Source organism: Gossypium hirsutum, chromosome D05, assembly GCF_007990345.1.
Source record: "Gossypium hirsutum isolate 1008001.06 chromosome D05, Gossypium_hirsutum_v2.1, whole genome shotgun sequence".
NCBI classification, from domain to species: Eukaryota; Viridiplantae; Streptophyta; class Magnoliopsida; order Malvales; family Malvaceae; genus Gossypium; species Gossypium hirsutum.
In genome coordinates this window covers 48,430,618-48,502,706 of record NC_053441.1, presented here as the reverse complement: position 1 = coordinate 48,502,706, position 72,089 = coordinate 48,430,618, and the positions used below count along the sequence as shown (strand labels likewise).

The window sequence follows — 72,089 nt, the reverse complement described above, 5'->3', positions numbered from 1 at the left end:
TATGGACTTAGTCATTTTGTGTGTGTGTCCTTATGATATGGCTAATGAATAGCATGTAAATATTCGATAATGATTAGCTATTGAAATGGCTATTTAAGAACATGTTTTGGTGTTCTGTATGCCTAAATGATAGTTAATACAAAAAATTATAAAATAGTAAAAATTTGCAATGGAACAGCTTTTGGACAGCAACATTGATGTGATTTTGAAAAATCACCAAGGATAATAGAAATTGAATTAGAGAGTGAATGAGATATAGAATTAAATCTTATCGAGTCTACTTTCACATGAAAGAAACGGTGTAGGCAAAAGAATTTTATATTTTGTAATATTTGAATTTTAGTGAGATAGGGTCAGAATGGTTTTTGAAGTCTCCTGTTTTGAATTTAGAAAATCATTAAAACTTGTATAGAAATAATTATGAGTCATAATTTATATTTCTAGATTCCTTAGTGAGTTTATTTTCAACAGAAACAAGAGGAAGCACCATATGAAGTTCGTAAAATGAGATAATTGATTTTTAGTGAATAAAGGTCAGAACCGTCGAACAGTGAAATAGGGGAGAATTTAACGAATAAACTGTACTATTTGGCTAATTCAAAAATTCTGGAAATTTTATGATAAGAAGATATATGAGTCGAGTTTCAGGGAAAATTTACGGATCTAAATTTCAAATTTCGTAACTCGAGTTATAATTAAATTAGTGACTATTATGCAGGTGGACAATTTTATTGTGAGTAGTGAAATAAATTATTTTGATTTGTTTAAGTATTCGAAAATTTTTTAATGTTCTTGGCTTGGACCTGAACCATTTTCGTTGCATGTTTAGGGTCTCGAGGTTTTTTTTAGGGACATATTGATTGAACATGAATTAATTAATTTTAAAAGAAAATTTTTATGCTCCGAATTAGTAAGTTAAGTCAGGTAACGCCTCGTGCTCGACTCCGGCAATGGTCTCGAGTAAGGAGTGTTACATATACTTACACATTTTGTCATGAACCACATGGTAGCCTATAACAATAATGATAAAAATAGAAGATTGTGACAAGGCAGATAATGTATACATTTTCAAGTTTAGTGAATGCAATGGAGGACAAGAGCTTGCCATAAAGATGTACATACTACACTTGTGAAAGTGACGTCAAACAGGAGATCAGAGCCATGAAGTTCTAATTTATAAAATTATATGTGTTGTGTTATATTAGTAACTCACTAAGTTCATTTGAACTTAGTCTTTGCTATGATTTCCAGGTATGATGGTTTTTATAAAGAGCTGAATAGGGATCAAGCCAAAATTCGTTCATGCTTGGCAAACTTGATACGAATCCTCAGGGTCTGAATTTCTGTAATTACGTATGAACCTAGTATATTATATTTTATGATGAGTAATCGTTTAAATATAGTAAAGCCATTATTGTTAATCGCATGTTAATAACATAATCTAGGAATTTGTAACTGTAGCATTTTAATTTGGCAGATCAGCCAGTTAAACGTGATAATATTGTTGCAGATAATACTTGAATTCAGTATGATTATAAAATTATTAGTTAGTTGTTTTAGTCATGTATATATGTTGTGACATCTTGTAACTGGACGTGTCAATTGGGTTGGGTACAAGGTGTTACAGTCACTCCACCATCAGGCCTACACTCTTCAATGGGACTAACTACTCTTATTGGAGGACAAGAATAAATTTGTCCTCCAAGTAAATGACTATGAAGTGTGGAGGGTTATCACCAAAGGACCATCCATGTCCAAGAAAATAGTTGATGTTGTTATGGTCAATAAAGAGGAAGATGAAAGGGATGAGGTTGACATCAAGATGATGCAATTAAATGTCAAATTCAAGTACACATTATTTTTGATACTTAGGAAAAATGAATACCATAGAGCCTCATTCTACAAAAAAGCTACGAGATATGGGAAAAGCTTGAAGTCACACATAAAGGGACAAGTAGAGTCAAGGAGTCCAAGATTAGCCTCATCGCCTTAGATTATGAGTTATTCAAGGTCAAAATGGAAGAAAGAATCAATTATATTTTCTGTAACAGTCCAGTTTAGACCCTAGTCGGACAATGGTTTTGGGACTAAAAATTCGAGTTAGAAAAATATTTTCTTATTATTTTCCGTGCTTATAGTATGTGAATTGATATGTGTGAACTTTTCGTGATTTAATTTATCCGTTTGTGTGCTTAATTTGTGAAAAGGGCTAAATCGCATAAAAAGTAAAAGTGGCATTCTCATTGTTAATATGCTAATTTATTATGATTTAATTTATGGGGAGTCCTTAAAAGGTTATTATGCCATTATAAGTTAGTGGACATTTATGTCCATGACTCAAGTGACTTATATTATGATTTCATATAAGGTTAAAATAGTAAAAAGTAAAATAACACATAATAAAATAAAACAAAACATGAAAGTGGACATGCATGTTCATATTTTTGGCCGAATGTGGAAGAAAGAATTATTCATTGAAGCATTTTAGGTTTTGGCACATTCATAGCTCAATTAAGGTATGTTTTGAGCTCGGTTTTTGATAATTTTTACGTTTTTGAGATCATTCCTTTGTATTACTTAGCCCATGTTTTAATTTTTAGAATTGATGATGAATTTGAGAATTGTCAGTGTTGATAGCTTGAGATTTTTGTTGTTTGAATATGGAAAATAAATCTTTGATGTTTGATTATCATGTTTAATTAAGTGATTTTTGATAAAAATTCAAATTAGTGATTTATTTGTGAAATTAGAAAATTTTGAGGATTAAATGTGAAATAAATGGGCTGCTATAGACCCTAGGAAAATTCAGCTAAGGCATGGTTTTGATGAATTTTGGGTATTTTGCGATTTTGTGAAATAAGGACTAAATTGTGAAAAATGTGAATTTTAAGGGCTAAAGTGCAAATTTCCCAAATTATGTGTTTGTGGTCTAAATTGAATGAAATATGTTATTAAATAGCTAAATTTGAATTTATTTAGATCAAGAACAAAAGAAAACAGAATTAAAACGGGGAAAGTCAAAAGTGGTCGAGTAGTCGATTCCATCCGTTTGTTTCGTCCAAGGTAAGTTCATAGTAATTAATTGTTGTCAAATTCATTTAGAAATGTATTTAATTGTGCCAAATTGAATTATAGTAATTATATATGTGTATGTTGAATAATTTAAGTATGGGAGAAGTGATTATGAGCTTGAATCGATGGATTTACGATGTCTGAAAGCCCTATATGAACCATAAGAATACTGGGGATATATATATGCCATGACATAAAATTCTGATATGAGTTATCGTGTAAGACCACATCTGGGACGTTGGCATCGACTTGGAATTTACGTGTAAGACCCTGTCTGGGACAGTGGCATCGATGTTTGATTACATGTAAGACCACGTCTAGGACGTTGGCATTGTACGAGCTTTCCAAGCTATTCGAATATCCTTATTGATTCCAAATGGTTCAACAGGAAATATTGAGAAATGAATGATTATGCAATAAATGTATCCGATTCAGGTACGTTGGGTTTGTTAATATAATTCGAAAATGAAAAGTGAGTATGATTTAAATGACTATATTGATTTACATGACAATGAATGATGCCTATGTAGTAAATGAATATATATATGTTTGCAATGGTTGGTATTCGGCCTATTTGAATTTAATTGCTAACAATCTCAAAATGATTAATTTTCTATGACTTACTAATCTTTTTAAGCTTACTTTGTGTGTTCATTCGGTGTTTTATATATTTTGGAAGCTAGTTACGAGCTCGGGGATCGTCGAGGAAATCCATCACACTATCGAACACTATTTTGGTATTTTAAAAGCTTGAATTATAATCTCATGGCATGTATAAGCTAGCACTTGTTTTGGTTGTTTTGAAAGTGTATATAAATGCATAAGTCATGCGAAAATGGCTTTATCTTTGTGCTTGAGCTTGGTTATGTTTGATTATAATTTAAGCTTATTGTGGTAGTATGTTTCCTAACTTACTTGAATGATAAATTTGGTTATATGTTTTGTTTGCATTTCATAAATGCCTTGTAATAGCTCATCAAATATGCTTGTTACATGGATAGAATTGCATTTTGGGTTAGTTACAATTCAGCTAAAAATATGGTAAAATAAAGACATTATATTTGTTTGTATTGGATAATTTTGATTCGGTTTGGAAGTAAAAGAGTATGCATATATGTTATATTTGCATGGGTAAATCATTAGGTACGAATCAAATTAGAATAGTACAAAATTTTGGAGGTTAAATTCGATGATTGTAAGTAAGGTTATTTGTTTTGGTATGTACATGAAAATGATACATGATTGAGGTTAATTACAAAAATGCAAAGACTATAAAGTTTACTCAATATCTTCGGCTAATAAAATTATAAAGCATAGTAAAGAGTTATTTTTAGTATAATTGTCTGGAAATGGCTCAATTGATGTATAGTTGTTTTAGAAATAGGTATAAATTTAGTATGTAATGCACATGTAAAATCGGCTAAAGTTAGTAAATTGATTATATATATTATGCGCATATGTCTTTGTTGCTAATGTTTGATTTGATAGTTAATATTAGTTGAATGAGTTGTGTGTGAATTAAGTATAGTTTTTCCTTTTATATGGTTATTGCTAGCCGAATTTGAAGATAGAATAATTAGTAATGAGTGCATATGATCTTGTTTAAATGGTTTAATTTGATATGGTTATATGCACATAAACTTGTGACAAGAGAAGATATGTATAATTAGTTGTGAAATGAGGCTTGTCTAGGCGTGTTATATATATATTTGGATATCTAGTATGCCGTGTGATATTGATTATTAAGTTTAATATACAATTATATTGAAGTGAAATGTTGAATATCTAGTTTATGAAATGTATGTTATATAATATGCTTGAGGTATGTCGTAAAGTATAAGCTTGGAAGTAAATTTTAATATACAAACGATATGATCATAGTAGTATTAAACTTTGAAATTTTGAATAGATAACTGTATTTTTTAGAGTGATTTATGAAGTATAAAAAAATGCTTGTTTTGAGTTGTGTTCTATTCGGTAATGCCTCGTAACACTAATTCAGTGACGGATACGGGTTAGAGGTGTTACATTTCCAACTATTTCATTCACATATTAAATGGTCACAAGGTACTTGGGAAGACTTATGCCAACAAGAAGATAGCGAACAAGATGTTGAATAGCTTCCAAAATCATGGGAATTAGCTAAAGTATTGATCATAAAAGAGTCAAAGGACATGATACTAAAGTATTGATCATAAAAGATTCAAAGGACATGATACTCTTTCTCTTGATAATCTTATTGAGTCTCTATTGACATAGAAATGAAGATTAATCACAATACACAAGAAACTAAGGAAGCTCCAAAGAAAGTAAGGGTTGCTTTCAAATCTACCACTCATAAGAAGGAGGGTGACTCTAGCAATGAAGACGATGATGAGGAGATGACTATGTTTGCAACAGAATTTAAAAAATTTATGAAACTCGACAAGGCCAAAAGACCTCATAGAACAGACTTCATTAATAGGGAGCCAAGTAAGAAAGAAAATGACCCCTTTTTTTCTTTGAGTGTAATAAAATGGGTCATATCAAATTTGAGTATCCTCAATGGAAGAATAAGGGGGCATCAAACTAAAAGAAGAAACCTATAATAAAAACAAGGAGCGATAACGACTCTTTCGATAACCAGAAGGACAACAAAGCTACCAATCTATGTCCATGGCTCTTAATGAGCCAAAGGTACTCTCTAACTCTAGTGATTTCAATGAACATACATTTGAAGAGTTACAAGATGCATTTGATGAATTGGCTACGAAGTTTGAGAGCAAGTACTCCAAGTATAAGAAAATGATTTCAAAATTATAGGAGGAGAACGAATCTCTAACCATAACCAAGGAAGAAATAGAAAGAAATTGAATGTCATGAACATTTAAATTGATGATTTGAAAAAAAAAAGAACAAAAACATGCATGATTGTTTTTCTATGTTTTATTTGGGGTAACAAAAATTGAATGGCATGCTTGACCTCAAAGTGCTTTCTTTGACACGAGTGGTTTGTGTTTTATAAATTTACAAAAAGAAAAAAAATAAAAAATTTCTTTGATAAACAAAGTTTCATATATGATGCTTCTCTGTCTTGTACTCATTATCACAAGAAATGACACGATTGGCAAGTTTTTCTTTTAAGAAAATTTACCTCTAGAAATAAATTTACAAAGAGTGTGTGGATTCCAAAAGGATTAAACACTACTCAAAATGAGAATGTTTTAAAGGAATGAATTCTTAAAGGTACAAAAATTATAAAGACTAATGCTACAAGGACCCAAAAATATTTTGATACCAAAATCCAAAGTTTAACTTTGTGTTTCTAGGAGGAAGAGCATCGCTTCAAGGAAAGCAACTCAAACCAGACTTCTTGGTACCTTAATAGTTGATGCTCATGGCATATGACTGGTGAAAAAAGCCAATTCATGGAGTTGATGCAAAAAAGTGGAAAGGTTACATATGGTGACAACTCTAAAGGAATAATTGAAGGTATTGGCTCCAAAGGTATAAATTCTTCTACTATTATTGAGAACATGTTTTATGTCGATTTCTTAAGCATAACCTCTTTAGTATTGGTCAGCTTTGTGACAAAGGATTTAAACTAATATTTTAAGCCAATGGGTGCAAAGTTGTAAATGTTGTAGATAATAAGATTATTTTTGTAGTTTTCAATATAGGTGATATTTTTATGGTGTATTTGCATGACTTGAATTCCTCTAACGTTTGTTTCATGGCTAGTAATGAGAATACTTATTGGTTATGGTATTAAAGGTTAGGGCATTCTAGCATGAGTCTCATCTCTAAACTTGTTAAGAATGATCTTGTTGTTGGCTTGCCTATAATGTCTATTGGATATAATACTATTGGATTTAGTGCCCTAAGTGTAGTATTTTTGTCTAAGTACACATGCAAATTTTTGAACAGATTGGTTAATAAAATTATTCATGAATTACATTAATATTTTGTATATTGTCCTCACATGGTTTTTGCACACAAAGCAAAACGGAAGCAAATGTTGCTCACTGGTTGTCAAATGTTTAACTAATATTAATCAATATTACGTGGTCGAATCGTAAAATAAAAAGACAACTTGTATTAGTAGACGAACCTAAACATGTCTTTATTCTAATAGGAAATGAGTAAACTGATTAAAAGACTAATATGTCGTTTATCAAGTCCAATTGGGGAGATGCTTTGTCTTGGGCATTGGAACGGATGACTCCCAGAAGATAGAGACCTAAATGTGACTGACGAGAGTGACAGTACATCGGACTGGACCCAAGAAGAATAGATCCTGAATCCACTTATGGATTTATTCACTTATGCGTTCATAGTGTGGCATGCCTAAATCCTGAGTGGATGACGGGCTATGTATGTGTGACTCGTACACTTTGATGTAAGTAAAAGCCTGAGTTCGAATAGATAAAGAACTGAAAGCTGGTGTGTTGGGTGTACGACTTTTGTAGTAGGTAACGTCATTCACAATGGTGAAATTCATAGCCCAAAACATAGGTGAATGATATCCTCTCATTGGCCTTACATGGTTGATGAAAAGTAAATATGGTCACAGGTCGTCTGTCTTTGTGATAGAAAACTTGATTACTATTTGATAGTAATTGAATTTTCATGAAGGAAGATGTAATGGTTACCATGAGATAAAATAGGATCATATTGGGAGAACGGATATTATCCTAAAGAGATTAAGGATATCCTATGAGGGTAACACACTTATTACAATATCATTAGACGAGCACTAAGTAGTTGCTTTCGCAATGGCATGTCTTTAGGGAGATCTCATTCACAATACTATAGTGGAATGAATTTTGACTAAATAAGTTTATAATTAATAGGCTAAAATCTGAAACTTAATAATAAATCATTTGAGCCCTAATTACATATGCCCAATGGGTCCTTCCACTAGCTCGTTGAGACCATAAATAAATTTCATGTTAAGTCAAAATGAATAGAATGAATAGAAATTGAGAAATGGAAAACATTCAAAAATGGTTATGGTTTTCTCCAAAATAGAGAATGGAACCATTTGGAAATGAATGTGGTTTTCTCAAAATGGAAATGGAAATGGAAATGAAAATGAGAAATGATTCATTTGCAAATGAACATGGATTTCTCAAAAACGATCAAAAGAATGAATATATGATTTTGAGCTATTTTAAAGACTAAAAATGAAAATAAATCTTTCAATCATAATGAACGGGTTGAACGGTTACATATCAAATATAATTTCTCGAAATTTTATAAGGGTTAAAATCGTCAAAATTTTACCGGGGTAAAATTAGGATGAGAAAGTTATTCGATATATATTTATTAAATTTTATTTTGGGAAAAAGAAAAACAAATATTCGTTTGGATAAAATTATAAAGTATTAGATTAAAAGCCCGGGAAGTATTTGTAATTGGACCCGATATGGAAGAGGCCCAAAAGCCTTTTATGTTAATAGGGTGGACGGCTAACCCTAGTTAATATTAACTAGGTTGTGGCCACCTATACTATTAATTAGACACTGAGTTCATTTTTCTAGTTTAAATAAACTTCTATAGTTCGATAAGAGTTCTACCTTCTCTTCCTATAAACAGATGGCACTGATAGAGCTAAAAACACAACTTTAAGATATCGTTATTCTGCCCGAAAATAGAGAGACTTTTATTCTCTTAGAATTAAATATATTTTCCAGAATAACGATTCTATCGATTTTTATTTCAAAAGTGATTTTTTTTCTTTCCATAATAAAAGAGAACAATTTCTAGTTTTGTGTTTTGATTCAATTGGTTTAAGCCCATACTCGAAGCAGCTTGTGATACAAGAATAGAGAAGAGAATTGTTTGGTTGAAAGCCAAAAAAATGTCAAGGATCCACTTGTCTGAAAACATAGGTATGATTTTGGTCTAGGGTTTATTGCTATAAATATCACAAACCGAGTCGGTTTTCAAAATTTTAATTTTCTGCTATGCAAACCAGACTTTTTCCAAATAAAGTATGCGATGCATTCACAAAAGGTAAACATAAAAGAGTATCTTTTAAACCTAAGAATATATTCTCCGCTTCTAGAGTATTTCAATTAATTCACAATAATATTTTTAGACCAACTTGGACTATGAGTTTTGGTGCTAAACAATATGGATTTGTGATTGTTAATTATTACTCTAGATATACTTGGGTTCTCTTTTTAGGTTTTAAAGATGAAGCTTCAGAAAATTTTATATTTTTTGCAAAATGATTAAAAATCAAGTTGAATATTCAATTTCAAGTGTAAGAAGTGACGATGGTAAAGAATTTGAAAACATTAATTTTGATAAAATTATGAACATGGTATTAGTCACAACTTTTCGGCACCAAAAACCCCCTTAACAAAATCGAATTATTGAGAGGAAAAATAGGACTTAGAGGAAATTGCTAAAATAGTATTTCATGAAAACAATTTGCCAAGATATTTTTAGGTGAAAGCCATTAAAACTTATTGCTATATTTTTAAAACTCCCTATGAACTTTTTAAAAGAACAAAACCTAACAGTAGCTATTTTCATCTTTTTGGTTGCAAATGTTTTGTTTTGAATAATAGAAAAGATAATTTAGGAAATTTTGATGCCAAAAGTGATGAATGCATTTTATTGGACATTCAAATAATTAAAAAGCTTCTATATTTTTCAATAAGAAAACCTTAGTAGTTTAGGAGTTTATACATGCTAGGTTTTTTATGAATCTAACTCTACTTCTAGAAAGGATTCCCTTTACTCTGATGATGTAGAAATTTATCAAATGAATCCTAGTAAAGCATCAAAAGAAGAAAAAGAAAAAGATGAGACGGTTCAAGAGCCTAAGAAATATGCATTACATGAACCAACTCAAGTTGAAAAAAAAGCTAACCACGTAAGAGAGCTTTCATATGTTAAAGATGGTCACATTATTGGTGATCCATCTAAAGGGGTAATTACTAGATCTTCAATTAGAAATTATTGTAATTATTTTTATTTCATTTCTTGCATAAAACGTAAAAACATTGATGATGCCTTAATTGATGAATTTTGGATCTTAGCTATGCAAGATGAATTGAACCTGTAAAGACCCGATTTTAAGTGGTGTTGAAAAATATGATTTCAGAATCCCATTCCTGTAAATCGAGTCTGTAAGGATGAAATATAAATATTACTGAATATATCATGAAAATATGTTAAAGATCAATTAAGTAATTTAACTGAGAAAATAGTTAATTAAAGCTCAAGGACTATATTGTAAAGTCCAATCGCTATTAAGTTTTAATTTAAAAAATGCTTAAGGGCCTAGGTAGTAATTATCCAAAGGGCTTAAATGGTTATTAAACCATTTTTTCATATTGCCAGTGGGATATGATGATGATTATTATTAACCTTAATAATAATGATTAAATAGCATAAATGTTAAATTAATTAGTTTAATTAAAGTTAATTAAAGATTAAACATAGTATATATAATAACTTAGTAGGATGAAAGATGATATTTTTCATCTTCTTCCATTGTCCATAGAAGAGAAAAGAAAGAAAAAGCTTCAAACTTTCTTATACATTCAATCAACCAATTGAACAAGGTAAATAAGTTATTTTCTTGAATTTTTCTATAGATTTAAGATCATGGGAGCTTGATTTAGCTATCCAATGTATAAATATGTTAAATTATTAAGTTTTTAGCAAGTTTCCATTACAGAGAAATTGATGAATTAGGCTTGTATTTGAAGAAATTGATAGGTAATAAGCTTAGATTGTAAAAAATGACTAAATTTGAAACAAAGCTTATTAGATAACATTGACACATTAGGAACTAAATTGAATAAATTAAAAATTGTAATGAAATTATGCTATAGATAGAAAGTATAAGGTCCCTAATGAAAGAATGTGAAATCGAATTTCGATCCGATTTAGATATAAAAAAATATGAGTAACCTAAATATAAGGACTAAATTGAATAAAATGAAAAGTATTTTGGCTATGTATTCTGATGTGATTTGGATGTAATTTGATATTATTCTTATTGTTCAATTATCGAATGTAGCTAAAGACAACATCAGGTTGTCGCAAGAGAAAGGAATGAAGACAGTTTTAGACGAGCAGCACAACTTTCGGTTTGTACTTTTATGATTCAAGTTCAATACGTTAATATAGATGCATATGCATGCATATATACATGCATGTGAATGTTGCAAATCTATCTATTTAGGTAAGTGTATTACTATTGCATAATTCCATTAATACATGATAATATTGAATTTGAAAAATGGACTGAATTGAATATAGTAGAAAAGAGCGTGATATAAATTGATAAATGATATGTGATGTGAATTGATGATGAAACGGTATGAGATCATGATATGTGATTTGGTTTATAAAATATAATTGGATCGTTAGTACTTGACCTGTCGTCAAATGTAGTTGTTAATTTGAGTCAATTCTGAACTTAAGGAGTTTGTTTTCTATGCAATTTAAGATTTTATATTTCATTTTCAATAATTAGGACTTAGGATTAAATATTAGTAAATAAGTATTTTTTAACACATTTTATAAGTGTTGTGACCCAATAGGCCGACACAGACTTTAGGTAGTACTAATATGTTTAATTGAGTATGTAGGATGAAGATATAAAGGTCCAATTGATGTGGAAGGAAGGGACGAGTATTGCACAAGCTTCCCGAGCCATCAAAGCACAAAATGAACAATGAAGGTAGGATTTGCATGTCATTTCGCGCCATAGACATGTTGTGACGTGACATAGGTCGACGTGCTACACAAGAATATCGAGGAGATTTTCATACGCGTAATCAAATTTATACGAAGTCCTAGGACATTTTAAAAACCTAATTTGGGCTGCCAAAACTTCTATAAATAAGACATTAAGGTTTTGATGTAACTAAGTCATCCTATACACCTTTAAAAACTCTAGTAGTTTAGGAGTAGGAGTAGATTAATTTTCTTTTGACTTTTCAATAAATTAGTTGTTTTTCCTATTAAAATCAATTTTGATCCAAGATTTTATTTATATTATTCAAGTATTTCAAATTACTTTCTCTTTGCATTCGATTTAATTATTTACTCCAATCAATTGATTTTCTTCTTTGCTCCTCATTCGATCTCAAATCCACGATTATTCAAATCTCTTTTCTTTTCTAAACCAATTGTGTTCTTCACATGATTTGTTCAATCAAGATAGAGATTGTGAATAACATGAGTGGTTAAATCCCTTAGGGGAGATTAAGAAGTGGATGGGGCTGTGATTAATAAAGGCTTTAGGGTTTTCTCAAGAGGGTTGGTTGGTATGGATTACGTGTGCTTAAACCACTAGGATTGACAACCCTAGGAAGTTATCATAGGCTAGACGAGGTTCGAAGATAAGTCAAACTGAGTAAATCATAATTTATCTTAGTCTAGAAAGTGAGTCGGGAGATAAGCAAGCATCAACAATTCAATTAGTTAATTAGAGGTCGGGAGGTAATAATTGGTTAATTAGTAACTAATCCACCCTAAAACCCTAATATAAAGTTAGTTACACTGTAAAAACTCGGCCGGCGAAGTCTCTGTATTTGGTTACAGTTTATTGTGTTATAGTATTAAGCTTAGTTATGAGGAAAGTGTTAATTTTTTCTAAGTATAGTATTTTGTGTATGCACCAATTAGCGAATCCTGTGTTTTGGCAAATTGCGTGTTTTGCTTAGATCTGTGGGTTGGCGAATTCTTCTGTTGAGTATACGCCATCTAGGAGTTTAGGCGAATTCGTTAAATTTGTAGTTAATAGTCATGTTTATTATTTTAATAGGACAATTTAGTTATCCAAATGAGAACTGGTCAGAATGGAACTAAGATACTGTAGTTGATAAGACTTAAATGATGATAAGTGCACTTAATCACAAAAATCAAGAGTGTTAGTGGAATAATCTGATCCTTCCACTAAACCTTGTCTCTGTCCTTAGGTATATAAGGATATTGATGTCTTCACTAAAAACTTTATGTTTTCCTTGCATTCATCTTCTTCTTGACTTCCTCTGTATTCTCTAAAAAGCTTAAGTCTAAAAGCCTATCTGAAGTTGGGCCTGTTGTATTCAACCAACTCCTTCGTTTATTTTAGCTCTCTAGTAAATATTGATGAACCCTAGGTTATTTTCATAATTATTTACATATTTTTAAATCTGCATGCATAAGTATTAGATTAGTATGTAAGCAAGGAAGCTTATTGATTCTAGGTTAAATGTTAATGCTTCTTGCATGCATGTTTGGTTTTAATGGTGTAATGATCTGATAAGCTTAATTATTTATATTTTAGCTCAAGACACTATAGAAGGTCTGAGTGGTAAAAGAAATGGTCCTGCTATAGATTTTATTGTATTTCTCATGAGTTCCTTCATACTTCCATGTGTGTGGTATTCCTGTTTTGATATTTCATGTGTGTGGTCAGCATGGGACTGTAATGTTTGTGTTAAAGTGTAAGAATCATTCTTCATGCTTAAGTCACTACCTTCTGCTTCGGCCAAGAATGATATGGAATGAATCATGGAAATTATGTTAAGGAAATATACATGGCAATGCCTTCAATGGAATGTACATTAAACTGATAGATCGCGATACATGAAAATGGTTATGTAGCCCTTGGTAGGGCAAGTGTATGTTGCAATCCAAATTGGAAAATCATGGCAAATGATACAAACAAATGAACATGAATGGAATATATTATATGAATCAGACTAATAATTTGGGTTTCTGGCTGCTATGAAGAAGGTTTATCTGTATGGTCATATAGGCACAGTGTATGCACCAAAGGAATAGTAAATTGGAGAATAAACTGTTTGTGTCTGGTATTCTCCATCAAGCAAACTATGCATTTTTTCTTGACACATTCATGTGATCTACTTGAAGTATTAGTCGTTATTGATAAGACTTCTTCTGGAAATCACTAAGTTCTTTTGAACTTACCTCGCTTTCTTTTTCCTTCTCAAGCATACTATTGAAGGAAAATATTTTGTTAGACTACGCTAGAGGACATCTGCTACTATGAGACTTCTATTATTTTGTACTATGCATGACATGTGGGGGTTGATGTTTGATTGTAATTTGAGAAGAATTTTTATTCGAACCCTATGTCGATAAACTATATTTTAATAAATCTTCACTGAAATATGAAATGGTTTTCTAGTGTTATATTTCATACGATGAAATTATCATATTAAAGCTTATACGCCACATGGCTTACACTTTATTTTATTATTTTATTAAATGTTTAATACAAAACACCAGTTTTGTTGAGTATACACAAAAAGTAGTTTTTAAAATAGATGATTTCTTTGTAGTGACACGTCTTACTCAGATCCTCCTAAAAGGTCAAGTTTGGTGTGTTACATACAAACCCTGAAGCGAGTTAATCTTCCTAATTGGTTTATTGATTTTTATCATTTGTTTATGTTTCTTATTTATTTGTTTTTGTTATTTAATTTATCTCATTTATTTATTTTATGGTCTATCGTAATATATGAATTAATTACTAATACCTAGACTTATTATTGAAAAAAGGTTTTCATAGTTTATTCTATCCTCCCTTGGGTACGATCCTTGTAATAATTCCAAGTATTTCGTTGTACTATACTATATTATATTTTGAACCGTGCACTTCTGGACACCGTCATTCTAATCTCTTCTATTTTTTGTGTTATATTTTAGTATAAATGATAACTTGTTTATAAGCGGCAGTACCCTATTAAGTATTCGAGTAGAGTTGGATATAGTTGGCATGCCATAAGATTAGATTGTGTACGGGTTACACCTCGGTTATATGTGGATAAGCACTGGGCGCATATTACTTTGGACGTTTTGATGAATGTTGGGCACACATTTTACTTCGGTTATACTGATGAGCATTGGGCGCAAGTTATACTTCAAACGTTCTAATGAGATATGATTCATGTATTCGTACTAAGTCTGAGCCCAGTTAATAGGGATTATTAAATGTGAACTTGAAAATGATATTTGAATTGAAAAGATGATATGAATTGGTTTAACATGAGCACATATGTGAAATATAACAACTGACAACATGTGAAATATCATCTGAACTAGTTAAAAACGATCCTTAGGGCTAACTTGATTATGAATGAGTCAATAGACTCGAGAGAGTATGAGATAATAAAATGAATACTGTAATTTGATATTACTTGAAAGTGAATTAGACTTTAATAATTGAAATTATTATGTTAATGGCTCATATGAATTACCAAATGGTATTGAACATCAATTGGTATATATATTTGTGTGGATAGTGAAAATAAATTGGAAATTGAATGTGATATGTGGTCATAAAGCATGGCATTATATGTTGATATGAACTTGGTAAATTGGATTAATGTATATACTTGATACATGAGACATGAATGGTTAAGGTTAGGCCATACAGTGTTTGTTTCTTAACATGTTAATGCTTATGTTATATTGTCTTGAATCATGGAAGTACCACTGAGCTGTATCGCTCAATGTATGATTTGTTTATTTCCATGCGCAAGTATAGGTAGATCTTGAAGTCCTGAAAAGTGATTCAGCATCCAATCCGCAACCATCGACTCAGTAATGTTTGTATAGTTTTCGTATATTTTCGATAAATGGCATGTACCTAAGTTTTAAGTTAGTTTTGTATTGTAAATGGTCATTTTGGAAATTGGTTAGTTAATGTCAAATTGAATTAAACATATAACTTGTTAAGTATATATGTGAATCGTATATTAGATGGTTTAGTTGAAATATAGCATTTGAACATTTGGTTTTAGGTGTTGTGAATTGGTACATGTGGACCTTATGAAAACAACAAGTCATGTCGCAATGTCGGACCCTTAATGTCCCAACGAGGAATGGACAATGAGTGGCATCGCTACCTAGAACCTTGATGTCGCGACATCAACCCGATAGTTTTGAAATTTTACAAGTTAGTTTAAAATCAACTTCGAGTTATGAAAAGAGCTTTCGTAAGCTCATTTTAACCCTCGGATGTGATTATATAACATGTGTTAATGATGTTTTCAACTTAATAGTATGTATAAATTGTTAAATTGAATTGTAATTGATTGTAGTTGCTCCGACAATGAAAGTGGCATCTCGTGGCTTGGACTCGATGTTCGGGTCAGGTATAAGGCATTACATTTAGTGGTATCAAAGTTATAGGTTTAATCAATTCTCAGACTAAATTGAGGTTGAAATTGAGTCTAGAGGTATATTCCAAGGTTGAGTCAAGTCTGAGTTGAGATTTGGATGTTGATTATAATTTCTTTTTAAGTATTATAGCTAAAAATGTCTGAGAAATCGAGAAATGTTGTTGAAGAAGAAATCAGTAGTAGTGGTCACTCCGTTGAGGGTAAGAATCAGGAAAAGGTCAAGGCACACAGTGTTGATAAAGTCAATGCTCAATGAAATTGAGCTGATAGACCTCTCCATGAGGGTTGAGGTGATGAAGATTTATTCTGCACAATAGCGAAAATACTTCAATGAGTAATGTGAGTTTCTCTACAAGTTGTGCTAGTAGATTTAATTAGACCAGCCTCGATAAAGGATTTGCGGAAGTATGGGGTAACTAAATTTAAAGGACTGATAGGTGACAGTCATTCCTCAACTGAAATTTTGTTGGAGTCAACTAATCTGCCATAAATTGATGTGTCAAATTGGGCCCTGTTTTTCACTTAATAAGCTTGTTTCTAGGTGTTTTTAGTGTCTTTTTACTAGTTTTACATAATTTTTATTTTTACAAGTAGAATTATGAAATCGCCTTGTTTTCCTCATTTTTCACTCCAAAATGGCCAATTGTGCCATTAGGGACCCTAATGTGTATTAGAGTGTTGTAGAGACATGTAGGCAGCCCAAATGGAGTGGAATTCAAGCCACAAGAAGTGGTATCGTGATATCAAATTTAAGATATCATAATACCATCGATAGACTCAAAATGGAGAAGATATGAGACCAAACTACAGGGGTATCACGATATCCCCTTAGGGTATTCCAATACCTACCTCATGACAACTCCCCTTGTGTATTCTGACTAGGGTATCACAATATCCCTATCGTGTGGGGAAAAAATAACATCAAGGGCAGCATTTTTCCACTTGAAGCACTAATTAAAAGCCAACGCTCAAGGGCACTTTGAGGCAACATTTTTTGGTCAGAAATCAACTATTAAAAGCCACTATTGGCTAAGAAAAAGAATAGGCTATATTTTTAGGTTAGAAAGCTCTTTAGTTTAGGGTTTCTTTCATCTTTTAGCTTAGGAATAGGGTAGTTTTTTCTCTATAATTTTAAGGTTTTAGTTTATGTTTCTTTCTGGTTTTACTTAGTTTCATAATTATCAATTAAGTTAGTTATTGTTGTAGCTTAGTTTTATTTACATGTTAAAGACTTTAAACTTATTTGTAATCACTCTTTAATCTTTAAGTTGATGTTATTTGAGTTTTCTTTCTTTTCATATGTTAAAGCTCTCATATTTAGTGTTCTTGTTTCTTTATCTTTGTGTTAGTTGCTTTTTATTTAAGTTTATTAAGTTAAAAATCAAAGCTTTCATTTTTTTGTTCAAGTTTATGTTAATGGATCTCATAGTTGCTTCTTTAATTTTTGTTAGCTTTAATATAGTAATGGGTAACTAAACCCTAGGTGGTTGGTTGATGGGACTGTTGTTTGGTTAGTTTTTGAGTTTAGGAACTAAATCGCAAAATTAGGCTAAATCAAATAAACCTAAAAAGTTAGTATTGATGATCCTAAGGGAAAATTAACATAACTAAGACCAAGATGAGATCTTATTGGGCACCAATTCTTTAGTCACGGTGTAACACCCCGAACCCGAGACCGACACCGGAGTCGAACACGAGGTGTTAACAGACTTTAAACCCATTATAAAAATATTTCCCAGACACTGCCAATCTGCGTACTAGTCGCTTTAAAAATCATATCTTGAGTTTCACAACTTGAAAATCAGTTTCGTGATTTTTCCCTGAAACTAGACTCATATGCCCATCTACATATTTTTTTCTAGAATTTTTGGTCGGGCCAATTAGTACAGTTTATTAGTCAAAGTCTCCCATGTTACAGGGATCGACTACCCTGACCTTTACGCATTACGACTTGGATATCTCCTTGTACAGGACTCCAATACTGATGCCGTTTGTTTCTATAGAAACTAGACTCAGAGGGGAATCTATAAATATATGGTATGACTCCTAATTATCTCTGGTTAATTTATAATGAATTTCCAAAGTCGGAACAGGAAATCCAGAAACCGTTCTGGCCCTGTCTCACGAGAACCTGAATATCTCTTAACATACTGTCCGTATGATTGTTTCGTTACTTTCCTATGAAAGTAGATTCATCAAGGTTTGTTTACATAATTTATTCACTATTTAATTCCCTTCCTACTATTTTTAGTGATTTTCCAAATCTACATCACTGCTGCTGTCAGCATCTGCCTTTAAGGTAGACTTTACCTATTTCATGGTTTCCATGATTCAACTAGCCCTTTTTGCATAAATAGCACAATTTATGGAAGTGATTAACCATCCCCATGGCCAATCCTTGTCAAGCATATCCACACCAAATGATTATAACAATATACTCAAACACATATAAGCCATTTTCGCATGGCTATCCAAAATTTATACAAGTCCAAAGGGTCCACGACCCACAACAAACGGGTAGTCCTATACATGCCATTTCGAAGTTCAACCAAAATTGTACCAAAAGGGGGCTTTGATAGTGTGGGCGACTTTGACCTCAAGATCCCGAGTCCGATAGCTGGAGAACCAAATCTATAAAACAGAGGAGCAGTGAAACGGAGTAAGCAATTTATGCTTAGTAAGTTTTGAGCAAGGAATTCCAGCACAACAAAAGTATAGCATTCATATAGCTAAACGGATAATTTCATATGCACAAATTTACGATATCGTACTTGGTTCACATTATCAACCCTTATGTACATACACAAAAGATCAACTCAGCCAAAGGCCGGTAGCTCGTTTATCAACTGAGCGAATACTTATTTGTAAGGGCTCAACTAAATTCAAGCACATACGAAACATACCACAATGTTGGGATGTTTCGAGAGTATTAACTGGAATTTTACAGCAAGTTCATTCATTCCCAAATCACGTACCTTCGGAATTTAACCAGATATAGCTCCTCGTTCAAATGCCTTCGGGACATAGCCCGGTTATAGTAATTCGCACAAATGCCTTCGGGACTTAACCCGGATTTAGTAACTCGCACAAATTCCTTCGGGCTTAGCCCGGAATTAGTATCTCGCACAAATGCCTTCGGGCTTAGCCCGGAATTAGTATCTCGCACAAATGCCTTCGGGCTTAGCCCGGAATTAGTATCTCGCACAAATGCCTTCGGATCTTAGTCCGGATATTGTCACTTAGCACAAGCCTTCGGGACTTAGCCCGGACATCATTCAAATAACCATGCACATTTAACAATAAATCATGGCCCATTCGTATTTCATTTTCGTTAGCAAAACTCAAACACAAGACATTTATCATTCTTGCAAAATCGGCTCAATAGCCACACAAAGAGCATGATTTTAATTTGCTTAAAACATGATCTAATCACATCATAATTTAAGCTCTCTTACTCAAGAACTTACCTCGGGTGTTGTCGAACGATTCCGATAGCTATTCGACCACTTTTTCCTTCCCTTTATCGGATTTAGTTCCCCTTTACTCTTGAGCTTAATTAAACAAATAAATTGATTTAATCATTTGAGCATCGAAAAGAGGAACACAAGGCACTTAGCCCATATTTATACATTAGACATTAAAGTCACATATGTACGGAATCATGAATCAAACTCAACATTTTAGCTAATTTTTCCCCCTTGGCCGAATATGCATGTCTATTTTGGGGCCGATTTCAACACTTAATATATTCTACAAGTATGGTCACTTGTATTGACTAAACACCCTTTTGTTTCAAGTTCAAAACTTGGCTAATACACACATATACACACTAGTAAAGCATCCTCTCCCTTTCCATCAATTTAACACATGCATTGCTCATTAACATGCAAAAGTTATATTCGGCCTTAGCACACAACTTGCTAGCCGATTCTTCTCCATTTAGCAACCAATGCACATATGTGCTCACTCAAAAATGCTAAAAAGGAGGTTCAAGAATCATCAAGCCACCATCACATGCATCATTAACAAGCTTCATATTTAGCATGCAATGGCATTAACACAAACTCCACCTAGGCCGAATCTTAACTCATCCTCATGCCTCATCACCACAACATCAAACATCAACCAAGAATGATGCATCCATGGCCGAGTGTCATTTCCATCACATAGCAAGATTTAGACCATGGGCTAGGTAGAACTCAAGCTAACAACTAAAACATGCATGCATCTCATGGAACATCATCAAACATACCTTAGCCTAGCTACATGCATGGCCGAACCTCTTCAACCTTTCTTCTTCCTTCCTCCTTAAAATTTTTGGCCAAGGATGAACCAAAGGATGAGCATTTTTTTTCTTTGTTTTTTTCTTTCTAGTTTCGGCTAAATGAAGATGAGAAAGGATGAACAAAAATTTTCTCCTTTCTTTTCTTTAGCTCACGGCAATGGGGGGGAAAACAACTACACACATTTTTTTTTGTATTCATCATACTCCTTTTCATTATTTTATGCCCATGCCCCTTATTTTATTTTTTTCCTACATACCTCACTAGGCCAACATGTTCCCAACATGTTTCCACCCATAGCATGGCCAACCACTAGCTCAAATTTTGGGTAATTTGACATGCAAACCCATCATTTTCACAACATGCATTAATAGACCATTTTAAATTAGCCTATCATATTTTCACCATGTCTCATATCAATCCCTATTTAATAATTTCTCATGCAATTGGCAAAATTGGAGAATGAAACTTCCACATACTCATGTACACACATAATAAGCATAGAATATGGAAATCAATTATTTTTATGACTCGGTTTTGTGGTCCCGAAACCACTTCCCGACTAGGGTCAATTTTGGGCTGTCACAACTCTCCCCCACTTAAGAAATTTTCGTCCCCGAAAATCTTACCGGTAAATAGGTTTGCGTATCGTTCTTTCATCGAGCTCTCGGTTTCCCAAGTAGGTTCTTCGATCCCGTGTTTGAGCCATAACACCTTAACTAACGGAACCCTTTTGTTTCGCAACTCTTTCACTTCACGAGCTAGGACACGCATCGGTTCTTTTTCATAACTCATATCGGCTTGAATTTCAACCTCTGATGGGCTAATTATATGCGATAGATCAGATCGATAGCGTCGAAGCATCGAAACATGAAAGACGTCGTGAATCTTTTCAAGATCAGGGGGCAAAATCAATCTATACGCAACCGGACCAACTCGTTCGGAGATTTCGCACGGCCCAATGAATCTCAGGCTCAACTTGCCCTTACGGCCAAACCTGAGTACCTTTTTCCAAGGCGAAACTTTAAGGAACACTTTATCTCCCACCTGATATTCAATGTCCTTTCGTTTCAAATCCGCATACGATTTTTGACGATCTGTGGCTGCTTTCAGACTTTCACGGATTACCTTTACTTTCTGTTCGGCATCCTTAATCAAATCAACTCCGAAAATTTTACTTTCACCGAGCTCGGTCCAAAACAATGGTGTACGGCATTTACGAACGTACAAAGCCTCGTAAGGTGCCATCTTAATACTTGATTGAAAACTATTATTGTAAGCGAATTCAATCAAAGGTAAATACCGTTCCCATGAACCACTGAACTCGAGGATGCAACATCTCAACATATCCTCAAGTATCTGAATTATCCGCTCAGATTGACCATCGGTTTGGGGATGAAAAGCAGTGTTAAAATGCAGCTTGGTACCCAAAGCTTCTTGCAATTTCCTCCAAAATCGCGAGGTGAATCTCGGATCTCTATCCGACACGATAGAAATAGGTACCCTGTGTAATCTCACAATCTGAGAAACGTACAATTCAACTAGTCTATCCAATGAAAAATCCATACACACGGGGATAAAGTGAGCCGACTTAGTCAGTCTATCGACAACAACCCAAATCGCATCCTTCTTACTTGTTGACAATGGCAGTCCGGACACAAAGTCCATTGTGACTCGATCCCATTTCCACTCGGGTATCATGATCGGCTGAAGTAATCCTGAAGGCACTTAATGTTCCGCTTTCACTTGTTGACATATTAAACATCTCGAAACAAGGTCGGAGATGTCTCGTTTCATACCATGCCACCAAAACCAACGTTTCAAATCGTTGTACATTTTCGTACTCCCCGGGTGACTTGACATTCGGCTACAATGGGCTTCGTTCAGAATCATCGAAATGAGTTCCGAACTCCTTGGAACACACAAACGACTTCTGAACCTCAAACAATCATCATCATCAATTTGAAACTCCGATTCCTTGTTCGGAGCACACTCAGCCTGTTTTGCAACCAATTCATCATCAACTTTCTGGGATTCACGAATTTGATGAATCAATAATGGTTTGGCTTTTAATTCAGCAACTAACACATTGTCAGGTAGAACAGACAAATGCACATTCATTGCTCGTAAAGCAACCAATGACTTCCGGCTTAAGGCGTCCGCAACCACATTAGCCTTTCCCGGGTGGTAATCAATGACAAGCTCGTAATCTTTCAACAACTCAAGCCAACGTCTTTGTCGCAGATTTAAGTCTCTTTGAGTCATCAAATATTTGAGACTTTTGTGATCCGAAAATACATGGCACTTTTCACCAAATAAGTAATGTCGCCATATTTTTAAAGCAAATACGATGGCAGCTAGTTCAAGATCATGGGTCGGATAATTTTTCTCATGTGGCTTTAATTGTCTCGACGCATAGGCCACAACTCGACCTTCTTGCATCAATACGCAACCCAACCCAAGTAGGGATGCGTCACTATAAATGACAAACTCTTTGCCTGATTCGGGTTGCACTAAAATTGGAGCTTCAGTCAAATGAGTTTTCAGTTGATCGAAACTTTTCTGATATTTCTCCGTCCATTCGAACTTAACATCCTTTTGAAGTAGCTTCGTCATTGGTGAGGCTATCATCGAGAAACCTTTGACAAATTGTCGGTAATAACCGGCGAGCCTCAAAAAGCTCCGAACTTCGGTAATATTTCTTAGAGGCTTCCAGTTAAGTATGGCTGAAATTTTGCTCGGGTCAACTTGAATACCCGATGCGGATACCACATGACCCAAGAAGCTAACCTCTCTTAACCAGAACTCACACATACTGAACTTAGCATATAACTGCTTATCCCGCAAAATTTGCAACACCAGTCTCAGGTGCTCAGCATGTTCGGTCTCATCTTTTGAATAGACCAAGATGTCATCAATGAACACAACTATGAACCGATCCAAATATGGTCTGAAGATCCGATTCATCAAATCCATAAATACCGCAGGGGCATTAGTGAGCCCAAACGGCATCACTAAGAACTCGTAGTGACCATATCTCGTTCTGAAGGCAGTTTTGGGTATGTCCGAATCTCGAATTCGCAACTGATAATAGCCCGATCTCAAATCTATTTTTGAGAACATTGAGGCTCCCTTCAGTTGGTCGAACAAATCATCGATACGCGGTAACGGATATTTGTTCTTTATCGTCACTTTATTCAGTTGACGATAGTCAATGCACAACCTCATGGTTCCTCCTTCTTTTTCACCAAAAATACTGGTGCACCCCAAGGTGAGAAACGTGGTCGAGCAAAACCTCTATCCGTCAATTCTTGCAACTGAGCTTTCAACTCTTTTAACTCGGTTGGTGCCATATGATACGGAGCTATCGAAATCGGCGTAGTCCCAGGTACAAGCTCAATACCAAACTCTACCTCCTGAACAGGTGGTAAACCCGGTAATTCTTCAGGAAAAACATCCGGGTACTCACAAACCACCGGCACAGATTCGGGTTTCTTTTCTAATTCTTTGTCATCAAGTACATACGCAAGGTATGCTTCGCACCCTTTTCTTACATATTTCTGGGCCAACATTGCTGATATTACAGCTGGCATCCCCTCCAAGTCCGTAGACTCAACTCGGATTACTTCGTTATTTGCGCACCTCAAATCAATAGTCTTGCTTTTGCAATTCACAACTGCATCATGCGCGGTCAACCAATCCAAACCAAGAATAACATCAAATTCATCAAACGGCAAAAGCATCAAGTCCGCCGGAAAACAGGAACCTCGAATTTCTAGGGGACATTTCTTACACACTTTGTCGACAAGCACGTAACGACCCAAGGGATTTGACACCCGAATTACGAACTCAGTAGACTCAATAGGTAAAGTCTTACTGGATGCTAAGGTTTCACATATGTAAGAATGAGTAGAACCGGGGTCAATCAAAGCAATTACATTAGTATGCAAGAGAGTAAAAGTACCGGTAATAACATCAGGCGAAGAAGCATCCTCGCGGGCACGTATAGCATAAGCTCTAGCAGGCGCACGAGCCTCGGATCTGGTCGTAGCATCTCTAGATCCTCTCTGACCACCACCAGCATTGCCCGCATTTTCAGATGGTCTACCTCGAGCAATGGTAGCACCCGGTTTCCCACTCTGATTTACATTCTGTCCAGACAACCTCGGGCAATCTTTAATGAAGTGGTCAACTGATCCGCACTTGTAACAGGAGCGGTCAGGGAATCTACAACTCCCCGAATGCCATTTACCGCAATATCAACATTTCGTTCTGTCTCGACGTTCATCCCCAACACTGGCGACCGAAGTGCCTCGTGTACCCACAGGGGGTCGATCACGATCTCGTCTAAAAAGGCCCGAAGTGCCTCTAAACTGGCCCGCATCATCTCAAAATTTCTTCGATGCCTGTTGAAGAGACTTTCCCGAAGATCTTTTACGAAACTCTCCAGTTCCCACATCAACTTTTTGTTTTTCTTTTCTAAGCTCTTCGGCTTTACAAGCTCGCTCGACCAGTACTACGAACTCTCGTATTTCAAGAACGCCAACGAACATTTTTATATCTTCATTCAGCCCATCCTCGAAGCGTTTACACATGATAGCCTCGGACGAAACACATTCCCGAGCGTATCTACTAAGTCTAACGAATTTTCGCTCGTAATCAGTAACTGACATGGAACCTTGCTTAAGCTCAAGAAATTTCTTCCGTTTTTGATCAACAAATCTCTGACTGATATACTTTTTCCGAAACTCAGTTTGGAAAAACTCCCAAGTTACTTGCTCTCGGGGCACAACAGAAGTCAGAGTACTCCACCAATAGTAGGCAGAATCACGTAGCAAGGAGATAGTACACTTTAGGCATTCATCGGGTGTACAAGATAGCTCATCGAGTACCCGGATAGTGTTGTCCAACCAAAATTCAGCTTGCTCGGCATCGTCGCTATCCGTAGCCTTAAATTCAGTAGCCCCATGTTTTCAGATTCTGTCAACTGGGGCTTATTTGACCTTATTTGGTCAGTTACCGGAGGTATTGTAGGTGCGGGGGTGGTATTAGTCGGGAATGGAGGTTGTGGAACAGCCGTATTAGTTCGAATGTATTGGTTGAACCAATCATTCATCACGCTATAGAAAGCTTGTCTAGCTTCCACATTCGGGTTACTAGCATTAGGTTGAGAGTCCGTCGGCGCTGTCCCTTGTGCGGGAGCAGGCGCTACACTCTCAAGATCATCAGCTACCTCTCGGTCGGGATCAGGATCCATTACTATAAATAAACACATTTACAATTGTCAGAAATCACCACACTAGCAAGTAATCACATAAAATGGCATGTATAGCTAGACCCAACGCATTACGGTAGTCCTAGAATCGACTAAACCGTAGCTCTGATACCAATCAAATGTAACACCCCGAACCCGAGACCGACACCGGAGTCGAACACGAGGTGTTAACAGACTTTAAACCCCTTATAAAAAATATTTCCCAGACACTGCCAATCTGTATACTAGTCGCTTTAAAAATCATATCTTGAGTTTCACAACTCGAAAATCAGTTTCGTGATTTTTCCCTGAAACTAGACTCATATGCCCATCTACATATTTTTTTCTAGAATTTTTTGTCAGGCCAATTAGTACAGTTTATTAGTCAAAGTCTCCCATGTTACAGGGATCGACTACCATGACCTTTACGCATTACGACTTGGATATCTCCTTATACAGGGCTCCAATACTGATGCCGTTTGTTTCTATAGAAACTAGACTCAGAGAGGAATCTATACATATATGGTATGACTCCTAATTATCTCTGGTTAATTTATAATGAATTTCCAAAGTCGGAACAGGAAATCCAGAAACCGTTCTAGCCCTGTCTCACGAGAACCTGAATATCTCTTCACATACTGTCCGTATGATTGTTTCCTTACTTTCCTATGAAAGTAGATTCATCAAGGTTTGTTTACATAATTTATTCACTATTTAATTCCCTTCCTACTATTTTTAGTGATTTTCCAAATCTACATCACTGCTGCTGTCAGCATCTGCCTTTAAGGTAGACTTTACCTATTTCATGGTTTCCATGATTCAACTAGCCCTTTTTGCATAAATAGCACAATTTATGGAAGTGATTAACCATCCCCATGGCCAATCCTTGTCAAGCATATCCACAACAAATGATTATAACAATATACTCAAACACATATAAGCCATTTTCGCATGGCTATCCAAAATTTATACAAGTCCAAAGGGTCCACGACCCACAACAAACGGGTAGTCCTATACATGCCATTTCGAAGTTCAACCAAAATTGTACCAAAAGGGGGCTTTGATAGTGTGGGCGACTTTGACCTCAAGATCCCGAGTCCGATAGCTGGAGAACCAAATCTATAAAACAGAGGAGCAATGAAACGGAGTAAGCAATTTATGCTTAGTAAGTTTTGAGCAAGGAATTCCAGCACAACAAAAGTATAGCATTCATATAGCTAAACGGATAATTTCATATGCACAAATTTACGATATCGTACTTGCTTCACATTATCAACCCTTATGTACATACACAAAAGATCAACTCAGCCAAAGGCCGGTAGCTCGTTTATCAACTGAGCGAATACTTATTTGTAAGGGCTCAACTAAATTCAAGCACATACGAAACATACCTCAATGTTGGGATATTTCGAGAGTATTAACTGGAATTTTACAGCAAGTTCATTCATTCCCAAATCACGTACCTTCGGAATTTAACCGGATATAGCTCCTCGTTCAAATGCCTTCGGGACATAGCCCGGTTATAGTAATTCGCACAAATGCCTTCGGGACTTAACCCGGATTTAGTAACTCGCACAAATGCCTTCGGGCTTAGCCCGGAATTAGTATCTCGCACAAATGCCTTCGGGCTTAGCCCGGAATTAGTATCTCACACAAATGCCTTCGGATCTTAGTCCGGATATTGTCACTTAGCACAAGCCTTCGGGACTTAGCCCGGACATCATTCAAATAACCATGCACATTTAACAATAAATCATGGCCCATTCGTATTTCATTTTCGTTAGCAAAACTCAAACACAAGACATTTATCATTCTTGCAAAATCGGCTCAATAGCCACACAAAGAGCATGATTTTAATTTGCTTAAAACATGATCTAATCACATCATAATTTAAGCTCTCTTACTCAAGAACTTACCTCGGGTGTTGTCGAACGATTCCGATAGCTATTCGACCACTTTTTCCTTCCCTTTATCGGATTTAGTTCCCCTTTACTCTTGAGCTTAATTAAACAAATAAATTGATTTAATCATTTGAGCATCGAAAAGAGGAACACAAGGCACTTAGCCCATATTTATACATTAGACATTAAAGTCACATATGTACGGAATCATGAATCAAACTCAACATTTTAGCTAATTTTTCCCCCTTGGCCGAATATGCATGTCTGTTTTGGGGCCGATTTCAACACTTAATACATTCTACAAGTATGGTCACTTGTATTGACTAAACACCCTTTTGTTTCAAGTTCAAAACTTGGCTAATACACACATATACACACTAGTAAAGCATCCTCTCCCTTTCCATCAATTTAACACATGCATTGCTCATTAACATGCAAAAGTTATATTCGGCCTTAGCACACAACTTGCTAGCCGATTCTTCTCCATTTAGCAACCAATGCACATATGTGCTCACTCAAAAATGCTAAAAAGGAGGTTCAAGAATCATCAAGCCACCATCACATGCATCATTAACAAGCTTCATATTTAGCATGCAATGGCATTAACACAAACTCCACCTAGGCCGAATCTTAACTCATCCTCATGCCTCATCACCACAACATCAAACATCAACCAAGAATGATGCATCCATGGCCGAGTGTCATTTCCATCACATAGCAAGATTTAGACCATGGGCTAGGTAGAACTCAAGCTAACAACTAAAACATGCATGCATCTCATGGAACATCATCAAACATACCTTAGCCTAGCTACATGCATGGCCGAACCTCTTCAACCTTTCTTCTTCCTTCCTCCTTAAAATTTTTGGCCAAGGATGAACCAAAGGATGAGCATTTTTTTTTCTTTGTTTTTTCTTTCTAGTTTCGGCTAAATGAAGATGAGAAAGGATGAACAAAAATTTTCTCCTTTCTTTTCTTTAGCTCACGGCAATGGGGGGGAAACAACTACACACATTTTTTTTTTGTATTCATCATACTCCTTTTCATTATTTTATGCCCATGCCCCTTATTTTATTTTTTTCCTACATACCTCACTAGGCCAACATGTTCTCAACATGTTTCCACCCATAGCATGGCCAACCACTAGCTCAAATTTTGGGTAATTTGACATGCAAACCCATCATTTTCACAACATGCATTAATAGACCATTTTAAATTAGCCTATCATATTTTCACCATGTCTCATATCAATCCCTATTTAATAATTTCTCATGCAATTGGCAAAATTGGAGAATGAAACTTCCACATACTCATGTACACACATAATAAGCATAGAATATGGAAATCAATTATTTTTATGACTCGATTTTGTGGTCCCGAAACCACTTCCCGACTAGGGTCAATTTTAGGCTGTCACACACGGGTTAGCCGATAAGATCAAAAGATAAACCAGATTAATTTGTCTAAGTTGGTAAAGTTGAGATCGAGAGGTAAAATAGAGCCAATTGGGGAGTTTGAACAATTTGGATCCCTAATTCGAGGGTTAATTAACAACATGGAAATCAACCAACTGTTGTCTGTTATCTTATTTAGTAGTTTTATATTTTGCATTATTTACAATTTAGTCATTTTCTATCTTAGATAAGTAATTAGTTTTAATTAACTTTATTAATGGTTTGTCGTCATGTAGCAATTAGTGAGTAGCTAGCTAGACTCATTTCTTGCATGCACTTTTGAATAGAAATTGCTAAATTGCCAACTCCTTTCAGTTTGATCCTTGGAACACTCTAGTGTTCCATTGTAACACTATAAATATTAGAACTGACCTGCACGCTTGCAGTAAAACCGCACTTTAAATTTGCTTTATAAAATCATTTGTTTTATGCGTACGCGCGCACACGATCATCAACCAAGCAAGTTATCCAATAGTTAGAATGTTTACCGCCTGAATGTCTTACGTGCACGGATCTCTTCTTAAAGAAGAAGCATATCAATGGTGGTTAACAATCACCTGACATGTTTCAGCTGATCAGGTTACTTGGAATTTCTTCCAATCCAAGTTTCAAAAGAAATATTTTGATGAACTGTATCTAGAAGACAAAAAGAATGAATTTATGATGCTGAAATAGGGTGATATGCTGGTTTCTTATTATGAGCGAGAACTTCTGCAACTTAGCAAGTATACCCTCGAGTTAGAGTCAACCAAGGAGGAAAGTTGCAAGTGGTTCCTCTAGGGATTGAAAGATGAGCTTCTAGTTCAACTAGTCCAGCATAAGCTTAAAGAGTTCGCGGATCTATCTAAACAAGTGAAAATGGTTGAGCAGGTCATGGGCCTAGATAAAAAAGTTGAGCCTTCTCAAGCATTCGAAAAAAGAGTCGAGATCACTAATTCACAACCTTTGCCAAAGCGAGCTGGACGTCTCGAGGACCTTAGAGATCAACTCCACCAAATGTCAAGTTAAGGAAAGATCAAGTCAAGCAACCATCAGTATCAGTGTGTACTACTAGTGGTCCCACAAAAGATGTAGACATCCCGAATTGTGAGCATTGTCGGAAGAAGTGCAGAAGAGAATGTTCAAAAAAGTCGATAGCATGATTCCATTGCGGGTCCCTAGAGCATTTTGTCCGAGAGTGCTTAAAAAATGATAATGATATTCTTGATGTTACTCAGAGATTTATATGATCCGATGCCCTAAGTATAGTATTTTCGTCTAAGTATACTAGTAATTTTTCGAACAAATTGGTTAATAAAATTATTCATGAATTACATTAATACTTTGTATGTTATCCTCACATGGTTTTTGCATGCAAAGTAAAATGGAATCAAATGTTGCTCACTGGTTTTCTAATGTTTAACTAATATTAAGCGGTATTACATGGTCGGATCATAATACAAAAAGATAGCTTATATTAGTAGAATGACATAAACATGTCCTTCGTCTAATCAGAAATCAGCAAACTAGTTGAAGGACTAATATCTCGTCTATCAAGTCCAATTGGGGAAATGTTTTTTCTTGGGCATCGAAGTGAATGACTCCTAGAAGATAGAGACATATATGTGATTGATTGGACTGATAGTACATCGGACTGGACCCAAGAAGAATAGATCCTGAATCTGTTTATGGATTTATTCACTTGTGACATTCATAGTGTGGCATGCCCAAATCCTAAGTGGATGATGGCCTATGTACTCATGACTCATACACTTTGATACAAGTAAAATCCTGATTTAATAGATAAGGAATCGAAAGTTGGTTCATTGGGTGTACAACTTTTGCAGTATGTAATTTTATTCAAAGTAATGGAATTCATAGCCCGAGGTATGGGTAAATGATATCCTCTCATTGGCATTACATGGTTGATGAAAAGTAAACATGGCCATGGGTCATTCATTTTTGTGATGGATGACTTGATCACTATTGGATAGTGATTGACTTTTAATGAAGAAAGATGTAATGGTTACTATTATCACATGATTACATGCAAGTGTACACAGTCGTACAAGTAATAAATAGTTAGTAAAAGAGTATCATCTCCACAAGGACTATTAAGTGAATTATTTGCAAAGTTAATTTTAATCAATTTGGTTAAACACAAAATAAAGAAAGAATTTTTGTTGATAAAAAGTCGCATTGTAAGTTATGAAAGTAATCAGAATTTAAATACCCACAAAATAAAACAAAGTGCCTTGCAGAAAATAATCACAACAGGAAATAAACACAATGCATAATATAACACAACATAAATAGAATAAAATAAAATATTCTGTTTTAACAAGAATTCATTAGTAGTCATAAAGAGAATATCTCGACATAGAAAATAATAATTTAACAGCAAAGAGAAGCGTAAGAAAGAGCAGCCAAGGGGTTATCCACGACCATTTCATAATGCGATGAGTAAGCAGCTGAATGTAGAGGGCTATCTGCGGTTGCTCTTTGTGGCTTCCCATGGTGGCCTTCCTCTTCATCTTTAAGTTAAAATCACCTAAACATATTCAAGTCAACCTCCTAGCTGCTCTCATTCCGGTAAGTGATTGCCTTATTTTGTGGAACTAAATGTTTAGCAAGCCATGAATAGGGCAAGAACACTTAGAATGGAAGATTTTGATGTTGATGTTGATAGTGTAAAAGATGATATGTTGTGGGATGCTTTTGAATGATGGATGAAGGCCTCCTTTTATATCCATTTGAACCCATGCCAAAAATAGCAAGTAAATCTCCCCTTCATGCCCATGCTTTTACCGTCCCTTGTATGATGGAAAAGTGAGTTTTCCTTGCTAAATTTAGCAAGGAAGTTACCACGATTCCCTCCTTGTGTGGTTTTCATCCCTTGGTGTAAGGAAGAATGAGTCTTCCTTGCTATTTTTTGGAGGAAGCTAGCTCTGTTCTCTCCATGTGTGGCCGACCAATATGTAGTCCAAATGTGGTGATTTTTTAACTGCAACTTTTAGCAGTATATGGACTGTTGAAAGCCTTTTCTAAGGAAGTTTTCATGTTGATTTTTTTGGTGCAATATTAGGCCAAATCTGCTATATTTGGGAGTCTGAAAGTTTGGTTAGCAACTGCTAATTTTAGCAGTGAATATTGCCAACTTATTTTCTGATAAAATTAGGTAAATGAAATTGGTTTTGGGCTTCTTATTTAGGCAATATTAGGCCTTTTTTTGGAATTCATTCTGTATTATCATCAATTGAAGTCCATGTGATTGCATTTATCATCCTCTCAACCTGTACCTGTCTAAAACCCAAATAACACCAAAATTCTGTCATCTTTTCCCTTAGCCCAATTAATCCAAAAAAATAACAAAATAACATGCATTTAGCATAAAATTCATAAACTTGACACATTCCTATGGAAATAACAAAATATCATGAAATTAAGTATAAAACCACATAAAGTGTTATATTTTTACTCGAAATTAGCATAATTTATAAATAAAATAGTGTTGAAATATATATATTTAGGAGTTTATAGTTACCATAATATAAAATAGGATCATATTAGGAGAACGGATATTATCCCAAAGAGACTAAATATATCCTATGAGGGTAACACACTTATGACAAGGTTATTGGATAAGCACTAATTGAGTTTCTTTCATAATGGTATGTCTTTGGGGAGTGCTCAATCATAATACTATAGTGGAATGACTTCATAACTAAATGAGTTTATAATTAATAGGTGAAAATATGGAACTTAATTATAAATCATTTAAGCTTCGATTGTAGATGTTCAGTCAGTCCCTCCACTAGCTCATTGAAACCATAAATGAATTACATGCTGAATCAAATGAACATAAATGAATAGAAATGGAGAAATGGAGAAATGGAGAAATATGAAACATTTGGAAATGATTAAGGTTTTCTCCAAAATGAAAATGAAAATGGAGAAATGAAATCATTTGGAAATGAATGTGGTTTTGTTCAAAATGAAAATGGAAATGGAAATAATAAGAAGAAATGAATTCATTTAAAAATGAAAAAAGACTTCTAAAAAATGATTGGAAGATTGAGTTTATATTTTTGAGCTATTTTAAAGCCCGAAAATGATAATAAACCATTCGATCATAGTGAACAAGTTGAATGGTGAAATGTCAGATATATTTTCTCGAAAATCTTATTAGGGGTAAAATCGTCATAATTTTACCAAGAGTAAAATTGGGATGAGAAAATTATTTAATATAAATATTAAAGTTTATTTTTTAGAAATAGAAAAACAAATATTTGGTTGGATCAAATTATAAAGTATTGGTTTAAAAGCCACGAAATGATATGAAATATGCCCAAAAGCCCCTTATTTAACTAAGGGGGACGACACACCTTAGTACATTTAACTAGGGTTGTCGCCCCTTACATCCTAGTAGAACTAGGATTTCATTTTTCTAGTTGAAATAAACTTATCTAATTCAACAAGGGTTCTACCTTCTCTCCCTATAAATAGATGGCACCGATAGGGCTATTCACACAACTTGAAGATATCGTTATTTTGCCCGAAAATAAAGAGATTTTTATTCTCTAAGAATTAAATATATTTTTTGAAATAACAATTCTATCGGTTTCTTTTTTAGAAGAGAATTTTTGTTTTATCCCAAAAGAAAAGAAAATTATTTCTAGTTTCTATGTTTGATTCAATTTGGTCGAGCCCACACTCGAGGCAACTTGTGGTATGAGAATAGCGAAGAAGATTTTTTGGTTGAAAGCAGGGAATAACAAGGATTCGTCTATTCGAAAACATATGTATGATTTCGGTCTAGGGTTTATTGCTATAAATATCACAAACTGGGTTGGTTTTTCAATATTTTTACTTTCCGTTGTGCAAGAAAGCTATTTTCAAATGAGATTTTTTTTCCAACAATCGATATTAAAGCTACAGTTGTGTTATTTTTATAGTGTAAACCAAGATCAAAAGTCTCTCTCTTCTTCATATATGATTATATTTGATAAGATTTAGCATTCTCATAATTGTATGCATGTTTAAGGGAATGTATGTGAATGAATGTATGATATTATTATTTTATTATTATGGGTGATAAAGTAATTTTGTCAAAGTTGTGATTCCTAGAAATTTAAATGTAATTTATTATTATCTCGAGCATATATATTTTAAATCGTGCACTATCATCTCCACGCAAGGTTTTTTATTTTATTATTTATTTAGTTAAATATGAGCCTGAAACGAACATAGGAATTTTGTAACTTAATTTTTCCAAGCGAAACCTGAAAGATCAAGACGCATCCAAACTGATCGAGATGATGTAGACTCGACCTAGAAGAACCAGAAGGTGGCCGATAGTGGTTCAACATTGGAGGCCAATGGTGGTCCGTCGGCAGTGGTCCAGCAATAAAGATCCGATAGCAGCCCAACGGTTGTCGACAGCGGTGGCAATACGAAAATGGCAGGAGAAATATGGCGATAGTAGAAACGTGAATCGATACCACAATAGAAGTCTGTGGTGGCAAAATTGAAGACCCAAAGTATGCTTTGGGATGAATTATGTAATTTTGCAATTTTTTTTTCTAAGATGGAATCATGGAAACTTTGGCTAGTCAAATTCATTTAATTTATGCTTTAATTTTATAAGATAAGCATGATGATAATTATATGGCTGTGAATGTATGTTATGCATATATGAGATAAGCATGCCATATAGATTAGGGGAAAATGTCACATATACTTGTCATGCATATATTGATCATTCATGATTGAAACTGGACACTAAAAACCTTGCATGTTTTTAAAATATTGAGTGGGAGAAGGTCCTTAAACAAGACCTACGACCTCCATCAATGGTCTCTTGTGATGGCATGGCAATTTAACTACCTCACAATAGGATTTTCATGTGAATTTCACTAAGGAGGTTTCCTAAAAGTAAGTAGAATTCCCTTGTGATCCTATAATAGTTGGACCGGCTTTCGTGGTAGGTACTATCATATGATATTTCAAGAAGTTCTATCTTCAAAGAGGACAACTAGTCACAACATGTTACTCGGTGAGATTGTCCCACGATGACTCATTTGTGATGCATGATGCGATAGGTGTTGAGTAGATGGTTATACACTCAAGATCTTATAGTTAAGTAACTCTCTACGGAGCTTTACTTAAGCTAGAATGATGGTCAAATGTTACACGATTATTATTGCGTGTGAATGCCTAAGGAATTATGTTCATGTACTAATTGGATGGAAATTCATGTTCTTACTAGTTGATCATGATCACCCCACGGTGGCTTGATTCAATGGGTGTAGGAATTCTAGTTGTAACGGCTTACAAATGTTTTCAATGTTTAATGTAAGACACATGCACCATCTTAATGTATATCGTAATACTGCAAAACATTTTCAAACATTTGTTTAATACAAAAATATTAATATATGAATGTTTTAATTTCAATTTGAAAATGGCACCAACTCCCTTATTGAACATACTCACTGAAACAAACTGAATAGAAATAACTATAAGGAATGGAAAAAGAACCTGATAATTATCCTTAACTGTGAGAAACTTAAAACAATTCTTAATAATAAGTGCCCTCCGACCACTCAAGCTGAGGTTAGAAAATGCTAGGAGGAATCTAATAAGATAGCTCGTTGCTATATGATGGCAAGTGTGACCAACACCCTATATAAGCAACTAGAGAGCTGTAAGACTAGCTAAGTGATTCTAGATAAGCTAGAAGACATGTTTGGAGGCTAAGCTGTCTTGGCTCGGCAGTCTATTATAACTAGCTTGATGAATGCCCAGCAAAAGTTCTGTACTTCAATTAAAGACCATATGATAACTCTTATGGGATATATACTTTATCGAGGCCACAGACAATGAGACCAATTTGGAAATTAAATATATTTTCTCATAGATTCTTTTAAGGTAAAGTTGTCATGACTTTGAAAAAATTAGAATTGGGTTGAGAAATTTAATTAATTATAAAATTAATTAATTAAATTAAATTAATTAAAAATATTTATTTTGAGAAATAGAAAAGCATGTATTGGGTTGGATTAAATTATAAAGTATTTAGTTAAAAGTCCAAGAAACACATATAATTGGATCTAGTGCAGGAGAGACCCAAAACCCCTCATAATACATATAAGGGGCAACTTATGAGGGGCAACAACCCTTTTATATTTAACTAGCGTGTGTCGCCTTATTCTCCTAGTTAAATTAAGAGACTAGTTTTTCTATTAAATAAGTATTACTTATGTTCTACTTATTCAATCAGGATTCTTTTGTCTCTCACTATAAATAGTTGGCACTAGTAGAGCTAAAAATACACAACCTTGAGATATTGTTATTCTACCCGAAAATAGTGAAAATTTTATTTTCTAAGTATAAATTCTATTTTTTGGGAATAACAATTCTATTGATTTTTATTGAAAGAGAATTACTTTCCTACTGAAAGTAAGAAATTGTTTCTAGTTTTGTGTTTAATTTACTTTCCTACTGAAAATAAGAAATTGTTTCTAATTTTGTGTTTAATTCGTGATTGTTTGAGCCCAAATTTGAAGCTATTTGTGGTATGAGAATAATAGAGAATGTCATTCTGTTGAAATCTAAGAATGTTTAGGATCCATCCCGCACAAAGCACATGTACTTTTTGGGAAAAGTTTATTGCTATAAATATCACAAGTCGGTTCGATTTTCAAAATTTTAATTTTTTGATGTGATAAAACGTTTTTAAAACTAGATTTTTTCCAACACGTTCATACTTCAACTATCCCTTAAATATTTGATCACCCACTTGGAGTGAGACTACCTGGGGAAGAAGGCAAAAAAAATCAATATCCATGCAAAGGCGGAGAAACTACCCTAGCCAAAGGCGCACAATGTGTCATCATAGTGAAGGAAACGACCCACATAATTTCCCAAACGTTCAACCACTTTTATTGTGAAGAAACACAATGGAAGCCATAGATGCGAATCTAGAACAAGCAATGGAGAAAGACATAATTGACAGGTCGAATAATAACATTATATGGAATAAGTAATAGAAGGTGATTATCAAATGTCCATGGGGCACGGTCTAAAACCTGAACTTCATCGCGAAGAGCACTAAACTTTATCAAGATCAAATAATTGTCAAGCGGGGAGAAGCAGACAGGGGAAGACAAATTCCAAAGTTTTTTTTTAAGAACAACAATAAATCGCATTGGGGAAAAATAGTAGTTCACAAACCGTCCAGCAGGAGGTATCCCTAGCAATAGTAGAGGTAGAGTCAACTACAAGTTCTGTGGACACCAAGGCTGGAAGATGCAAAAGACAGCACTCAGCAGTCAATTCTTTTGCCATTAAAAGTGTCAGGGAGGCTAGGAAACAACACCAACAGAAGAAACAACAGAAGAAAAGCAAGTAACCAAACAACCACCAAATCTGATTGAGACAGCCTAAAAACCAACTAAAATTCACAAAAAACTGACTCAGCAAAAATGTTGATTTATCGATTTCCAATTACTCTACAAAAAATCTATTTCTTAAATAAATAAATAAAAGTATATCCAAATAAAAATTTTCTGCATTTTCCTTTTACTCTTTTTTTTTTCTTCTCTTAGCCTAAATGGCACATAGTTAATGAAATTACCACATAGGAAGGAAACACTCAACTTGGAAAGAGCATATCAACCCAATAAATAAAAATTTCTCATTATAATATCCATAAGATATAATCTACGGATTGTTTATAAAATAATAAAAAAACATCCTAATATTTAAAAGGAAATCAATTTGTGTGAGATTTATCAAATATGTGAAAAATATGTTGTATTATTATGCCATAATAATTTTTTCCCTCCAATTTAAAAAAAAATTATTTTAGCCTTCGATTTAATTTTTTGTTTTTTTAATCTTTAAATTTGTATTTATTGTAAAATCACCTAAAAATTAATGAAAAAATTAATATTTGTTAACTTTACTACCATGTAGATGACAAATCATCATTTTAATTAATTTTTTTAATATTAAAAAATATAAATATATTTTTTGTAATTTTATAATAATTTTAATGATTTTAATTTTAAAAATATTTTTTATAATTTTTTAAATTTTAAAAAATTAGTTAAATACTAATGTATCATCCACGTGTATTCAACTTCAGCAAAGTTAAAAAATGTTACTTTTTTTTATTCATTTTAGGGAAATTTAATAAAAAAATAAAAAGTTAAAAAATGAAAAATTAAATAAAAAAATTAAAATGAATGTTAAAGTAAATTATTATTAGTCAATATTAAATTATTTGAAAGGATAAGGAATTTGGTATTTTAATTGGAATTATACCCTTTCAAAATAAACCAATCACAGCACACACCCTTTATGCGTAACATTTACCTTTCAATTCACAGGTAACCGTCATTCCTACATGGCAAAAGGCATAAAGGACATTCAACGAAATTTCCATGAAACGCCGTCGTTTGCTTCAGTTCTTCTTTACAACGAACAAGTCCTTTTCTTGTTTGGCGCTTTCAACTGAATGAAGCCTGCAAACTTTTCCCTCTTCTTCCAACATCATATTTAAAAAATTATAAATAACATAAATCTTGAACTATATGTATTTCCATTTTTACGCAATAATTTAATTTATGTATTTTAAAAATTTTACACGAAATAACATGTTTGTGGCTTATAGAATTTATAAAAAAATAATATTAAATTGTTTAATACATTTAAATTTATATATACAATTAATCTGCTTTGCACGAAATATAAAACTAATATGTTTAATATAACAAAGTACAAATGATGAGTAATGACGCATTTCCCTTTTTTTCTATAATTTTTAAAATAATTTATATAATTTTTCATTATCCATTTAATTCCTATAATTTTTAATAATAATATTTATATCTTTTTATTCTTTCTCTTAATTAAAAATAATTTATTTTTTGAACAATTTAAACTTTTGTGATAAATTAACTAAATAAAAATGAATAACATTAGTATTTTAATTAAAAACATTATAAATTGTAATATTTTATTTCTTTTAAACGAAAATCTCCATGGAATTTTGTGTGTGTGTTTTTTTTATTTGAAATTCCTTGTGATGATCTAGAGTATTAAACAAAATCATTTTAATTTAAGTATAAAATTATCCCTATTCACATTTGAATATCTCAAGTGTATTTAAATTTTATTTACATGAAAATTATCCCAATAAATTTTTTTTATCAATATACTTTATTTTTTACAATTAAATTGTCCCAAACTTTTTTAACTAGACAAAATAACTAAATTTAAAATAAATTTGATAAGTTTAGAGATTTAAAATAATAATTAACAAGTTAAATATCAGTTTAAATTTTGATGTTCGAGATTTAGAGGAGCCTTCTCTATATTTGAATGGTTAAGAGTTACATGAGATGATAAGAGGTCATAGTTGAAGTTGTGCAACTATCGAACTGTCGTGGTGAAGATTCAACCAAAGAAAATTTGAAATATTGGATCACTTTATTTTGACTATTTAGAGGGTTTATTCTTGAATTCTATACTAAGAAATCAAAAGGGAAAAATGAAAATGATATTAGCGGTAGCATTCGTTGCCGGAGGTGTCAATGAGAAGAATTGTAAAGAGCTTTACTGAGAGTTTTAAGTTTTTCATTGAAAGATAAAAGAAATATTAAAAGGGGACGTTCATACCAAGAGAAAAATGAGAATGTTTCATACATTTTGACCGTTGACCCGCATGGGTCTCCAAGAGACCAGCCATACACGGTCTAGTTTAGTTAATAACAATCCGACAATAGCTAAGTCTACCTTTAACAAAGATTTGGCCCATAATTGGTGTTTCTTTTCTTCTTTACTTATTTACGAGAACTTATATATCCACTATGGTTGTCCATGGGCCGAGTCAGGCTAAGCAAAAATTTAGGTTCGTTTTATAGGTCAGGCTAAAAAAATAGGCCTAAAGTTTGTCCAAATTTAACTCAGATAAAAATGATAAAACTCAAACTTGGCCCTCTCATATTAAAATTTTTATATAAAATAAATTTTAAAAATATAATACATCAAATACACTAAAAAAATTAAAATAAATGTTTCCTTAAAAATTTTTTAAAAAATATACTTAAATAACACTAAAATAAGTGTAACTTAGCAAACAAATACCTCTAAAATAATAGTAAAATTAATAATAAAACAAGAGTTATACAATATCCAAACAATAATAACAAAATAGTAACAATATAATAGTGAAATGATAGTAAACCAATAAAAAAATAATGGCAAAACAATAACAATTTTCTTTTCTCTTTTTTTTTTGCAAATTAATAAAACGGGCCTATATTTTATTGGAAAATGGACTTTATTTTTTTTGTCGAAACTCATTTTTCGAGCCTTCAAGCCAGGTGACCCGACCCATAGACAAGTCTAATATCCGTCATGTTATATATATTTAGTATTTTTTACTATATATTTTGTTAATATCAAATAAAGATTGCGTTGATATTTAGTTTATTATTATTTAAATAAGTAGCATGGGAGGCTAAATGGGATAACATTACTATTGAAATAGATTGTGTTTTGGCTTTCAAGAGTATCCATAGAGATCACAGAGAACATTTAAATAGGGACTTGATTTTACGTATTCAAGAACTGTACAGGCGCGAGAGGAGAGTAATCTTTAGGCAGGTACATAGAGAAGTGAATTCTACTACTAATATTTTAGCTAACCCGATGAAAGATTCTCCCTTTAGCAGGAGTTTTTTTAATGTGGCTCATTCTGCAATTCATGATCAATTACATATTGATAGATATTTTCGTTTATTTAACCGGAATCTTCCTATTAGTTTGTAATTGATGCTGTTTTTTCTTGTTAAAAAAAATGATAACTAATGCAGTTACTTTGAAAAAAAAGAGAGTATTTATTACTTTCCTTTTTTTTTTTAATTGAAATCTTGATTTGAACGTTATTTTGATATCTTGAAATCTTTATGCTATTAGTCCTCTTATTTTAGAGATGCAATATAGCTGTATATTTTAATATTTTCTTCATAAAATTAAATTTAGCATAAAAAGTTATCAACATTTTGATAAAATGATTTAAAATTTACATTTTAAAATATTTATATAGAATTTTAATTAAAAATTTGAAAAAAATATAAAATAATGATAATAATATTTGTAATTGATAGCTTTATAAAAGATATTCACTTAAAAAGCTGAAAATTTGGTAAAAAAACAAAAATACCCTATTTTAATAAATACACATGAGAATAAGAAAACACAAATCAATTCGTCACACCGAGTAATAAAAAGCTGAAGCTGATGATGAAAAAAATAGAAGCTGAAGCTGTTGCGTTGATACTTTGGTAGAATAAAAATCGTTTTTGGAAATATCTTTCAAAATCCAAGACCATCCAAAATTCACTTTTGATTGGTGCCGCGGTGCATGGACAATGGAGCCACGCGGCGAAATGCTAGGCAAAATAAACGCGGTTCGATCGATCCTGCTTTAAATTTAAAACTGCCGAAGCCAAAATGGAATTTTTGTAAATAAATTTTCTTGTACCAAGAAAAACAAAACTGAAACATCATCCAAACGAAGATAAATTGAATCCAAAGAACACTGTCCCATCCGTTTCATCGTCCATGGAAACGAAACGTCCCATTTAAACCCGATTGAATGTTCATTTCTCTGAATCTGCATTTCTAGATTTTTAAATTTTTTTCCTCTTCTTGGACCGGTGAGAAGAAAAAAAAGTGAAAGAAAAGAGAAGGAAAGGAGGAAGATGAGTGGATGGGGAACGCCGAGTCGAACAGTCACACTCGGACGGGTTCAGCCACAGTCACCCGCCCTCCGCACCATCTACTGTAATCACCGCGAGGCCAATTTCGCTCATAGATACAAGGTATTTATATATTTTATATTTTAATTTCTGGTTTTGTTGGGAAAAATCCTCGTTCTTTCTTTTTTATGACGTTTTGGTTCCCTGGAAAATAGGAAATACAGTGAACTTGAGTCCATTTTTTTTTACGAAACTAATGCTACCATCTGGAGGTGCATGATTTAGGTTTCTAATTTTTTTTAAACTAATTTTCTTCACTTTTGCTGGCTTTATTGTTAATGGTGCAATCTGCACTCTAGGCGCTAGAATTCTTAATTGCCTGAGGCGTAAGATGTATAATTACGATAATAAATTCTAAAAGCGGTCCAGTTTATCCTCAAAAACATGTTTTTTTTTTTAACTTTTTTTTTGGCGGCTGGCCATTATGCATGATTTCTCAACCGAGAAGTGTTTGATGTCGTCCCCTTTTTTATTTTTCACTAGGAAAGTTTCAATTAATGCAAAGAATGAACTTTAATTAGGAAAGATTTTTTTTAGCGTTTATCACCTTACAACAATGTGCATTTAAGTGTATTAGGCGTTGGCCTGATCAATTATGCTGTGCTTAAAGGTTTTAGACGTTTTTCTTATCTAGCCTCAAGGGGAGTGCCTATTTCATGTTTTATCTTTTCTAATTTTGAGTTTTCTGCTAGGAGTCTATGAGAGTGCAAATACAGTAAGTGGGTTTGGTATCATTTACGATGCTTATGAAGATAGTATTTAAGCATTTTCTTCAGACCACTAATCATTTCTGAGGATTGTCATCTATTGAAGCTTAAGTTTTATATTGCGGTGACCTATAATTGATTCAAAAAGTTCTACCAGCCTCCACTAAACTCTTTGTTTGACGTGTGAAATGTGCCATATACACATCTTTGTCTGCAGAAATGATTCGTTTTTATATTTGCAATAGGTTTATGTCATTTGAGGTGAAATATGTTGTAATATTGTGTTTCATCTAGATAAATTCTTATTTTTCATTCATTATTTCTCTTCAGGGTTTGTCATTTTTATTTATTGATTATCCAAAAATAATTGCTACCCAGAAATAGGAATTTCACTGCAAGATTCATTTTACTGAAGTTTCAAAAAGTAGTTTTCCATAGTTATTTGATGAGATTCCAGATATTAGTGTGACCATAATCTTTTGCGATCACTCTACTACTCTACTACTAGTTTCAAGCATGTGGTCTTGTTCATGTCATGCTTATATGGAGGAAGTCTAGTTGGTTACTCATTTGGAAAGTTTGATTATGATGCATGAGTAGATATAGAGGTGTATTTCTGTCATTTCTAAAAGCAGTTGCAGATACATAAGTTCTCAATGCTTATTCCATATATTCATATATATACTGTATAAAATTGGACCATGATTAGATTTGCATTATTTTGTAAGAATGTTTTTGGGTTCTAGAAGTTTTGTTTGTATTCGTACTTTTGTTGCTTGCATTTGATTCTGCTGAGTATGATTTGGTTCTCATTAGTGTGGTTTTTATTGTTCCAGGGGAATTCAATATCGACTACCAAGTACAACGTTTTTACCTTTCTACCAAAGGGGCTATATGAACAGGTAATCTTATTGGAGTTCTACAGAACTGAAACTGGTATATGGTTGTGTGATTCTTTAGGCATTTCTTATGATAACTTTTTACTGGTATATGGTTGGGAACACAATGGAAGATATGATATTATTTCTATTCTTGACTCAATCATGGTTCTTGTGGGGAGAATTTTACTCTTTTTCTTCGAGAATAATAATAAATGAAAAGTTATTCTAGTTTTTATCTCATCTTCCTTCAAGATTCTCTTTTTTCATATTTTAAAAAGAAAATATCCTACAACCTTTCCTAGAAACACTTCAAACCTAGCAATCACATTTGTAGAGGCATGTATAATCTTTTTACTTGTCACTTCAGATGTTTTAATCTTTGGTTTATATAGCATACTGATATATTTTTTCTTTCAAGTGCTAAACAGCTTAATTTGGCTAATGCATGTTTAGTGGGCCGTACTATCTTAATGAGAAATAATACCTAGTAACAGTTAAAATGTTATCAGTTATTTTAAAAGGAAAACTTACCAAGTTTTGTTCCAATAAACTATTCCATGTTTACCATTTCTTCTTCAGGGGTTAGTTCTTCTGTTAATTCCTGTTGACAAATTTGAGGATGTTCCTACCCATCAATTATTTTTTGCATAATCATAATGAAATTGTTTCTTTTCCCATTCTGTATGCTACTTCAACTTCCATATCTCTGGCCATAATTGTCATACAGTCTGTCTCACTGTATGGACCATTATCTTTTGGGTCTGGAATGTGAGTTAGAAATCTTGCTTGATTAATGTTTTCGGCTACTTCTGATCCTAACAAAGTTCTGTTTTACTCTGACAGTTCAGACGGGTAGCTAACTTGTACTTTCTTATGGTGTCAATCCTATCAGCAACTCCGTATAGGTAACGTTTTCTACTGAATAGGTGAACTGAGTTTTGTTAGCTTTGTTAATTACAAAGAGAAGGTTTCCTGGAACAATGGTAGTAAATTTGTTCAATGTCCACGGGGTGGTGCTCACTTGATGTAGGGAATGTGGCTTGGGCACAATAAAATTTTTGCACAAACAGAATGAGAGTTATTTGTTGTCTCTGATCTAAAATTATTCCGCTTTGAGTTAAATATCACTAATATTTTATTGGTCTGATGTGCTTCATTTTATTTATTTTTTAAAATAAAAATAGATGTTGAAACTGAAAGTGTTTTCGGTGCAGAAACTGACATGACTATCTATAGTATTTTCTTTCAGTTTCCTGCTGATCTTCTGTTCCATATTGTTAAAACTCTATTCTATTATCATTTAAAGAAAAAAAAGTATTCATACAGCCGTTTTAGTAGTCATGGTGCATGTTGAAACTTGAAAGTCCACCTTTTAGGCACAATTATCATCTTCTACCTTCTTCCATGTGCTCACTGATTGCATTTACCTCATCTTCTCCTATTTTGCTGCATGTGAAACCTCTCTTCCTCCCCCCCCCCTTTCTTCTGTTGTAAATATTTTGGTGGTAATGATTTGTAATACTGAAGATTTTAACCAACTGATTCGTGTAAATGTGAACTCTTATGTAATAACAACTTTTTCTTGATGCAGTCCTGTTCATCCTATAACAAATATGGTTCCACTGAGTCTTGTGCTTTTATTTTCTCTCATTAAAGAGGCATTTGAGGACTGGGTGAGTATTACATTGCATGCTTATTGTAGCATACCTTTTCTTCCTTTGGCTTGTGCCCTTATTGACTTTCTCATCTTATCTTTATTTTTGGTTTGGGAGGTTTTTGGGCCAGGGATTAAGTTTCTGGAAGGTTTAGCTTGAGCATTGACTTTTTGTAATTTTGGGTTGAATGCTGAATTTCGTTCTTTCCCTTATATATACAACAGCAACGTTTTCAGAATGATATGACTATAAATAACAGTCTTGTCGACGTGTTGCAAGCACAAGGGTGGGAATCTCTTCAATGGAAAAAGCTGCAGGTTGGAGATATTATCAGGGTAAGCTTCTAAATTCCTGTTGTTGATTTGTTTCCTCCGCACAGTCAAATGGTTGTCTTAATTTGTTGTGCAACTTCACCCTTCTTCCCCCTCCCCTCTTCCACTATATATCTAGGAAAGATCTTCAAAAATATATTCTTTTCCCTTTGTGTGCTTCTCTCTCAGTTTTGATTGATTGGAAGTTAAGGTGACCTACTGAGAGATCCTTTCTAATTGCTAATTCGTAGACATAGATTCAGTCTTAGGGGCATATTATATGCATTTCCGGTTCAGGACTGTGTTTCCCCCACCTAAGTTCTCAAAAAGTACTGCTAATATGCCTTCATGTACAGTTGTACACTTGGTCAAGGTCAATCAATGACCTGTCATTGCCTTTTTACTTGTTTCTTATTTTTCCCTGATGATTTTTCTATCCATTTGGAGACTGAAAATATTAAGATATTTGTCGCTTGCAGAAAATTTTCTTTTCCTTTTATATATATATATTCTACAATATAATCTTATTATCATGATTAAAGCTTACTGAATTGATTTACATGGTATCACCTACTGAACAAATTTATGAAGATATTGTGAAAACTTTCCCTTTTTGCAGGTTAAGCAAGATGGGTTCTTTCCTGCCGATCTTCTTTTACTTGCTAGTACAAATGTTGATGGAATTTGCTACATTGAGGTAATTACCTTTTCTGGATCTATTTGGAGCTGTTATTTTGTACTTTTTATTCTATTTATGAAAAGCCATTGCCCTTCTAATGTTATGCCTCATTGAGTGATTTGTTCTTGAACTGAATTTTTTTAAAAAAATTTGGCCACAGACTGCAAATTTGGATGGTGAAACAAATCTGAAAATCAGAAAGGCACTTGAGAGGACTTGGGATTACGTGACTCCTGAAAAAGCATGTGAATTTAAAGGTTAAACCTTTTAGTTATGTCATATTTCCAACTTGAATGACTGATAAATCATAAATTAATTTTGTTCAAAGTTTTCCATGATTTTGTCTGTTAGTTTACAGGTCTTCAATGCTATTCTGCTGAGTGTATTAATAGCAGCACTAAGATAGTAGTCAAAGTCTGTTGGCCAAAATAAGTAGTTAAAGTCTTGTGATTATGAATTAATAAAATTAATTTCTCCTATGAGGCATAAGATTGTTGACATTGGTTATTGTTCATTTTTAAATTATCTTCTGTATTCTGCTATTATAATATGTCACTTTCCTTCATATTTCTCACTTTAGTCTTCATCTCTTCCTTATGTGTCTCTTATTTTTAAAGAGAATATTAATTTAGAACAGAAGAAAAAATGTGAAAAGAGAAAATTTCAACTTTTCAGCGGCAATGAGGATATGGTGAGGCATGGCCAACAAATTGGAGTTTAAGTTAGCGCAGGAAACCCCGTTATTTGTTCCTGCTGGGGTTTGTGGAATTTTGCTTTTGCCTCTTTGCCATGTCTAAGGCCATAGTTTTGCTAAGGCTTGATTTTATTTTATGCTTTTAATGTTCTTCATTTAGTTTTAACTTCTTCATTTTCTCCATTTTAAACACTTAAAAGTGCATACTTTTTCTATATTCCTTATTAACTTTTCATGTCTTTTTTTTGTCGTTAACCTTGCTGCAATAAAAACCATTAGACAGTTTTATTATTAAAAAATTTAAAAGTTCTAATATAAAAAGCTCAATGATATAATATCCAATATCATCGATTACTTGATATTGAGTACAATGAAGGATTCCTTGGCTGCACTGCATCATTAAGTCTCTGGGAAGGAATTAGTGTATTTTCTTTTTTCTTTTTGTCTAATACTCAGAAGTGATGCTTTCAAAACCAATTTGTATATTTTCTTGTTTCTTCTTCTAAACTTCTAAATGGAAGCAATCTTTGTTAATTTCAGGTGAAGTTCAGTGTGAGCAACCAAACAACTCTTTGTACACTTTTACTGGCAATCTTGTAGTGGACAATCAAACAATGCCTCTTTCTCCAAATCAGATTTTACTGAGGGTATTTTCTGAGTATCTTCCTTCCATCAGCAGTAATGTCATCAAGGCATGCACCTAGGTGTGCCTATACCTTGCCCTTGGTGCTAGACAACAAAAACACCTCAGACCCTTTTGGGTGTGTCGCATGCCTGGTGCACCTGCATGTCCTATATTTAAGGGGACAGGCATAAAAAAAGCCTGCTTCATTGAAGTTCTCTCTGTTTCTTTTATTTTTCGCTTTTTTCACTAGATGTACCTTCACTAGTAAGAGAGTTATAGTGTCACTCTCCATAAGGAAATAGTGCGTTTTGACTAACAAAAAAAATGGTGCATGTATTGTAGATAAACTGTTAATTATACAAACACTCGTAGAAAATCACATCCATGTACATATTGAACTTTACTTCACTCAGCTGAGTGATTTTTTTTTTTTTTTTGGTGCTTGCACCTGAGGCAGTATAAGGGCTTGGTGCCAAGAGTCCATCTTGTGCCCTTGACAACATTGATCGCCAGCTGTTTACTTAACCTGTTTCCAGCTTATTTGTCCTGTTTTTCCCCGAGACTTTCTTATCGCATGTAATGACTCTGAAGTTAATATGTTTTTTTGGCCCTCTAGAATTTGTCAGGAACTTAATCTTAGTTCTTTTCCTCATTTAATTTGGCTGTGTTTTTTGCACTTAAAATTTATTACAATTCCAGCCAATAGTTTGTTGTTACATTGTTTTAAATTTCTGAGTCTCTTAATTTTCCTTTCTAATAATTTGTTGTTGAAAAACTGTATTTGATGTTCTTTCTCCATTGATTTCAGGGTTGCAGTCTGAAAAACACTGATTACATTGTTGGGACTGTTATTTTTACTGGTCATGAAACAAAGGTTTGTTGCAGAAGTTTTATAGTATCTGTTATATTGAGTATGCTGAGACACTTAACACGCTGGAGTTTGTTGGTTTCTGGGAAATGTTTAATTATAAACATTTAAATGTGAAAAACCTTTTCCATTAAATATCAAATCTCGACCTTTGATACTTAGAAACTGTGTTTTATCTTCCCTTTATCTGTTTGATCTACTAGTTTAAGTTAAATGTCTTTTTGTGGTAATTTGGGATGAGTTTGCAGGTTATGATGAATTCCATGAATGTTCCTTCAAAAAGAAGTACATTAGAGAGGAAACTTGACAAACTTATACTCGCTCTCTTTTCTACTCTTTTCTCTATGTGTCTACTTGGAGCAATAGGCAGGTGTGGGAAATAGCTGTCTGCAATACTATTACAATTTTAAGTGTTGTGGGATTTTATTCGTTCTCCCATATTTTGTTGATAATGATGTTCTCTGGTTTAAATGTTGCAGCGGTATATTCATTGACCGAAAGTACTACTACTTAGGCCTCAGTCAATCTGTGGAAGATCAATTCAATCCTAGTAAAAGATTTCTGGTACTATATTCTTGTTGGTTTTAGGTTTCTCTCTCAAGCTCTCTCTCTTACATAGAAAAAATCGACTCAATTCTTTTTTCTGGTTTTACAGGTTATTATTTTGACCATGCTGACCCTACTCACTTTATACTCTACAATTATCCCTATATCTCTATATGTTTCTATTGAGGTCGGTCTTCCTTTTTTGTGATTTCTTGCTTTATCAATGCACAAAGATTGCCTTACTGGATTTCACATGAAAATTTCAGACAATCAAGTTTATTCAGTCCTCTCAATTTATCAACAAGGACTTAAATATGTACCATGCTGAATCCAACACACCTGCTTCAGCTAGAACTTCTAATTTGAATGAGGAACTTGGGCAGGTAAGCATGTGCAAATTGGGCCAACTTGAATGAGATGCAGCCAGTTCTCTTATTTTGTGTATTGAGTCTAAATCATTTTGAATTGCTGGTATGATTAGGTGGAATACATTTTTTCTGATAAAACTGGAACTTTGACAAGAAATTTAATGGAGTTCTTCAAGTGTTCAATCGGAGGTGAAATGTACGGGACAGGTATGACTGAAATTGAGATGGGTGTTGCTGAAAGAAAAGGCATAAAGGTTCAAGAGGTAGTCCCTTCCATATCTAATTATGAAGCAACTAATATTTGAGCTCTTTGAGTAAATTTACCTATTTTTCATGGAAATGATATTCTTGTTCTTATAACATGTTTAGGCGAAAACATCAACCAATTCACTACGGGAAAAGGGTTTCAATTTTGATGATGTGAGGCTTATGCAAGGAGCTTGGAGACATGAACCTAATCATGATGCTTGTAAGGTAGGTTATGGTCTTTGCCTCTTTTGCAATAGAATTTGGTATTTAATATGGAATGTTTATTAATAAATGGCTTTTACTTAACTGAAGGATGCTCTGTTAAAAGCTTGTTTCCATCTCAGCTCTTTTTTCTTTTTGTCTTGTTTTAAGGGCAAGAATAAGAAATCTATTTGTGATTTTAAAAGGATTTTGTGTTTGATAATAATATTTGATATTTGTCTTATCCATTTGGATTTTTAAGGTGTTTATTCTGTCAAGAATGAAGCTTAGGAGATCTGCTTCACTTCATTTTATTTTAGAAAACTCATTTAGAAATACAAATGAATTGCAAGTTTCCAATTGCAACTTCAACCTTAGCCTTGAGCTTGAGCTTGAGCTTGGCCTATTCAGGCCTGATATTTTGTGAACAATAAGAGCTTGTCCTCTATCTTTTCAGCTATATTTGAAGCTGAGATACATAAAAACTTAAGTTAACATGTTTGTAAAGGGAGCTTTGGTGATATACAGGTCTGCAGCAAGCTGTCCTATTTAATATTTGTCAAGGATCTTTTCTTTCTGTTTATATGTGCATTGGTTTTTTCTTGCTTGGATATTGGGGAATGACTGTATTGTGAAATGTTGTGTATTGCTTTATGGCCTGCATAAGCAGGAATTGCAGATGAATTGTTTTTAATGCAAGACTATCATAATATGTGGGGAAAGAGTAAATGTAAGAATCATAGACTGATTTCACTTTTGGACAACTCTCTGCTTGTCTTTTTGTGGTTGTAATAATCTCTTTTCCTACGGGTGTGGGTCCACTCCGTTATTTTTTCACCCATTAGTATCCAATGCATGTTTAATTACCATTCACAAGTTGATTTTCACATTTAATAGATGGATCCTACATGGTTCCTACACATTTGAATGACGATAATCATTATATTGGATACTAATCGATGAAAAAGTAATAGAGTGGATCTTAACCCTTTTCCTACTGTCATTCAAGGCTGTGGTTTCTTTTAGTGGTTCCTGATGATTTTTGGTTCATGGTGTTTGTCTGATTCTAGGTGGGAATTAATTATTTTCTTATTGATGTATTGGATGACATAGCATCTGAGTTGTTGTACCATTATTGGATTAGCATAACTGTTGCACTTAGTAATTATAAACCAATGATTCCAAGTTCTGACATTGCATGACCTACCTGTCTTGTTTTTAGTTTATCTATTAAATGCTGAATAAAAAAAGAAAAATAAAAAGAAACTAAGTGCTGAATTTTGTGTGCGCGTGTGCCTACATGTTCTACACAAATGTACGTGTTAACGGAATAGGCAAAATATGTACTGATAAGTGAGTTACTGAACCTAACTTGTAATACTGGGTGCCTTCTCCGTATGTTATGATCATCAAAGCGGCAGGTGTTTGTACAAAAATGGAGGTTTCCTTTTATGTTCCTGTTTTATTCATTTGTAATGCACTGAGTTTAGAAGGAATGCAGAAAAACATGATCGATATTCAACCTTCTTTCTTTCCATTTGGATTTACCTGTATGGATTTCAAACCTAATAATATTCTGTTGCTGGATACCTACCTGGGAATCATATGGTGACTACAGCATTTTAAGGCTTAGTTTATCTTATGTTTGTTTTCCAGGAATATTTTAGATGCCTTGCCATATGTCACACTGTGCTTCCTGAAGGTGAGGAGACCCCTGAGAAAATCAGATATCAAGCAGCATCCCCAGATGAAGCTGCTTTGGTTTTGGCTGCAAAAAATTTTGGCTTCTTCTTTTACAGGTTGGTGATGCCCTTTGTCTCATTGAGAAGCAGCGGTTATTTCTCTCTTTTTCTTTTAATAACAATGGAATTCCTATAAACAATTTATAGATTCAATTTGATTCTGAGTTTGTTTTATTCTGTCTGCTTGAATCTATTCTAGATTTTTGACTGCATGTTCTTTTACAACTGAAAATTGTTGGATTTATCCCTTATCTTCATGTTAACGGAGGCAGGTTTTTTGAAGTACATAATATCTATCTTGATGTCAGTGGAGCTTTACCAAGCAAACCAGATATATTGAGCAATCCACATAAATTTATTTCAAGATCTAATGGAAGGGTTTAACATTTTCCCTAGGTTGTTTTCTGTTTCTAGTAAAAGGGGGAAAAGGGTTTGTGAAAGCAGCATAACTTCACAATTTATTGGTACTAATTGTAATTGATTTAAATTACATGGGATATTCCAACCCTCTAGTTCCTTTTTCTCTTAGGTTCATCACATTCATCACTTTCTACTTGATCGTTGGTAGAGGAAATGATTACAAGTTTATTTTTTTCGTAATGATTATTTGTATCTGTGTTGGTGCAAATTAGTTGAGGATGTTACTCTTGCTGCATGGCTTTAAAAGCTTAATTTGATGTTCTTTCTTTGCAGGCGTACACCTACGATGATATATGTTCGTGAATCTCATGTGGAGAAGATGGGTAAAACCCAAGATGTGTCTTATGAGATTTTAAATGTTCTTGAGTTCAATAGGTCAGGATGTATCCTTCTCTCTATTTTTAATTTATGGGTGCATTCTGGTCAGCACTAATGTTTTTGCATTTTTGCATTAAATAGTACGAGGAAGCGACAGTCTGTTGTATGTCGTTATCCAGATGGCCGACTAGTTCTTTACTGTAAGGTAATGAGTCTTCAGAACTTCTGAACAGGATGAGATTATATACTGTTTTTCTGGCAAGAAAATGACACTGAGCTAGAACGATGCTTTTCACAGGGAGCTGATACTGTCATTTATGAGAGATTGGGGACTGGAAATGATGACTTAAACAAAGTGACCAGGGTTCACTTGGAACAATTTGGCTCTGCTGGATTACGTACCCTTTGCTTGGCCTATAGAGATCTAGCTCCTGACTTGTATGAAAGCTGGAATGAGAAATTCATCACAGCCAAGTCATCTCTACGAGATCGTGAAAAAAGGTTGGATGAGGTATGTTCTGTTCTGTGATGGTTGGCATGTTTTGTTTAGAGAAATTTGATCTTTTCGTGAATGTTGATTTCTTATTTAGTCTTAATTAAAAATGAAGGTAAAAACACATGTTCGGTCCCTCTCAAATTTCAATGTTGAGCAAATTGGTCCCTTTTAAAAAGATTGGAGCAATTTAATCTCTGTCAATTTCAAAAGTGAGCAACTAAGGACAATTAATCTTGGTGTTGATGTTTTCTATCAATTGTACATAATTTTGATTGGTATAATAACAAGTTTAGCCCACGATGTTTATATATTGTGTAAATGTTGACAAAATGGGTAAATGTTATGGGCTAAATTTGTTAAATTAGGACCAAGTTAACAAAATACATAAATGTTGTGGGCTAAATTTATTAAATCAAGACCAAATTGACACATTATGTAAATTTTGAGAGCTAAATTTGTTATTATATTAATGATTATTTGTCCTTAGTTGCTCACTTTTGAAATTGATAGGGATTATTGCTTTAATTTCTTTGAGAGGGACCAATTTGCTCAATATCGAAATTGAGAGGGACCATAGAGGCAGATATATTAGAAAAGCCCTTGTAAATAAACCCTTCTGCTTTTATTGTACCTAACTAGCCCCCTACTCTTTTATTTTTCATCCATGAAAACCCTCAAATTAAAATCTGTTATCTTCTCAATCAGTTGGCATTTCATACTTAGAGGTTGAAGTAGCACATTAATATGGCCAACTTCTGACTTGGACAAACACACAAAATCTAAAAGAATTTATAATATATATTTCTTTTCACAACAGAAATATTGGAAGCCAATGCAGCTTTATTGTTATTGAAAAGTTGAAAGGCCTTTATTTGTGGAGGTACTTTTAATGATTATTTAATTTATCATATTTTTAAAACTTATGCAGGTGGCTGAACTCATAGAGAAGGAACTCATTTTAATTGGTGCAACTGCAATAGAAGACAAGCTTCAAGAAGGAGTGCCAAATTGCATTCAGACTCTTTCTAGAGCTGGAATTAAGATTTGGGTGCTAACAGGGGATAAGATAGAAACTGCAATAAATATAGCTTACGGTAAGTATTTAATGGAGATTAGTTTTCCGTGAAACCTTCCTTGGAACCGTGTGTTCATTCCTTATATTGTTCATGATCTCTTCATTTGCTTTATGATTTTAATAACTCTGCAGCGTGCAACTTACTAAATAATGAGATGAAACAATTCATTATCAGCTCTGAAACAGATGCTATTAGAGAAGTTGAAGAAAGGGTAAGCATTTTGTACGAGTCTTGTTAATGTACTATGATACAAACTATTAATTGCAGCCATGATTATTCGTAATCGAATGCCTATTATCAGGGGGACCAAACTGAAATTGCACGCTTTATGAAGGAGGAAGTTAAAAAGCAACTGAAGCAGTTCCTTGATGAGGCACCACAATATTTTTGCTCACCCTCTGGACCAAAATTAGCACTTGTTATAGATGGAAAGTGTCTGATGTATGCTTTAGAACCAAGTTTAAGGATAATGCTACTCACTTTAAGCTTGAATTGCTCTTCAGTTGTTTGCTGCCGAGTCTCCCCTTTACAGAAAGCACAGGTTGGTTATTGATGGCAACTGTACTGAAACATATTAATTTTTCTTTCAGTAGTGTACATAAAAAGTTTGCGTACAAAAATGAAAAAGGTTATGCAGTAAATTGATGAAAATTTAAATGCCTTCATAATTATCTAATGTACTTGGATAAAATTACTGCAATTGTTATGGTGTATTATTTTAATTCAAGTCTTGCATTATTGACTGCTTCGTAGAATTGGTGCATTACAGAATTCTTCAGAAAAATTTAAAATAATCCAAGTTTTAATATTGGTTGGTGTGTTAAGCAACCCTTTGCTAAACCAATATTTCCCTATGATGATTGATTACTTTAACGAGCATTTCTTGAGTGCTGAAGTTCATAAGAATTTGTTGTCAGAATTTCAGCTTTTTCCATTTCTTTAAACCAACATTCATAAGAATTTCCCCTATCTTGTATTTCAAACCTTTGGAAGGGGAGAGAGTACATGTGGTTAGATATTTTCTGTTGTAGAGGTAATATCTGAAATTACTTTTGGCGCTTGCAGGTAACAAGTCTGGTGAAGAAAGGTGCACGTAAAATTACACTCAGTATAGGTGATGGTGCAAATGATGTTAGCATGATTCAAGCTGCTCATATTGGTATTGGAATTAGTGGGCTTGAGGGGATGCAAGCAGTCATGGCTAGTGATTTTGCAATTGCTCAGTTTCGGTTTCTTGAAGATTTGCTCCTTGTGCATGGACGTTGGTCTTATATTAGATTATGCAAGGTTCGACTTTCCTCTTCCTTTAAAGGACGTTTTAACATTTGGTTGGTATTATGCACGGGTGTTCGTATGATCTTTAGCTTATGCAAGGTTTGACTTTTTGATGTCCAAGACATTTTTAAAATTTCTGGTCGATGATATTTATGGTACTTCCTTTTGCAGGTCGTGATGTATTTCTTTTACAAGAACCTTGCGTTCACTTTGACTCAGTTTTGGTTCACCTTCGGTACCGGATTTTCTGGTCAAAGATTCTATGATGATTGGTTCCAGTCGTTGTATAATGTCATATTCACTGCACTACCGGTGGTTATTGTTGGGCTCTTCGACCAGGTACTCCATCCATTCCAATTTATTTCTGATGGAATCTTGTCTGCCTGTTTATGCTTGATTTATGCAAATACCTTGCTTGTTATCCAGGATATTAGTTCATCCCTTTCCAAGAAGTACCCTGAATTATATAAGGAGGGAGTAAGAAATATGTTTTTCAACAGGAGAATTGTCGCAATATGGGCCTGTTTTGCAGTGTATCAATCTCTAGTCTTCTTTTACTTCGTATCTCTTTCAAGTTCAACGAGCAGGGATTCAGATGGTAAAATGTTTGGTCTTTGGGATGTCAGCACGATGGCCTTCACATGTGTAGTAGTAACCGTTAATTTACGTCTTCTCATGATGTGTAATTCTATCACAAGATGGCACTACATTAGTGTTGGAGGAAGCATTATAGTGTGGTTCGTGTTTATTTTCGTATATTCTGGTATTATGACTCGATTTGATCGCAACGTAAGTCACAAATCATGTTTCATTATCTCTCTTTATCCATTTCGACTTGTGAAATGCAACTTCTTGACTCAGTTGGCTACTGCAGGATAACATGTTTTGGGTCATATATGTGTTGATGAGCACATCCTATTTCTACGTCACCCTTCTTCTTGTTCCAGTTGCTGCACTTCTCGGAGATTTCCTTTACCTTGGGTAAGAATGTGACAACTTTAAGCACTCTGCTATAATGTATTTCTATGTTTGGAGTTGGTTGAGTACGGATTTGTTCAACTTTTAAAAAGTTTTTTATGTATTTGGAGGGGGTCATATCTGCACACCAATGTCTTAATATATGTCGGATATGGATACTTAATATATTATATTTGATGCATGATGGAAATGCTTGCACATGCTCCATTCAGGGCTTTTTCTTTGTTAAACATTTTCCTTTACTTTGTTTTTCAGTGTGCAAAGATGGTTCTTCCCCTATGATTATCAGATAGTTCAAGAAAGTCACAAGGATGATGCCGACAGCATCAATACAACAGATTCACAAGAAACAAAAGAACACCTTACACCGGACGAGGCAAGAAGCAACGCAATATCTCAATTGCCGAAGGAAGTATCGAAACACAGTGGATTTGCATTTGATTCACCAGGTTATGAGTCATTTTTTGCTACACAGTTTGGTAAATATGTTCCACCCAAGGCATGGGATGTTGCTCGGAGAGCTAGCATGAAGTCGAAGTCAAAACCAAAATAAAAACGAAAACCATTGATTGCCCCTTTTTTTGATAGTCTAACCTTAGAAAATCTGTAAAATAATTAGTCCATTTGATGTAGGTTCTTTTTTAATTGATTGAAAGCTAAATCAACTATCAGGGTTGACAGTATGGAAATGGATGTACAGCTACATCAATAGACAAAAAAAAAACTTTAATTTTCCAATTTTAGGATAATATCTCTCATTTTTCTAAAAAAATGCAAATATGTTTTTAAGATCAAAGAATGGGTGAAGCCTGAACTGACTAAGAGGATTTTTAAATCATTGTCAAATTGTAACTTTGATAGAAAAAGGTATAAATCAAAAGAGATAGAAAAATGATTCCATGTGGGGAAGATTAATGGCATCCGATGCCATTATGAAATAAATGACATTTATTTTTTTCGGGAAAATAAATAAAGACTGTTCGTTTCATCTGGGTTTTAATAAAATTAATCACAAATTTTAAAGTCTACCATCTAACAAATTTAAAAAATAATATACTATGCTGCTTGTTTACAACAGCAGGGGACGGAGGTTGAAGGTTATGCGGTTGTGGAGGAAAGGTGGCAACTGCCTGACACGGGCTGGATTAAAATAAATTCTGATGCGACTCTACATAGTGAATCGTCCGGTTGGAGAGGTGACAAGGCACAGCGAGGGTCGATGGCTTTGGGGATATACTCGAAAGGTTGGAGTATTGGAGGGCATTCAAATTACATAAGAGAAGAGTTTAAAGAAAGTAATCTTAAAATTGGACTACTTGTAAGTTCTTAATATTCTCAATGGTCGGGATCTGGATCAAGGTCTGCCAAGCTTGAGGGCTAAGGAAATTATGGCGGCCTTAGTTATGAGGATACCGGTTGACTGGAAAGTGTTTGAAAAGCCTTGCTTTGTTGTATTTGCTTTGTTGTATTTGTTGGTATTATACATTAGTCATTATTGGTTTAGTTTTGTTCTACCCTCTATTCAATAAAATAAATATAATAATAATATACTATGCAAGTTTTACAATCATATATACATTTGTATAATTACTTAAAATATTGGACGAGATTGTGTTGAAATATTTTATCTATATTTTTTACGACTAGATCTAAAATAAAAACTTAAAACTCTAATACTAATATAAGTATCACCTCTCATAATCTATTATGTAAAGATAATGTAGAATTAAAATAATAAACTTATAATATAGTTTGATACAACATCAATCTTAATACAAAATCATTGTCTAAAATATTCTTAAATATAGAGATATTCAAGTATTGTATTATTTAAAGAAAATTTGCTATTATTTATATTCGAAAAAAATAATTCCAACTATTCTTATCTTCAATTCAGTAATTGAATATCATTCTTTATTTATTTAATGGTCGATGGCCTAATGCCATTATCTTTTTTTCATTCCAAATGGATAAATGCCATTACCATATTTTTTTCATTGGCATTTTCGCCATTATCACTTAAAATGGCTACGTGCCATTAATGATGGAATTAAAATCATCTTGGGCTCGAGATTTTCAGTATTACATGGTGAAGAAGGAAATGGAAGATTATGCTAGAATCATTGAACAAAAATGGTTTGAATTTATGGCGAATAAATCAGGGGGATCGAGAGAAAATTGAGGGGATAAAGTGGAAAGGCCGACTTAAATGGCAAAAAGGAGCAGGTGGTAAAGACTGGGCCAGGGAGCCCGAAAGTGAATTATAAATCAGCTGGTGGGAGTGGGCCGGATTTGATGGACCTGGGAAAATCAGATAAAATGATGGGTAAAAAAATCAGGAATTTCGACTAGGCTGAAAAATGTTAGTTCGGTCTCTGGGCCGAAAATGGATCATTCGACTCGTGGGAGTGGATCGACTCTGCTAGATTCAAAAAAACGTTGAAAAGTGGCCGGATAAGGAAAAAATTTCTGTTGTTGGACTGGAAAATGATGGTTCGACCACTTTTGCTAACATTAGGGACAAACCCAAAGGGGGAGGGATATTCAAGGGACTCTATCCTCAACGATTGTAATGTGTCTTCTTTTGGTATGAGTGGACTAGAAGCCTTTATTCCGGTAGGTTCAGCTACACACTTTAATCTTATTTTTGTTGAAGTATTTGAACTTTTTTTTCTATTAGTCTAGATGTTTTAGAACTAGGAAAGCATTTTGTCATCACCTTTAAGGAGAATTATGTCACTCATAATATTGGTAACACAAGAAGCGTTACTTTTGGAGGGGGGATTCAGGTTAAGCATAGTAATAAGGGGTGTGGATATAATGGAAAATCTGAGTCCAACCGTAATGAAAGGAAGTTAAATAGGATTATCAGGGAATGTAGAGATCGTTTTAAGTTAGTTGGTTCTGCTCGTGTACCTCTTTCCGATACAATGAACTCCATGGTTGAATTAATTAATTATTAACTTGAGAAGGCATTGAATAAAGCTAATCCAAGCGTGAATGGCATGTGGGTTGATGAGTCGGGAATCTTCGAGCAGTACATGGTTAGTTCATTTATTTTTTTCTTTAAATTATGAACATGAATTTGCCTATATTTTCATGGAATTGTCAGGGGTGTGCCAGTGTTAAGTTCCTTCACATTTTTTAAGAGTATAATGCGGAGTTCAAGTTTGATATTGTGAGTTTACTAGAAATAGGAGTTACTGGTGTTAAAGTAGATAAAGTCAGCTAAATTGGGTTTCCAGTATTCTCACCGGTGGAGGTTGATGGTTTTTCTAGAGGTATTTGGATAGCTTGGAAAGACTTGGTTCAAGTGGAGGTGGTTTGTAATCATCCCCAATTTATTATTATCTGGGTAATTGATATTTCGTATGATCATCCAATCTATGTTGCTTTCATTTATGGTAGTTCAGATAGACAAAAAAGGAAGAAACTTTGGGAAGGTTAAAATTGGCTATCCAAGTTTTGCATCAGCTAAAGGTCGACCCTTTAGATTTCTAGTAGGGTGGGTTGAACATCTGAGTTTTGTTGATTTTGTCAAAGATAATTGGAGATTTAATGGGAGCATGTCTAAATCACTTGATCAAATTATTTCTAATATTAATTCCTAGAATAAATTCGTTTATGGTCATATTAGTATCTGGAAAAGACATTTGATACGGAAACTTTCTAGTATTAACGGGCGATGAAAAATTCAGGTACTGACCATTCAGCTCAGTTGGAAATGAGGGTGAGAGAGGAATTAGAAGAGGTTCTCCATCATGACAAATTATTGTGGAAACAGAAACCTAGATGTGATTGGTTGGCTCTGGGGGACCGTAACACCAATTTTTTTCATAGGCTTACATTGTAGAAAAGGAAATATAATCGAATCATTACCTTGAAAATTGAGGAAGGAGAGTGGATCTTTGAAGAAGTTGATCTTCAATTTGGGTCGGTTAGATTATTCAAGAAATTGTATGGTGAGCAACCAGTTAGAATCAGAGATTTACTGTCTAGCATATTCCCAAGGCTTGATCACAGTGATGTTCTATTTCTGGGTAAGGAGGTCTCTATAGATGAAATTAAGTTTGTAACCTCCTCAACCCAGCCTAGACATTATGGCCAAATCGTGAAGACTACATTAGCCACCAATGTGACCAAATGGCCCTACCATTCTTTGAAAACCTTAGTTACTCTCTTTTAAGGAAAATCGCGGTTTGCTCTTGAGTTATTTTGCAAATCATTCACTCATTAGCCATCTATTCTTAAGTCAGGTTTTTATTGTTGAAAGTGACGTTTTAGGAAAGATCATTGTTTGTCACTTTGTTTTGCGAAATTTCGTTATCTTTCAATGCAACAAAAAAAAACTCTATTGATGCCCGATTTTAGTTAGGTCGAGTAGCATACAATTTTCGGTTACCACAAATGTATATTCATCACGTTTGAATAATGCATGCATGAGGAAAACCTATATCCAAAGAAAAACCCAAACCACAGTCCAAATAAATTTTATAGTCCATAAATCAAATAAAACTTATTAGAAATTATTTTAATAAAAAGAATGGTCTGTATTCCGTCGTACTTCTGTATGCCAGATCCGATCCTAGTATTGAGCATTACCTGAGAAGTTTGAAACTATGGGGTGAGCTAAACTAGCTCAGTGTAAGTCTTTAAAAGTGTAAACACACATTCATACATACGGATAATATTCACTAATTCAATACAATACAATACGTAACATAAATCAATAACATTTAAGTATTCATGAGCATGATGCAATGCAAAAAGGTTCCTACCCATCCATCCGCTACACTCCACGAGTTTCCTAGAACTCATCTGCTAATCTTCGAATAATGTGAGTTGAGCTTAATGCGATTAAACCACCAATTTAAACAATACAGTTATACTGCCAATCAATATGCAGACAAGCTACCAATTTTGTGGACAAGCCACCAGTACAGTAAATGCATATTAGACTACCAATCAATATGTGATAAAATCACCAATCTCCTCAGTACTCCTGGTGCAGTGCACTGACAACAATAATGCAGACTTTAATTATCGCTGGTACTCCACGAAACTCCTCCGTCATACACAATATCTCACCCCATGCTCATGCATTATGACATACAAGAAACAAGTAAGATCATGCTTCTATTTTAGTTTCAATTCAATGGCATGTTATACATGCTTTCAATATCTCATTCAATTCAGTCCAATGGTATGTTTGACATGTATATAGTTTCATAATCATTGCAATGGCATTTAATCATGCTACAATAACAATTTCAGGTCACAGGCTTTCAATCATTCATGCAATAGCATCATAACTAGACATACATTTCACACATTCAATCGAATAATAATTGCTTGTGTCTCATACTATGCATTTAACCAGCAACCATTAAAGGATGATTAGAGTAAGGTATTACAGGTTTAAACCTTGCTGGAAAAGGGTGGCAAAGGTAAGAAAAACCAGCAGCCCTTAATGGTGATTCTAGGGGCGGCACACTACTTTTATCGGACATAGAGGGGGCTATTTTGAAAACACCAAAAAGATTTGTTTACAGGCTGATAAGGGACTATTTTAATCTTGAAAAAAAATAACAACAAGGCTAGAAACATCAGCATAAATTGACATTAGGGTCTCAAATTGGCAACCACAATTTAGCACTTTAGGGGCGGCAACCACCACCAACAACAATGGTTTTAGGGGCTATTTTGGGTGGCTAAAAAGGTGAGTTTTAAAGGCTGAAAAATGACCATTTAAATCAGAAACCAACAAAAAAATTCCAAATCTAGAATGATGGATTATTTATAGAAAAATTGAGAAGGAAAATGGAATAAGAAGACACTTACTCGAGAGATATCAAAGGGCAGAAATGGTGCACCTTGTGGCAGCAATGGAGGCTTAATTTCGAGTGGTAAAAGTGATAGATTTGAGGCTGGAAAATTAATGAAAAATGAAAGCAATAGGGAGGAGAAAAATGTTCAAAAGGTCACCACCAATAGAGGAGGGAAGGGCGGTAATAGGAAAAGTTTTGATGGGCGGCTCAGTGAAGGAAAAGAGAAGAAACTGAGAGAGGGAGAAGAGGAAAGAGGAGTAAGGGTGTGCATAATTTGGGTAAAACCAAAAAAATTTGATTAACCGACCGAATTTGGTTAATCGGTCGGTTAACCAAATTTTTTCGGCCGGGGGTCGGTTAATTTTTTTTATATTTTTTGGTTGACGGTTAATTCGGTTCAAAACCGGTCGGTTAACCAATTTTTTCGGTTAAACCAAAAAAATTAATAAACCCAATTACCCAACCTAATAAACTAAAGTCTACCCAAACCCAATTACCATTTACCAAGTACCAACCCAATAAACTAAAGTCTACCCAAACCCAATTACCATTTACCAACCCAATGAACTAAAGTCTACCCAAACCCAATTACCATTTACCAATCCAATAAACTAAAGTCTAAAACTAAAGACTAAATCTCTAACAAATAGCTGAAAATTACTAAAACCCTAAAACTAAAACAGAACCAACTAATAGCCTGCTACTCCGGTGCTCCCTGCTGCTGTTCCCTTGCCATTCGACAATTTCAGCTGTCATTCCATTCTATATTGTTCTTTTTTTTTCTCTAATTTTTCTTGTTCTTCTTTGCATCTTTGTCAACCCTCAACTCAACTCCTTGCAACTTTCCAAAAAGGTAATAAATCTCCATTTTCATCCCGTAAATTTTCTCTATGAATCTTTAGTTCTCCTCTGTCTTTGCCTTTTCATGTCTTTTTTTGTTTCATATCTATGCTTTTACTTGTATTATGTACAGGCTTCTTTACATGTGTTTTTGGTTTTCAAGATTGATTGGTTCCCCTCATCTTGTAATATATATTATTTCGAAATCTGAAACTGCTTTTATGTTTTTTGAACATCATGCTTCAGATTTTTCTGTTTTGTCTAAAGAATCTTGTTTCCTGTACACATTTAAGTTTTGTGCTATTGTTAATATTCCCTATTCTACTTGGAGAATATGAATTTTGGGGTGCAAATGTTAGACTTATAAAAATAAAATAACATTATATAGCAATGAAAGTCGTGTTAATCGGTTAAATAACATTATATAGCAATAAAATAACATTATATAGAAAATCGGTTAAATCGATTAAATTAGTTAAATCAGTTAAATCGGTTAAATCAGTTAATCGGTTAAATCGGTTAATCGATTAATTTTTAACCAAAAATAAAAATCATATGATTTTCGGTTAATTCGGTTAACCGACCGGTTTAACCGAAAAAATTTTGGTTTGGTTAATATTTTTTTTAAAAAATTCGGTTCGGTTAACGGTTAAAAAAATTTGAAGGTCGGTTAATTCGGTTTTAGTTATTTCAGGTCAGTTAACCGGTCGGTTAACCGAATGCACACCCCTAAAGAGGAGAGGACGGATAGGGAAAGAAAATGAGCAGATAAAAGAGTGGAAAAATAGAGAAAAAATGGTATTGGTACTTAGGGTTACTAGGCTTGGGCGGCACAAAATAAGGGGGAGGACAAAAATAGCAAAATTTAAGCCTATTTGGAAGGGAAAGGAATTAAACTCAGGCCCCTGAGCTAATTGCACTGTCTCCTTGTTTTCCTTAAACTACTAAGCCAGTTACTCATCCTTGAAACAATTTTACATTTTTTTAAAACAAAAATTTGAGATGTTACAGAGTTAGCTCTATTCGATATGGCCCAATTGAAAGCACCAGGTAGTGACGATTTTCATGTTTATTTCTTCCAGAATCAGTGGGACGTGGTTGGTGATGCTGTTTGTAAGTGGGCTCAAAATGTAATCACAGGGTAGGCTATTGATCTGAAGTTGAATAACACTTTGCTAGTTCTCATCCCTAAAATTACAAATTCGAAAAGTTTTGCTCATTTTAAACCAATCAGTTTATGTACTGTCTTATACAAATTGGTGATGAAGGTAATAGCTAACTGGTTTAGAATTGTCTTTCCAAAAATTATTGCACTAGAACATACATGATTCATTGCACGAAGGAACATTTCGGATAATATTACCATAGCCCAAAAACTGATTCACTCCATAAGAAGTAAACAAAAGAATAGGAATTGGATGGCAATAAAAATTGATCTTGGGAAGGCCTATGACAGAATTAGTTGGGAGTTTATTGATGTCTCTTTACAGGCAGTAGGTATCAATGATTTCTTTCGCAATGTTATTATGTATGCTATTATGGGTTCTTCCATGCAAGTGTTGTGGAACGGGGTCCAAACTAAGAAGTTCAAATCAGTAAAAGGTATTCATTAAGGGTGTCCCTTTTCACCATACTTGTTTGTCTTTAACATGGAGTGACTTGGCCATAGTATTCGATCAGCAGTTAACTTAGGACATTGGCGCCCAATATGCTTTTCACGGTCAGGTCCGACACTATCCTATTTGTTTTTTGCAAATGACTTGGTTATTTTTGGTCATGTAGATATTGAACAGGCCAAGAGGATTAAATCGATATTAGAACAATTTTGGAATTTTTCTGGTTATAGAATTAATACGAGGAAGACAAATGTTTTTTTTTCTCCAAAGGGTTTAAGGATGAGCTAAAGGACCGCATTGCCGAGGTGCCTGGTTTCCATAGAGTGACAAATCTTGAAACTTATTTGGGTGTGTCCTTATTTCATGAAAGGGTAACTAATAGCTCCTTGAAATTTGTGGTGGATAAGGTTCAAGCTAAGTTGCAACGATGGGATGCTAGACAATTATCTTTAGCAGGAAGAGTTACTTTAGCTTATTTTGTGCTCCTATCGATTACCAAGTACTTCATGTAATCTATGTTGATCCCGCAAGGGATTTGCAAGGAGACTGAATGCATGGTATGAAACTTTATTTAAGGTTCCTCAAATGAAAGGAAGAAGCTGGCTTTGGTAAGTTGGAAATCCATCTATCAACCTCGCTCTTGTGGTGGCCTTGGATTAAAGCAATTGAAGGATCAAAATATTCCTAGGGGTATGAGTACTTTGATCTAAGTATGGGATGAAGGAGGATATGTCGGACAATATTCCTAGGGGTAGGTGATCATTTTTTATGGAGGGGGCTATCTAAAGTTTGGCCTCTATTGTGTGAAATTTTTTTCTGGTCAGTAGGGAATGGGACTAAGATTAAATGTTGGCATGATCATCGGATACGGGGTGTTGGACCCTTGGTTAATCAAATCACGTCTCATACTAATCTTAATTTGAAGTGCCCTATTAAGGAATAGGTATTTGAGGATAGGTCTTGGAACCTTGATATGTTTCAATTATGGATCCCAAATGAGAGTATTAAACGCATTACTCCTCTGTATGTTTCGACGAGACTTGACAATATTGCATGGATGGGTACGCCAACAAGTTCGTTTTCTCTCAAAAGTACTTACTGGAAGTTAAGTATGAGGTCATGGATCCTAAGGATGTATCTTGGAATATTTAGTGGAAATTCAAGGGACCTTAAAAAGTTAGATTATTTATCTAGCTTATTTTCAAATGGAGGCTACTCACTAATTCGAAATGAGTGAGACGTTGTATTGGTTTTGTTGGCTCTTTTGCCTTATGTGGACATAATTAAAAAGATATACTACATGCCATCAGAGTTGTGTGTTGGCAAAGGAATTTTGGGGACAGATAATCTCGTCGGATATGAGAAATGAGTTTTTCTCTAGTAACTTGAATGAGTGGCTTGAAACAAATTTGCAGAATCATCACAATTGGGGGGTGGGAGATGTGAAATGGCTGAGTCTATTCGGGCTCATTGAGTTGCGCAATTGGAAAAATAGAAATCTCATTGTTTTCCAAGGAAAGCAATTTAGTGCCAGCAAGACTATCAAATGCTGATGGTGTTGTAAATGTGGAATATGGTTCTACTATTTTAGGCTGAGTCTTAAGAGATTATGGAGGTAAGTGGATTTTAGGCTATAAAAGGTGCTTGAGAAACTGCTCAGTGTTAGAAGCTGAATTAAGGAATCTTAGATGGTTTGAATGCTTTGTTGAGTAGGAGATTTGATAGAGTCTTGATTCAGACTGATAGTATGGAAGCTGTAAAGGCTATTCAAATGTTCACCAAGACATCTTTGGATTTTGCATTGATCAGGCAGATTCAGCAACTATTGATGGAGGTAGGGAATTGGCTTCTATAGTATTTGTATGGAGATAGCAACAAGGACATTGATTGCATAGTTAAAATGGCTTTTGATAGAGAAGAAGGCTTGATTATTATGGAATAACCTCCAAGGGGGATATCTCGTATCTTAATTTAATGTAATTTTGCCTATTTTTTCACCAAAAAAAAGTTTGTGGCTATTAAACTAATTTTTCCCTTGAAAAAAATAGAATCCGAAGGAAGATATATTTCTTTAATCTTATATAATTCATGAATTTGTTCTATTTTTTGTCTTAATTCATGATTTTTCCTCCGAAATATATTTATTTTTCTACTTTGATACCTAATTTTTTTCCCAATTCGGTACTTAAAGTATCCCTTTGTTCTGGTTTTTAGTCCAAAAAGTTAAATGATATTAAAAAAATTTCAACCAATTAGAGAATGCCACATAGTGGCCTTTATATTTTCATAATAGATTTAAATACTATTAATTGATAGGTGCACTTGCCTTAGTCAAATTTTTAGTTAGTTCTATGGACATCAAGCTTTTTGCGTTATTGTCAGGGACTAGAATGTTAGAAAAACTTTATTTATATTAATTTAGTCATTTTTTATTTTTATTTTAATAGTTTTTTTAATTTAATTTTTTAAATTCTAATTTTCTTTTGTTTGATTCTTACAGGTTCGTTTGGTTGATGACTAGAAGCAACCCGTCGGAACCATTAGTTTTTTATAGTGAGCTCTAAAAAACTGCTCGCAGAAATCGAAGAGAGGTTGGAGAAGCAAGGCAAGGTCAATAGATTTTAATAGAAGAACAAGAGCAAAAGGACATTACTATGGAGATGGATAATAATCCTGGTAATCAGCAACCTCCTGCACATCATACTCCTCAAACTATGTCTGACTATGCTAAGCCCACTCTGGTTGGAGCTGAATCGAGTATTGTCAGATCGACTATTGCTGTAAACAATTTTGAGGTTAAGTTAAACACAATTTAGATGGTACAATAGTATGTTCATTTTGATGGGTTGCAAGATGAAGATCTGAATGCTCATTTAGCTAACTTTTTAGAGATTTACGACACATTTAAAATCAATGACATTACTGATGAGGTCATATGCTTACGATTATTCCCATTATTTTTGAGGAATAAGGCGAAACTGTGGTTGAATTCACTTTCAGTGGGTTCCATCACAGTTTGGGCTCAGATGATTGAAAAGTTTATGTTGAAGTATTTTCCACCGAACAGAATAGTTAAGTTGAGGAATGACATCTCTTCCTTTACTCAATTTGAGCTTGAGACATTGTATAATGCATGGGAGAGATTTAAGGATATCCTGAGAAGGTGCCCTCATCGTGGGTTACGTTTATGGTTACAAGTTCAAACCTTTTACAATGATTTGAATCCCTTAACTAGGCAGATAATTGACGCAGCAATTGGTGGAACACTGAATAATAAAACATCTGAGGCAGCTTAAGAATTTATTGAAGAGATTACACTGAATAACTATCAGTGGCAAGTTATGAGAATAAAGCCTAATAAGATAGCTGATGTTTTTAATATGCAGTTGCTATGTTGACGAGCTAAGTGGAAGTGCTGAGTAAAAAGATCGATGGTTTGTGTAACACCCCTTAACTCGAATCCATCGCCAGATTAGAGTTATGAGGCATTACCGATCAAAATCCAACTCAGAATTTTTTTTTTAGACTAAACAACTCAAGTTAGACAGCACATAAAATACTTATATATATTTTATACATTTACAAGGCACCACTTAGCATATAAATTTACAGCCTAAAACATATAACTTCATAAATTGTATTACATCTAAAATCATATATCATACCAATCAAAATGAATCAAGTACAAAGCCGTATAAATATAATTACAAACATCATATTATTCAAATTGTTAACAATAACATAAAGATTATATTTAACATTTTCTTTTTATAGCCAATACATTAAAGCAAATCCATATGTATCACATTGTATTATCTATCACAAGTTCCTACCATATCCGAATACACATGACCTACAATACCAATTTAAAATCAAACACGCATCATTAATCAAATTTCTTATACTAACCATATTTCAAAAATCCAACTATATCTTTATCATTTACGCAATCAAATCTTAATATCATAACTCAAGCATATATCCAAACATTTATTTCATTTCAATTTACTAACTATACTACATATTACAACATAGGTAATCTACCCTATTTGGACAGCTTTTATACATCAATTTGGACAGCATTTATATACCAAATTAGACAGCATTTTCACACCAAAATTTGGACAGCATAAATACATCAATTTGGGCAGCATATAAACAACAATTTGAGCAACATTTTACACCAAAACTGGACAGCATATATGCCACATTTAACCATCAAAATTGGACAGCATATATGTAACAAATTGGGCAGCATTTAAACATCAAAATTGGACAGCATATATGTAACAAATTGGGCAGCATTTAAGCATCAAAATTGGACAGCATATATGTAACAAATTGGGCAGCATTTAAGCATCAAAATTGGACAGCATATATGTAACAAATTGGTTCAACTCATAACCAAATCAATCCATCATCCAATGCATAACTATTATACATATACTAATCACTTAATCAAATTTAACATGTCCAAACTATATATATATCACATTTATTATCATATCACTAACTTATACCATAATTCAATATGAAAAATTATAAACCCCATTTCCATGACCATTAAAAACCATATTCATAAACACCAAACTCGATCAAAATAAGATGAGCCATTTTCGCATGGCTATTAATTTCATATACAAATTGACCCAGAATCAACATTTCAACTATGCTATACATGCCATATACTCAAAAACAACTTAATAAAGTAACGAAAGTAACTGTCGATAGTGTGATAAGTCTTGCTGATGATCCCCGAGCTCGTAACGAATTCCAAAATCTATAAAACGAAGAATAAACATACACACAGTAAGTTTTTGCAGCTTAGTAAGTCGTAAGCAGACATTATTCATTTTAACATTAATATCAAACCAATTTACTAGGCCAACCAAATCAAGTATAAGTAAACATTTAACTTTATGAATCTTAATGCACAAATACTCAAATACTTGTATACTTAACAATTTATAATTTAAGACTATAACAATAGGCCAAATCTTCTTATATCACAAATGCTTCTATAAGCCAAATTACTTATAAGGACGAATATGCTCACACATTATTCACATATTAATTAACTTTGAATCATCAATTCAATATACAACTTACCTTAATTTCATAGCATGATATAAATACATACCTAAACCCTATTATTTCGATTTCACATTCGGTCTTCAATTCACATTGCCCGTTGAACCGTTCTAAATTAAAAAGGATACACGGATAATCAGAAAGCTCGTACAATGCCATCGTCCCAGATGTGGTCTTACATGTAATCACATATCGATGCCACTGTCCCAGACAGGGTCTTACACGTAATCAGATATCGATGCCGACTTCCCAGACGTGGTCTTACATGAAAACACATATCAGAATCCTATGTCATGACATAAGTATCCTATCTATTCCTAGGGTTCGTACGGCGCTTTCAGACATTGATTATCGATCGAATCAAACTCAAAACAAAATCCCTATTTCAAATATCACATTCGGCCAAAGCATATAACAAATAAAATAATTTAATTTATCACTTATTATATATATTCTTGAATTTAACAACATTTAAATGCTTATCGACTTACCTCAGATATCGACGGACACAGTCGACTACTCGACTACTTTCAACTTCCCCCGATCTAATTCTATTTTCTTCTGTTCTTGATCTAAATAAGTTCAAATTTAACTAATTTAACCACATATTCATTCAATTAAATCCAAAAACACATAAATGGGTAAATTACACTTTTCCCCTAACATTTCACATTTTTCACAAATTAGTCCCTATTTCACAAAAATACAAAATAAACACACTTTCATTGCACAATAGCTTAGCCGAATATACACTAAGCTCATATAAGTCCTTGCATGTTATTTATTTCACATTTTAGTCCCTCAACTTACACTTTTCTTAATTTAGTCCTTAATACACATTTTTATCAAAAATTACTAATTAAAACATGAAAAATCTAACAACATATATTTATTTTCCATCATCTAACAACAAAAACAACAAGCTCCCTTCAATGGCATATCACAAAATACACAATCAATTCAAAAATTCAAGCATGGGCTAGCTAAAACACAAAGCAACGATCTCAAAAACGTAAAAATTATCAAAAATCGAGCTAGTTACATACCTTAATCAAACTCAAAAAATGGCCGAACCCTTAGCTTGTTCTTTTCTTTTTCTTTTCTTTTACATTCGGTTGATAGAAACAAAAGAAAATGATAATGGCTTTTTAACTTATGTTTGTTTTTATTATAATAACTTTATAATATATTATTTATTATTATAACCTTTATAATTATTATAAAAACTATATAATATATACATAGTGCTGTCCATTCATTAATTCAATGGAAAAATTGCAACATGAAACCTTCATATTAAAAGAACAACCACTATTTGGCCCTTCTAAAAATAACCACTAAATTTTTATTTTACGCGATTAAGCCCTATTCCCAAATTAAGCACTCAAACAATAAAATTAATTCACGAAACTTTCACACATAATAAACACAGAAAAAAATATTAAAATATTTTTCGAACTTGGATGTGTGGTCCCGAAACCACTATTCTAATTTGGGTCAAAATCGGGCTATTACAGTTTGAGGTACAGTAAATAGGTGAACCTGATAATGTAATACGATGTGATTAGAGCGGGGATGACCAATTCGGAATGCTTACCCTTCAAGTCTAACATGGAGCATGAGCAAATTGATTTTATGGGTAATAATTCTAGACCTTAGAATAACCCCTACAACAACAATTATAATCTAGGATGGAGGAATCATCCAAATTTCTCTTGGGGTGGTTAAGGAATCAATAAGAATCTATTCAGGGTCTCGAGAATCAAATTATCCAGCTTGCTAAATTGGTTTCAGAGAGACAACAAGGTAGTTTACCTAGTAACACTGAAACCAGCCTAAAAGAGCAAGTCCACGCAATCACTGTATGAAGTGGAAATGTGTTAGTCGAGCCTAAAAAAAACCTAAATTTAGAAGCTATTGAGAAAAATGATGGGGTTGAGGAACACACGAAAGAGCATAATTCGATGGTCAAAGAATACAAACCACCAATTCCATATCCTACAAAGTTGAAGAAAGATTACATGAATGAATAATATGGTAAATTTCTTGAACTTTTTTAAAAAATTCATATTAACTTACCTTTTGTTGAAGCCCTTTCGCAAACGCTAAAATATACAAAAATATTAAATGAGTTGTTAATAAATAAAAGAAAGTTAGACGAACTGTCCATTGTGTAGTTCAATGAGGAGTGTTCAGCCATTCTCCAAAACAAACTACCCACCAAGCTTAAAGATCCAAGGAGTTTTATTATCCAATGTTTTATTGGTAGCTTAAATATTGAAAAAGCTTTGGCTAATTTGGGTACTAGTATAAATATAATTCCTTATAAAATGTTCAAACAATTTGGTCTTGAGGAACCAAAGCCCACTAGGATGAGTATTCAATTAGCTAACAGATCAATTAAGTATCCTAGGGGTATTATTGAGGATGTACTTGTTAAAGTAGATAAATTCATATTCACTGTTGATTTTGTTATATTGGACATGGATGGGGATATTGAGGTACTCATGATCTTAGGTCGACCATTTTTAGCCACTGTTAGAACTGTTATTGATATGGGTAATGGTGAACTTGTGCTGAGGGTAGGTGATGAAGAGGTTACTCTTCAAGCACGTGATGTTGTGAAAGTTTCTAGTGAGCGAGATGATATTTGTTATCCTGTTGATGTTAGAAATCATGTGGCTCAATGTTCTTTGCAGGA

At 33.8% G+C, this 72,089-nt stretch overlaps 1 protein-coding gene and 1 non-coding gene across 3 annotated transcripts; one reads left to right on the top strand and one right to left on the bottom strand.

Annotated features, from left to right (window-relative positions):
- Nucleotides 1–41,617: 41,617 nt before the first annotated feature.
- Nucleotides 41,618–56,746, top strand: LOC107903682 (phospholipid-transporting ATPase 3). 2 transcript variants are annotated; one of them, XM_016829820.2, is made up of 27 exons: nucleotides 41,618–41,987; nucleotides 43,468–43,533; nucleotides 44,356–44,417; nucleotides 45,104–45,185; nucleotides 45,392–45,502; nucleotides 46,098–46,175; nucleotides 46,318–46,414; nucleotides 47,392–47,498; nucleotides 48,285–48,350; nucleotides 48,593–48,714; nucleotides 48,824–48,908; nucleotides 49,000–49,077; nucleotides 49,157–49,273; nucleotides 49,372–49,521; nucleotides 49,628–49,732; nucleotides 51,365–51,507; nucleotides 52,144–52,245; nucleotides 52,330–52,393; nucleotides 52,487–52,699; nucleotides 53,613–53,778; nucleotides 53,892–53,971; nucleotides 54,062–54,301; nucleotides 54,826–55,047; nucleotides 55,207–55,374; nucleotides 55,462–55,824; nucleotides 55,910–56,016; nucleotides 56,269–56,746. In XM_016829820.2, the coding sequence occupies exons 1-27, from the start codon at nucleotides 41,868–41,870 to the stop codon at nucleotides 56,564–56,566; spliced, it is 3,612 nt and encodes a 1,203-aa protein (XP_016685309.2). In that variant the 5' UTR covers nucleotides 41,618–41,867; the 3' UTR covers nucleotides 56,567–56,746. The 2 variants fall into 2 exon arrangements, with proteins under 2 accessions (XP_016685309.2, XP_040948824.1); XM_041092890.1 differs by lacking the exon at nucleotides 41,618–41,987 and having other exon boundaries at nucleotides 43,498–43,533; nucleotides 44,361–44,417.
- A 10,625-nt stretch (nucleotides 56,747–67,371) lies between these two features.
- Nucleotides 67,372–67,478, bottom strand: LOC121218098 (small nucleolar RNA R71). The gene has a single exon (XR_005914361.1). It is a non-coding gene; the product is annotated as a small nucleolar RNA R71 (small nucleolar RNA).
- Between the last annotated feature and the right edge of the window lie 4,611 nt (nucleotides 67,479–72,089).

Bases quoted from the DNA above. Each gene is read 5' to 3' on its own strand.
- LOC107903682 (XM_016829820.2), top strand. From the start codon at position 41,868: ATGAGTGGATGGGGAACGCCGAGTCGAACAGTCACACTCGGACGGGTT. The intron at 41,988-43,467 runs GTATTTATATAT...TTATTGTTCCAG, and splicing joins ATTTCGCTCATAGATACAAG to GGGAATTCAATATCGACTAC. The intron at 45,186-45,391 runs GTGAGTATTACA...TATATACAACAG, and splicing joins AAGAGGCATTTGAGGACTGG to CAACGTTTTCAGAATGATAT.